At 51.0% G+C, this 70,833-nt stretch overlaps 1 protein-coding gene across 1 annotated transcript; it reads right to left on the bottom strand.

Annotated features, from left to right (window-relative positions):
* Window positions 1–31,142: 31,142 nt before the first annotated feature.
* Window positions 31,143–64,613, bottom strand: TTLL6 (tubulin tyrosine ligase like 6). Its single transcript, XM_055132789.1, has 14 exons — window positions 64,110–64,613; window positions 62,643–62,761; window positions 62,337–62,467; window positions 60,211–60,367; window positions 59,210–59,353; window positions 58,653–58,738; window positions 52,566–52,791; window positions 50,835–51,010; window positions 48,502–48,690; window positions 47,334–47,508; window positions 46,275–46,508; window positions 34,171–34,528; window positions 33,254–33,513; window positions 31,143–31,768 (listed from the first exon to the last, which is right to left on the bottom strand). Exons 2-13 carry the CDS (start codon window positions 62,661–62,663, stop codon window positions 33,254–33,256), a joined length of 2,157 nt encoding a protein of 718 aa, XP_054988764.1. The 5' UTR covers window positions 62,664–62,761; window positions 64,110–64,613; the 3' UTR covers window positions 31,143–31,768.
* Between the last annotated feature and the right edge of the window lie 6,220 nt (window positions 64,614–70,833).

Here is a 70,833-nt window from a genome sequence, read left to right as displayed (position 1 = left end):
CATGACCACAACTGATGTCTTAGAAGGTACAACGAAGTTTTCTCTCTGGGAAAGTGGCTGATCACTACTCCCTCCGTGAACTGCTGTGGAGAATAAATGACATTTTTCACACTAAAGCAAATAACTGTGACGTGTTTGTATCTCCACATGAATAGCTATTTCTAAGGAACCACAAGCTACCCGAAAAAAAGAGGATTGTCCTGAAGAGCACCCCTTATTTCTGACATCATTGAGTAAGTCTGATATTTACACATAGAAAAACTGAGGCTCAAAGCTTCCCAATCCTCTCTGGGACTCCACCTGATCTCAGGGCTGAAACCTGGTAATTCCCAGCCTGACTAAATGGAGCCCAACCTTCTCCCAGTCTTTTGTGTTCATCTGGGAGCCTCCTAACAGACCCCCCCCCATCCCCAAGAGCCCCTGCCTTGCCGGCGCCCTCAGCCCCCCTTACAGACCCAGTCCAACTCCACTGAAAGCCTCAAGGGCTCCTTTACATACCAGCCAGACACCTCCAGGAAGGTCAAGGCCAAGTTGAAAGTTAAGAGTCTGTTTACCTCCCGGAGCCCATTCAGTGAGGCCCCATAGACCGCCTATGACCTTTATAGCCCAGTCTTTGAGCACAGACGCCACGCCCCTGGGGGTTCCGGCCAAGGGGACTTGGCACCTCCGTGTCAGCTCCCTCCCTCACCGGGGCCCCAAATCCCCAGCTAGGGGGAGGAGGGAGAGGTGCCCATCTCCTGGGGGGGAGGAGCATTTGTTAAATTACGGTTTTGTTGCTGCTATTGGATTTTTTTTTTTTTTAAAGCAAAGTGAGCAGTTGTGCTTTGGTTCTGCCAGCTGGAGCTTGTGTTTGAGACCAAGGTCTAGGGTCAGTGGTGATGAATAAATGAGAATTTATTTGCAGCAGCGACACTTCCTTCTTGAAAAAGATGGCGGTTCTGCAGCTCCCCGCCTCGCACCTTCTCTAGGTTTTATTAAATGGCCTAACTGGGATGTGCCCTTTTTTCTCTTTCTTTATCCAATCTTTCTTTCTATCTCTATTTTCTTTCATTCACCTCGACTTTCTTGCTAGCTTTCTTTTTCTTTTTAATACTTGTAATTTTCTTCCCACAGATTTCCCACAATCTCTCTTTCTTTTTCTATATTCCATCTTGCTTGTTTAGTTTCAGTCTTTATTATTTTCTGTGCCAGTCTCCCTAACTCACACACACACACATACATACCGTTTACCTTTATTTTTCCTTTGGTTGCTTTCTATCTTTTCTTTTCACTATTGCTCTGTTTATGTGCATTTTTAGCCTGTCATCTTTTCCTTTCATTTTCTCTTTTCATCCTCCTTTTCAATCTGCCCCTCTTGGTTATTTCTTTACTGTTTCTCTCCGTCGTTCCTCTTTCCTCGGTACTTTTCCCCCAGCACACACACTTTCCCCCTTTCCCGTCCTCTTTATTTTCCCTTGTTCTTTTCCAGAGTCAGGCAGCAGTGCCCACAAGCACAGAGCCCTCCCTTGGCAGGAGGCAGCCTGGTGGGGTAGTGGAACAGCTTCTACGCCAGCCGCCAAGGCAGCCAGCCGGGGCCCTTCTCCGGGCCGAGCCCAATGGTGGCGGAGGAAAATATTTTGGATAAAATGCTCCTGCGGTCCAGGATTTCAAGATCAGCAGAGAAGAGGCATAGCTGGTGCTGTCGTCGCTGTCCTGTCCCTGAGTTTAGTGCCCTCGAGGGGCAAACCCAGTGCTTGGAACTGGAGGTTAAGGGAACCGGCTATGAAATCTGAGGGTGCCTGGGCTCCATGTCCAACCGGTAGTTTTGGGAAGCAACCAAGAGCCAGGCTGCTAAGGGCAAAAGCACTTTCCAATCATGTAGCCCACCTTGAAATAGAAGCAACCAGAGAGCTATGAGTGGAGTCAGAGAGGGACAGAGAAGGGGAGGAAGCGGGCCAAAATCTCTCGAGGGTCCCTGAACAGAAGCCAAGATCCCCCTTCCTCAGAAGGACACCACACACACACACACACACACACACACACACACACTGGCCACGTAGGCAGAGCTGGAAAACCATCTGGTGCCTCAACGGTCTTCAGTCCCAGGGCTTTGAGGGGAGGCCAATCTCCTCAGCTCCACCTTCCCCAGCACAGCCCAGGTCGGTCCCACGTCCAGCCCTGGGAGCCCTGGGCCACTCCCCTTCAGAGCAGAGAGTCTTAGGAAGGGGTTTATGGGTGCTGGGTGTGTTGGATAAAGCATTCCCTTCCCCCCTTCCCGCGCCTGGTCTCCTGCTGCTCTGCTGGAGGAAGGGCTGCATCAGACACTCTTTAAGACCCAGTTTCCTTCGGGTAGAGTGGCAGGCAGGCAGGCAGCCCAAGGTCTGGGGAATTGGTGTGAAACAAAACACAAAACCTGGGAGGGAGCATGGAAGGTGCCAGAAAGAGGCCAGTGGGCTCATGACTGAGGGTTACTCCCACCCCACCCACCCACAAGGCCAGCTGCCCACTTGGGAGAGCCCCTCTGTCCTCATTCTATGCTTCCCAAAGGAGTCTCTATTTCTACCAAGACAGACAGACAAAAGGAGCAGGGCAGAAAGAAGGTTCCTCAAGTAAGGACTGGCAACCATCTCTGAGATTTGCAGCAGCTTCCAAACTCCTGGGAGGGAGAATTGGGGGTCCTCTGTTTAAGACCCCATGGGTCCTGACCCATGGAGAATGGAGAAGATAGTCTAAAACCTACTTGCAAGAAAGTCATTTTAGGCACAACTTGCCCATTTCTGCTTTCCGTGGTTGTTTTGGTTTTGCTTTTACTTGTCTGTTTTGCATCTGGGAGCCCGGGGCGGGCTCTTGGTGATCATTATCAGGATACGTGCAGGCTGCTTTCCGGGTTTCTGAAAATAAAGCTGAGTTTTCCCTCCAAAATTCACGAGATGTGACAAGCCAAGGGCCTGACCCCTCAAGTCCTAAACCACCTATTTGCCTTGCTCAGAGCGGGAGGCTTGAGGCTTGGGGGTGTGGGGGAGAATGCCCTTTGAGAGGTTTGATTTCTTGCTCTGATTCCCCATTGTCTTTGCTAAAAAAACTGAAGTCCTCCCAGCGAACCAGAGTTTAACATCTTATGGTCCAGCCCCCCTTCACAGCTTCTGACCCCCATAACTGAAGCAGTCCTCAGAGAGAGGTTTTTGTTCCAAGAAACAAAAACAACAAAATTGGAAGATCTCTTTCTCTCTCTCTCTCTGTCTCTCTCTGTCTCTTCCTCTCTGTGTCTCTGTGTCTCTCTCTGTCTCTCTCTTTCTCTCTCTGTCTCTCTCTCTTTCTCTCTCTGTCTCTCTCTCTTTCTCTCTCTCTCTCTCTCTCTCTCTCTCTCTCTCTCTCACACACACACACACACACACACACACACATACACAATCTTTGGAGGCTGATCCCCTCTAAACTAAACTGCGTCCAGAACATGCCTGTGGCTGTTCTTGTGGAACCTTCCTTAAGGAGAGATGTGGGCTTGGAGCAGGCTCTAGGCTCAGAGTCTGTTCTGGCGCTGGATGCCTTGGGCTTAAATGTACACACTTTCCCTTAAAAGCCTCGTAGTGGTTTCCTAAGAGTTCTGAGAGCACAAACCAAATGCCTTTCATTTTAAGTTGGAAAATTACCAAACATAAAAACTACTTATATTTGGATTGAGTTATCTCTGACTAATTGCATTATGTTAGTTTAAGGCATATAATGTGTTGATTTGATGCATCTACATATTATAATATAACTGCTACTCTAGAGTTGCCTAATCCCTCTATTATATCACATAGTTATCTCTTATTGGGAGAGCATTTAAGGTACAATGTCTTAGCAACTTGGACTAATAACAGTATTCGTCCCTACCATCACTAAACTGTACATTAGATCTACCAAAACGTATTACTCTTCCAGAAGTCAGTTCGTGTCCTTTGACCAATGTTAGTATTTGAAATTGGCCTGAAAACTAGCCATATGTATGTTCATCATGTTCCAAACACTATTTAGAAATACTGCTTTACAAAACAAACAAAAAAACCCATTCTTTTTTGTTGTTGTTGTTTTTTGGGTCACACCCAGCAATGCACAGGGGTTACTCCTGGCTTTGCACTCAGGAATTACTCCTGGCTGTGCTCAGGGGACCCTATGGGATGCTGGGACTCAAACCCGGGTTGGCCGCGTGCAAGGCAAATGCCCTACCCGCTGTGCTATCGCTCCAGCCCCAAAAAACACCCATTCTTAAATTGGTGACATAGGGAAGAAAAATTATTTTCCCTCTATCCTTTTAGGTTCTTGCCTGAGACACCTCCTGTAATAAAAGACATAGGAGAGATGAAAACCATAAGTTTAAAGACGTGCATTCTTCCTATATATGTAGAAGCAGCCCAGGAAAACGAATCACTCCCTCAAGTCATTACCTTAAGTATAATTTCTTGTTAAAGGAAAAAGAAGCATTGAGTCAGTGGGAAGCTGTTTTGGGAGATTAACAGGAAAAACAGTAAACGGATATATTTGCTAAGGTGTATACACATATAATATTTGGCCTCCGTAGGTGCTACCATTTTGTCCTGGAGTGGAGGGGACTATTGCTGCTATTGGCCCCAAATCTGAAATCTTCCTCCAGAGACAAGGAATTTTAGCTCTCCCCTCATCTTGCTTAATATCCAGAGTAGGACTTGGTGACCTTGGAGACCAAGTCCCAAGTCCTGTGTAAAACTGCATAAAACCTCACAAGAGGAGTTAAGGATCTAGAAACTTGCTCTTACGAAATCATATAGTAAAGCTGTCTTTAATGGGGATTTTCCCTCTCTCCCCACACTTCAAGAATGGGAGGCCCCAAAATTCTTTCATTACCCAGACTAGTCATTGGTATTGGGATCTGGTAAGGTCCTTGGAGGTCATTCTGTGGGAGCCAGTTACCCACTGCAGCAATTGAGCAGTGAGAGCTGGGCAGGGAGGTGATGTTAGAACTGTCTGTAATGGCCCCTGTATGTGACCCGCCCCAATAGTAAAACCTCCTGGGATGTGAGTATGTCAGTGACCCAAGTTCAAGGTGTTTTTCCAGCATCAGCTCCTAAGAGGTTGAGACTGGTCTACTAGGCAAGCACGGGTAAGGGTAGGAGAGATAGTACAGAGGGCCAAGGCTTTTGCCTTGCACACAGTTGACCCAGATTAGATCCCCAGCACTCCGTATGATCCTTTGAGCCAAGCCAAGAGGGAATCTCTGAGTGCAGGGTTAAGTCCTGAGCACCACTGGGTGCAGCTCAAAATCCAAAACAAAACAAGTCCTGAGGTCAACCTAGCAACTTTTCTTGGAGCAGGGTTCACCTGAGACCCTAATGGAGGGCCAGAGCGATAGTTCAGCAGGTCAGTCAGGCACTTGCCCTGCACATAACTGACCTGGATTTGATCCCTGCTACCACCTAGGGTCCTCTGAGCACTACCAGGAATGAACCCTAAACACAGAGTTAGGAGTAAACCCTCAACACCTTTGGTGTGGTCCAAAAAACCAAACACACACAAACACACCCCCCCCCAAAAAAGGCAAATCCAAAACCTAAAAACAAATAGGAGTGAGGAGTCCCAGGGAGAGCAGACCCCATCTCTCGACCGCTTCTAACCCTCAATAAACCCAAGATTCTAGCACTGCTCCTCAGATCTGCTGCCTGTCTGTGTGTGTATGGGAGGTGATGCAGGCAGGGATTGGGTGGTCTTTGTCCATGGATGGGAATCCTCCACACCAGCCTCCCTCAGATCTGTCCACTCCCTGCACACTCCACCTGCATGGTATTTGGGGGGTGGGACTCTTGGTTCTGTGCTCAGGGATCACTCCTGGCAGTGCTCAGGGATCACTTCCAGCTCTGCACTCAGGGATCACTCCTAATTGTGCTTGGGAAACCATATGTGGTGCCAATAGTCAAATCAGGGTCAGTTGTGCGCAAGGCAAGAGTCTTGACCCCTGTACTATCTCTCTTGCACACCTGCATGTTTTTATATAGCTATTTGTGCCTCAAGAACCATTGCCATTGTCCCAGGAGTGCATGCTGGGGGCAGGGGGCACTTGAACCCTTTTACCTGCCTTCTTCTCACAGCAGCATGTGGCCTGAAATCAGAGGGGCCAGGCCCCCATCCAGGTAGGCGGATTCAGAGGGACCAAGAGGACCCCTTTAACTTTGCATCAAGAAGAGGAGCGGCAGGAGCGATAGCGATAGACAGTGGATAGACAGTGGGTAGGGAGTTCACTTTACTTGCAGGCTGACCCCAGTTAGATCCCCAGTGTCAGGCTGACCCCAGTTAGATCCCCAGTGTCACATATTGTCCCCAGAGCACAGACAAGAGCATTGTCATCAGGTGGTGTAGCTCAAAATAAAAGATAAAAGGAGAAAGAAAAGGAGCGCAGAAGGATCCCAAACACCAGCCCCACTCCCTACCCCGCTCCTTTTGTTCCAGGAGATTAGTTTCCTTTCCTTCCGCTGTGTAAGCACCTGGTCAGCCTTTCCCTAGGGCAGAGGGGGGCGACTCCACTGCTGGCTCAGGAGAGTCTCTAACCTAGAGACGTTGGAATCCCGGGTCCCTCTTCCCAGCTCTCCACAGAACCCTCTCTGGGCCGCTAAGCACCTCACTCATTCCAGGTCTTTTATCGTGAAGGGGAGGAGATGTCTCAGGATGCAAGTTCCTTCTGGATCCAAACTCGCTTAGCGTGTCCTAGGTAGGCTTGCGCTTCTGTACAACCCGAGTTTGCCCGTGGTCCCTCCGCTCCCCCCACTCCCAGGCCTGGCGCTCCACTCCGCAGACTCCTCCATCCCAATGTAGTAGCCCCTCGGGCTCTTACTAGACCACCCATCTTCTCCGAGGCACTGTGCTGGGGTGAGGGGAGCATCCCAGAGTACTTCCACCAGCCTCGCCACAGAAGTGTACAGTTCCCGTGCGCTTCCACGAAGGGTCACGGACTCACCTGAGGATGAAGTGTGAAGACTGGACCCCCAACATGGGCTCTTGATAGCTCCAAATCCAGCTCTGAGCACCTCATTTTCTCTTCCTACTCAGACACCATGTTGTCAGATTCGTTTTTGTTTGTTTGTTTTTAAGCACACGGGACTGTATCTCTTTTTTTACAATAGTGCTAAAGGGTAGGAAGGAGGCTCAAAGGGTTGGAGCTCTGCCTTTGGAGGTTCCAGGTTCCATTCCCTGCTGCATAGCATCCCCTGAGCACACCATCCCCCCAGGATCAGCCCCCAAGCACCGCCCACGTGGCTCAAAATCACCACACACACAAAATGAGTAAAAATAAAGACCTAATATAGTTGTGCAATAAAAGAACTTGAGAAAAATGAAACCTGGGCTCCCAAATGAAGGAACACCTTGTGCACTATTTTTTGACCACTAACCCTTATGACTTTACTTACTTATTTATTTATTTTTGCCCACCCCCTGCGGGTGCTCGAACCAGGGTTCTCTGTGTGCAAGGCAAACACTCCAACAACTGTACTATGGCTCCAACCCTTTACCTCTGGAAGTGCAGAGGTGCAGACCAAGCTCAGCTCCCTCCCCTGCTCCAAGGTTCTTCATCCAGAGCGGAGATCACAGGAGCAACTGAGAGAGGTGGGTGTGGGCACTGTCACCCATAGGTGATGGTCAGGGTCTCTACTCTCAGCCTCCCACAGTCCAGTTGTAGGGATCAGAGGCACCTCAGCAATGAATATCATGGCAGGGGCGGGGGTTGGGGTAAGTGGCTGTTTCATGCCTTGCATGGGTGAGGCATGTGACCTACTGCTGAGTAGAAGAAGGGCCTGGGCTTCTGATCTTGGGTGGCCCTCCAAAGCATGGTCCTTGAAATCAAGATGAACTCTGTGTGTGTGTGTGTGTGTGTGTGTGTGTGTGTGTGTGTGTTTCTGAGTTGCACATTACAACTTTATTGATCTTCTTTTCTTTTTTCTGGGGGAACACTTGGGGGATTGGCCCACATCTAGTAGTGCCTGAGGGCTACTCCTTTCTCTGTGCTCAAGATTATTTGCTCTCAGTGGTGCTTGGGTGCTTGGGGATGCTCAGGAATCGTGTGCTGGGGATGAAACTGGAGTCAGTCACATGGCAAGGCAAGCATCTAAACTCCTTGTACTGTCTCTCTGGCCCTTCAGTTGTTTCTAACAACAAATCATATCATCATCATCATCATCATCCTCATCCCGTTGATCGTCAAATTTCTCAAGTGGTCTCAGTAACGTCTCCATTCATTCTAGCCCAGAGATTTTAGAAGCCTCTCTACTACTCATCCTTCCCAATTATGCTGCATTGGAGACTCTTTCAGGGTCAGGGGAATGAGCCCTGGCTTGTTACTGGTTTTGGCATATTAATACACCATGGGGACCTTGCGAGGCTCTCTCATGTGGGCAGGAAACTCCCGGTAGTTTGCCAGGTTCTCCCAGAGGAGAAGTAGGCTATAAGACAATCACATGTATACAGAAAATAATAACCCTTTGTACTCATCATTCAACCCATATTATTTAAGTTTTCCCTACCTACCCTCTGGAGTGTTTTAAAACAAATCATAGATATCACCATCAATACCCCCAACTCCACCAAAAAAGGAAAACTCGGTTTAAATCTTTGGCAAATAAAGTTTTCATTTTCCTTTTACATTTTCTTTGATATACATATATATATGACCTCTGTGTGATTGCTTTTATTGCATGATTATCACATACAAGGGAATTAACAATCCCTTAATACATATTTGCTTCAGTGTTTTCAATTGTTTCAAATTTGTTTTTTTACAGGGGCTAAAGAGATAGTACAGTTGGTAAGGTGCTTGCCTGCATGCAGCCAACATGGGTTTGATTCCTAGCACCCTATATGGTCCCCTAAATCCTTCCAGTAGTAATATCTGAGAGCAGATCCAGGAGTAAGCCCTGAAGATGGCCAGGTCCAAAACCAAAAATAAGTAAAAACATAAAGAAGTCTTTTTGCAATTAGTTTATTCAAATCATGATAAACAAAGTTTACAGATTGCATTTGCTCACTATTTCCCAACTCTTCTTTCCTTTTGGTTCTGTTCTTTGGTTTTGGGCCATACCTGTAGGTGTTCAGACCTTACTCCTGTCTCTGTGCTCAGGGATCACTCCTGGTGATGCTCTGGGGACCATATGCAGTACCAGGGATGAAACTGGTATTGCATGTGCAAGGCTAGTGCCTTAACTCCTGTTTTCTCTCTCCACCCCCTAACTTTCCTGTAATAGCTACCTCTTCTCTATTTTTTCCATGCCATTTTTTTGGGGGTCACACCTGGTGATGCACAGGGGATACTCCTGGCTCTGTACTCAAGAATTTCTCCTGGCAGTGCTCGGGGGACCATATGGGATGCTGAGGATCGAACCTGGGTCGGCCTCATGCAAGGCAAACACCCTACCCGCTGTGCTATCGCTCCAGCCCCATTCATTCCATTTATTATTTGTTTTAAAACCTAAGCCAATCCATCTTTGAAAATGATTATTATTAGGTTCAGAGAGGCAGTACAGGGGTTAAGGTGCTTACCTTTTGGGTGTGGCAGACCCCAGTGAGATCCCCTGCACTGTGTATGGTCCCCAAAAATACTACCAGGGGTCATTCCTGAGCACAGAGCCAGGAGCAGCACCTGAGTACCACTGGGTGTGGTCTAACTCCTCCTAAACAGATCCATATGTATTATCATACATACAACTGCTCTCTGCTGACCCAAACCACTTTTTTCTACAGTTCTGCCTCACTGTTGACTGCAGCCAGTCAGTTACTGTGCGCATGAGCCCAGCAATTTCCAAGGACCTGGGCCCCCAAGCCCTCTTTGCTTTCCTTGGTGCTCTTTGAATGGGGGCCTCCCTCTGGCTCCCACTTCCAGGGCCCAGATTGGGATCCTCCGATGGTGCTTTGGCTTCTCACTTTCTCACTGCTCAGAACTAGAGGCCAGATTGCTGCGCCTGGGGCAGAGCTGTTCAAGTCCTGCCTTGGGATGCCCTGAAAAGAACCGGTTAGGAGTGAAATGCATTTCCAGTGTGGTGTAGCCAGTCACAGTTCTGCCATCTGTGACTTCTTCCTGCTCCTGAGGGGAGCTGGAACTTCTGTCCCCACGCTGACACATTTTCCCAGATGTGTGTCACTGAGATGACCTTCAGTCTTCTCACTTATGAGAACTCCTCCAGAGCTCATCAGAGGACTATCCCCCCTCCCAGGGGAATGCTAGGGACAAACAGGCTGGGGGAGGCTGACTGTGGCCCAGGGCTTAGCAAATGGTGCTTTACTTTTGTTTGTTTCTTTGTTTCTGGGCACTCAGGCAATGCTTGGGGACCCATATGGGATGCTGGGGATCAAACCTGAGTGGGCCGTGTGCAAGCCAATGTCCTACCCGTTGGACTATTTCTCCAGCTCCTGGTGGTTTCCTTCTTAGGAGGTGGTGGACCAAGAGAAGCTGAGGACTTTGCTGAGAGAGGAACCTGCCTCCAACCTTAGACTGGTCTTCTGTCTGGGAGAAGCCCCCTCCCCTCCCCAGGATATCGCCTTTCCCAAACCAGAGAGAGACACAGGAGCCTGAGAGATAGGATAGCAGGGAAGGTTCTTGCCTTGCACACAGCCAATCCCAAGTTCCATCCCCAGCACCTCATATAGTCTCCTGAGCCCCACCAGCAGTGATTTCTGAGCCAAGAGTAAGCCCCAGCACCACCAGGTGCACGGCAACCCCTCCCCCTCCAAAATAAAAGGTGTGTGAGAGAGGAGAGAGAGATAAAGAGCAGGAGAGAGAGACAGAGACAGAGACGAGAGGCAGAGACAGAGTTGCTTGACCTGAGCTGTTACCTTCAGCAGAAAAAGCAGCAGATGATGGCCCCCTCCTCTTTTCTTCCCTAGAAACCAGAGGGCAGAATTTGTTCTCAGCTATGAGTCTCAGGACCCCCATCCCCAACACCTTTCCTCTTTCCAGAGTTTTTGTTGCGTGACCCAGTTCCAAAGCCCCGTCTCTCAAAAAGGAACTTTCGAAAATAGACCAGGGAACCTGATTATAGTGGCTGCAGGGATCCCATCCACAAGGCTCTTTGTCTCTATCCCTCCAAGCCATTTACACCCCACCCCCCAAATTGCTTTCTGGAAGCGACTGCAGAGGTAACCCTTCGGAGCCAGTGTGGAAAGCAGGGAGGACATCACAGAAGATCTTCCAAGGTTCCCATTTCCCAGCTACACCTCACTCATATAAAGCCATTGAATGTAATAAATTGTCCCCTGCAGGACATGGTTTTAATTAATTATTGGGTCATTCAAGGTGACTCATGTGTGAAATACAATTTGCTCTCATAAACGGAATCCCACATAATCCTTTCTAAGTAATAGGGAGCCTCTCTAGAGACACAAATCTTGTATTCCTTTTTGGAAAGCCTGACCTTAAATTAAGGGAGTGCTCTCAGTTGGCTGGGGGGAGGGGGCACTGGTCTTGCTTTCTCAAGTGCTGGTTTCATAAGGTTTCTTGCTTAGAAAATCAGGTGTCTTATATATACATGCTGATATTGAAATATTTTAGTCACTTGCAATATCTACAGGGACCTGAGAAAGCTAATTATTGTAGAATAAAAAATTATGCTGGGAGACAGAGAAATAGCACAGCAGGTAGGGTACTTGCCTCCATGCAGCAGCCTGGGTTCCATCCCCAGCACCCCCTCCCTCCCTCCCGGCTCCACCAGGAGTGATCACTAATGGAAGATTAGAGCTGGAAGTAAGCCCTGAGCATCACTGGGTGTAGCCCCCTAAATAGCATATATATTGAATATTGATTAGGTTGACCTGGTAAGTCTAGTCTTCCACTACTGAAGCCTCTGAAATTTGATTTTTATCTTTAAGATGCAGATTCAAGCTCTGCCATGCATCCTGGAGTCGGACTGGTTTGGAATTTTTTTTCCCCTCCAGTCCCCATGTTCCCAGTGATCTTCTGGGATCTTCTGGTAGGTGGAAACAATAATACTGTGGGAATAGCCCAGCATAGTCTACATTATAAAAAACCTTTTTGCCATGGTGGTTTTGTGGAGATGAAATTTACTTTAAAATAATTTAGGGGGATCAGAGTGATAGTACAGTAGATAGGGGCGATTGTTTTGCTCACTGCCAACCTGTGTTCAGTCCCCAGCATCCCATATGGTCCCACCACCACCACCACTGCACCACCAGGAGAAATTCCTGGGTGCAGAGCCAGGAATAACCACTGAGCATCACTGGGTGTGACCCAAAAAAGAAAAAAAACTTAGAAATACAAAAATGACCTGTCTGCTCTGAACCTCCCCCACCTTCACCAAATGCCTTCCCTGGGCCAAAGCAATGAATGGTGTGTGGGGGGTGGGGGAACGGGGAAGAATCTGGGATTCCAAGCTGACATTGAACCCCCTACCTGCTGTCTAAGCAGAGATAAGCAGAGAAGGATTGGGAGATGGGATTGTGCCTGTGTTTGGCCCTAGGAAACGTTGTGGGTGTTTCTAAGGGAAAAAATGAAGGGGGGACTTGGAGCCGAACAGAAAGAGTTCACTTTCTCTCCCTTAGTCTCTTCACAGTACTTGAAAGAGTGAATCCATCTTGCGGTAAGGAGCTTTTGTTCTTTCTGATTTTCTTATTTCACTTTTGCCGCCTTTCATTTCCTTCCCTGATTCAGTAGCCTGTTGGTATTTACAGGTCCCCCATCACCATCCCTGCTTTCCAAAAGTAAAACATTCCTACTTGATGGCGTTTGGTAGGTGGACTTTTTTGGGGTCTGGGAACAGTATTACCATTCATTTATATGGAAAATTTCTTGAGCATTCCCAGGCCCAAAGAGTAACTAGTAAGTCATACCAAACAGGATCGTTTTATTTCTAGAGAGTCAGGAGACACTGTTTTTTGTGTTGTTATTGGGGTCACACCAGGTGGTGATTGGGGGTTACTCCAGGCTCTTCAGTCAGGGATTACTCCTGACAGGCTCGGGGGACCATATGGATAGTGCAAGGAAAGTGCCTTATCCACTGTACTACTTCTCCCGTCCCCAGACCCTGTATTTCTTTCTTTAAGTAAAGTGACACTGGATTCCTCATACTCCTCCTGTCCCTCCAGGTTCCAGTGCTCTGAACTGGCTCCCCCGATCCAGCAACTCACCCTGTCCCACCCCTTCCTTAGGCAGCATAAAGCCGAAGTCTGAGAAGTCTGAGAAGTCTGAGTTGGAACCTCAACCGGGATTTTTTATTTTATTTCCCACACAAGAGCCAAGGAAACTCAACCGAAACAAAATAAAAAACCTCTTCTTTGCTGGCCTACTGGGATGTCCCTTTCAGGAGGGAAGCAAGGGGATGTTATTTCAAAATGTACGGGAATGTGGGGCTAGAGCAATAATACAAGCAGGTAAGGCACTTGCCTGGCCAAAGGCAGACCCGAGTTTGATCGCTGGCACCACAAACAGTCCCCCGAACCTCTTCAGGAGTAATTCCTGAGTGCAGAGACGGAAGTAATCCCCGAGGAGCACTGAGGTGTAAGCCCAAACCACCCTCTCCCAAATGGGGGCGAATGGAGGGGGTTGTTCCTCCTTAGGTCTGTTCCACCAGGCAGGCTCAGAAGGGCCCCCCAAACACCCAGCAGAAAAGGCAGGTTAGCAGCCACTCAGTGAGCAGCCACTCCCCCAAAAGCTTGAAGCTGGACGGCACCTATGACCGGTGGCTGCTTCTCCCCCGTCTCCCAGACCTGAGGGGTCAAATCCAGAGAAACACCCTCACCCCAGCCTAGACATGAAGGGTGTCGGGGACAGATGGACGGAGAGCACCAGAGCTATAGGGAAGGGCTGAGTTGGAGCGAAAGAAATGAGGAGACTTGAGGATACAGGAAAGTCGCCTCAAGCAGGCAGGAGGACAATGGGGCTGGGGTCTTCAGGATGGCGCGGATACAGACAGGCGTCTCCCAGCTCTGCAGCCAGGTTGTCCTTCTCAGACGCCAAAACTTGTCGGGCAGCTCGGCCAATATCAGGGGAAATCAGCCGCAGCCATTGTTCGGCTTTTCTTCCACCGAACAATAGTTGATTGTCTGGAAGTTTCGCTTCCCCTGAGCTGTTAACTCTTGCTGGGAATTCGTCAGACTCCCTTTGTCCATACGTAGAAGCAAAGAAGCCCCTTCCCAACCCCATCCGCCTGCCTGCCTCCCGCCGCCCCCGCTCCCCAATATGCAAGTCCACAAGCTGCTTGGGGCATGGAGAAATCTCCCATCTCTGCTGATGGAATAGTAGAAGATCGGGCTGTTGCTTATAAACCCAAACACTGAGAATGAGCCCAAAGCTTCATGAACTTGAATTTCATCTCTGATCAGAATAAAGACTAGAAGCAGGACTAGAGACCCACCCAGAATTTGTTGCTTCTCTTTTTTTTTTTTTTTAAGTCGAAACAAAGCTGGTGTGTTTTCCTTTTCCTTTTCTTGAGTTCCGTTCTTTCCCATCTCCTCTGGTGCGGTGTGACAACACCACAGACACGTTAGCACAGAGTAATCTGGGACATTTGGACAGACCTCAGATTCCACACTCTAAGGGGCCAGCCAAGTGCTGGCACAGGCTCTGTGTGTGTGTGTGTGTGTGTGTGTGTGTGTGTGAGAGAGAGAGAGAGAGAGAGAGAGAGAGAGAGAGAGAGAGAGAGAGAGAGAGTAGGGGGGTGGGGGAATGGGGGAAGCAGGTGAGCCCAAGGTTCTGGGGACTATCTCCTGTCTTCTTTCTTTGGAGGAGACTGACACTTCTCAGTCCCCAGGAAGGGGGAAGGGGAGAGAGGCCCAGTTGCGGGCGTGTGATCCCTCACTTCAGCCCTTCTTGGGGCTCTTTAAGGGGGAAATTGGACCTACGCTGGGTGGTCCTGGTACTGGAGGAGGGGAGGTCTTGGGAGCCATCCTTTACTCCAGAACCCCTTCTCTCAGCCCCAACTTGGGCCCCGGCTGAGCCCGAGAACTCGTACCCTGCCCCCAAAAATCTCTTTCTGGACCAGATTCCAAGAAGCCGCTTTCCTGGAGCGATTTAACGAGGGAGATGGCTGAGGCTCTGGTCTGGGCAGGAAAAGGGCAAGATTCTGGGGAACCCAGCCCCAAGTTTCTGCAGAGGTTAGAGTCATTCTCCAGGACGCGGAGAACAAGGGCCCCAAAGCAGCGACCTCGAGCGGCGCCCCACTCTTCTCCCCACTAGTCCCGGGGGCACCGTCTCAGGGCACAGAGCCTGAGAACATGCTGCCCCCCAAAAGCCCCGCTTCCCGGAGAACCCGCGCTCCCAGCGAACTTTCCCTTTGAAAACGCCAAATACTGCGTGTGGCCCTGTGCTGCGGCCGGCAGCGGTCCCCGGGGAGCGCTGGGTGAGGGGCGCCGGGCGGCTCCGGGGCCTTCATCTCTAGCCCGGGGAGTGGAGGCATGCCCGGCAGGAGTCGAGGGGTGCAGAGGGATACACCCCTGAAGCAGGGGGGTCCTGGGGGCGCCCCACCCCCGCCCCGGCTCCCCGAGCGCCAGCCAGAGCGCGCAGCTCCCGGCTCCGGCTCGGCTCCGCGCGTCCCGCTGGGTACCGGCGCTGAGTCCTCGAGGATCCGCCAAGTGCCGCTTCGACTTGAAAGCGAATCGAATTTGGCTTAATTTTCGGTCTCAGTGATGCAAATAATCCCCTGCGCCCTTCTCATTCTTATGTAGGCGGGCCTGTGTGGATGTGGTAATCTCTACCCCCAACAAATTCTTTAATTCGGGTGCAGAGTTTGGATCGATTTTTGCGTAGGCTTCCTTGAGTTAAACTTGACCGACCAATGACGGGGGTGAGGAGGGGTTGGGGGTGGGAATAAAGCTTTTGCTTTTATTTTTCAGACGAATTAAGTCCGTTAAATCTGATATTTTTTAATTCCAATCGTTTTAGATAGGATACAAGAATTATTTAGATCACATCTTCAGAAACAGAAATGGAATTGGTGTGGGTGCAAAAGTACAGTGGGTTTTTAAAATTTCTCCTTTTTTCAAAAACCAATAGCCACACCAAGTCGGATTCCCCCATATATTTAAAATTGAGCGCTATTAAAATCATAATTTTCACATTCTAACCTCTCTTTTTTGAAAAGGTAAAACATGCAAAAGGGGGGGGGGTTCAGAAGTTACTAACGGAGAACAGAGGGATGATATAGCGGATAAGGCACTTGTCTTGCATGTACCCTGCCCAACCTGGGTTCAGGACTCCCTGCCCCACCTCGAATACCATAGGGTCTCCTGAACCCTGCCAGGAGTGAGTCCTGAGTACAGATGCAGGAGAACCCCTGGGCACCATGAGGTATGTGCTCTCCCCCCGCCCCAATAAGTCATGAAAGACCATACAAAGAAAAGTACGATGTGGGGAAAACTGGCGCTCTGAAAGAGGTTAAAGCTGTATATTTGTATAACTGTCATTGACGGCAGCATAACTCATGGTACCTCCACTCAAACACAATGAAGAAGGAAGGAAAGGGGAAGGGAAAGGAAAGGAAGAAGGAAGAGGAGCTCCAACTCCTTCCTCTCCAGTTCTTCTTTCTCCTCGAGGTATCTTTTTAACCACACCAAGCTAGAATATCATACACGTAACTTTGTATTTGACTTTTATCAAAACAATAACAAAAACTTGTTACAACAATTCCATGTCTTGACTCATACCTCCGTAATGACTCCTTTTTATGGTATGGATGTGCCCAAATTAATGTCAACACATTTAAAATTTTTAAAAAACGTTTAATCGAGTCACTAATTCATGACCGAGTTTCAGGCATACAATATTCTGACACCATTCCCCTTCCCTCCGCCAGTGTTCCCAGTTTCCTTCCCGCCGCTCAGGCCATTCTGTGGAAAGTGCTCCTTTTTCTTTTTTTACTTTTAGGCATTGTGGTTTACAATGCTGTTTAGGATAGGGCACACCAGGTGATTAGTAATAGATATTTACATCCTGGATTCCCCCAGCCGTGCTGTTTCACATCCGCAGGATTCAGTGCTGTGTAGACCTACAAGCACCTCCCTAAGAAACACTCTTAGAAGTGGGTGATCTTTAAGACTCAGTAAATGCATTTCTCGTGTTCACAGAGGTTGAACGTGTTGTCCTGGTACGAAGAGCTCTTGTTTGTCCTCTTGCAGAGAACTGTCTGTGCGCGTCCTCCCGTTTTCTGCTGGGTTTGGTCAAGCTTGTTTTTCCACCAGTCTCTCTGATAGAGTTTTGTTAAAACGTGGTTTGGTATTGGCAAACCAGCAGTTCAGATAACAGATTTGAAAGCTGTTCACCAAACTATGTTGGCCTTTTCATCTCACTCTAGCCTGAGGTAGAGGGAAGATGGGCAGAAATGGGGTATAAAATTCAAACTCTTTCCCACATGGTTTTTCACCCCGACCTGCAGAATTCCCTCTTTGTTGGAAAATGAGATTTGCTTGTCCATCAACGTTTCTTCTTCGTTGTGGAATCTCTTTAGAAGACATGGAAGAGGCTCGCCTCGGAGAGGAAGGGCAGCGGCTACAGTGCCACAGAGCTGGGACCTTAGCTAGGGGCTCTCAGGCCCCATCTAGCCACTCTTAGCCCTGAGCAGCCCAAGGCAACTCTTCCCAAGGGCACCGACCTGCCATCCCCAAATCTTCAAACATTGGAAGGCTGAGTGAGTCTCAGCTGCGGCTCCTTGAGCACTAGGCAGACAAGCTTTTGGAGATGCTCTTTCTACATGCTGCCCAACGAGATGATTATGGCCCAGCTGGCTGTGCCTGTGACCTGACAGCAAACAGCCAGCACCAGCTGCTCCCGAGGATGGCTGCACAGATCTTGTCCTCAGAGTGGACACAGAGAACACAGAATTGGGACAGCCAGCTTTGTTTGGAGGCAAGAGGGTTGGCGGGGCTGGAGTTGGTAGCAGGGGGAAGGGTCAGAGTGAGGATTCTAAGGGGGCTTGAGGGTCAGGGCAAGTCAATTCCCCAGAACTAATCAGTACTCCAGTGCTCAGCCACCCTAAACTTCTGACCAGTGTTCCTAGATCCCAGATGAAGCCCCTTTAAAGGCCCCAGATTTTCTGCTGGTACCCCAAGAAGTAAGGTCCGTGCTAGGCTGGGCGGGGCCATATTGCTCAACTGCCCCCACTCCTTCACAGGCATTTCGGAAGACAGAACGTTCTGTGCCTTGTTTATGCTTATTTAGAAACTGAGCTAAAATGTAGGTAGGTAAATCATTGGGAAAAGAGAAGCTAGGGTGAAGGGGGAGGTTTTGGAGCCTATTTGGGCTACAGCCACTGCAGCAGTAAACAGTTACAACCTGCCAACACTGAACACTTCCAAGGTGCTCCATCACTTAGGGTTTGGAATCAAGGCTTAGAAGTGTGGAGATGAGCTCTACTTCCCCCAGGCTTTCATATTATGTTGTATCCTTTTGTGGCTATTATGAGTGAGGTAAGGATTTCATAGTCAAGCTTTAAAGAATTTTTTTTAAGTATTCAGGTAAGAGTGCTGGAGAGACAGTTCAGGAATAAGGCACTTGAATGTATGTAGCTGAACCAGTTTCAATCCCCAACACTGCCTCTGCTCCCCTCAACCAGGAGTGATCTCAGAGCAGAGCCCGGGCTAAGTCCTGGGCACCCTAGGACTGGCCCCAAAGGACAAAAAAGCATTCAGAAAATAACTTGCTATAGACTGTCTCCCAGAGGAAGCCTGAGAGACTGTCTTTCATACCTGACTTTAGACCAAAGACATCGAACCTTTTAGCCCAACTAGTTGTTAAATTGTTCTAGCTGAGACTATGTCCCTATTTCATGAAGTGGTCGCTTGCATCATTAGTGAGAACAGACACTTGGGCTTTATCTCTCAGCTTTTGCTCATGAAGGGAGGTGGCCTGACCACCAGAGGAGCTCCCATCCCCCTGGGAACCCTTCTACATCCCCATGGATAAACTTGCCCTAACTCCCTCCTGCCTCATTGGCAAGGAACCCTTTTTTTTTTTGGGTCACACCCGGCAATGCACAGGGGTCATTCCTGGCTCATGCACTCAGGAATTATCCCTGGCGGTGCTCAAGGGACCATATGGGATGCTGGGATTCGAACCTGGGTCGGCCGCATGCAAGGCAAACGCCCTACCCGCTGTGCTATCACTCCAGCCCCGGGAAGGAACCCTTCTGAGAGACTTTTCCAGTGAATCTTCTTGGGACTCAGGAATGGGAGGAAGCCAGAGTAGGATGTGAGGGCAGAACCAGCATTGCTGCAATGAATGTGTTTTATGTGGATGCATGTGCACATCTGAATATGTGTGTGTATTTGTATGCATACATATGTGTACGTTTCATGTATATGTATCTCCGTGTGCAGGTGTATATATGTATTGCATATATGCATGTGTATTTGTATGTATATTTGTATATGTGTACATTTGTGAATGTAAAATCGTAGGTGTGCATGCACAAGTATTTTATGTGTATCATGTACGTATATAAATGTTTTATGTGTATGTGATTTTTGTACCATGTATTTGTATGTATGTACATGTGAGTGTTTATGTGTGGTAGGACTGGCAGTGCTGAAGTAAGCACCTGCAGTGAGAATGACCAGTTTTCTAATGGGGTCATCCTCACCCTGACAGAGGGTCTGAGAACCTGAGACCAAGACCCAATGGGCTTTGCCAGGCTCTGTGATATCAGCACAAAGCTTCCCTCATCCTGATGTCTCTGATTTTCATGTAGATGCTCTCTCTCTCTCTGTTTCTCTCTCCTCTCTCTCTCTCTCTCTCTCTCTCTCTCTCTCTCTCTCTCTCTCTCCTTTCTATTCAAGGTTGAGAACCAAGGGATTTGAAGTTTCTGTTTCTGAAGTCATCTCTCAGAGTCTCAGAGATCCACTTGCCCTTTCTCTCTGGATCTCTGAGTCTGAGGCTACATACATGACAGGGGAGCTGTATGGGGTGGGGCGGGGTGGGGGTGTTGCTCAGAAAGGTGGCTGAGGCCCAGAAGCGGAGGGTGAGGAGGGAGTATGAGGTCAAAGGATGAATGTGTATCCTCTGAACCCCGCCCCCTGAGGAGGGACCCCTACCCCCACCCTGGGGTCGGGGAGAGGACAGGCTGAGAAATCTGGAAAGGCAAAGAAGTTAACGATGTTTGGCTGTCTGGGGGCTTATCAGTCGGGCTGGGTCAGGTGAGGGCCAGAGCAGCATACTGAAGGGTACACCTCAGACTGGGTCTGCAGAGGACTGGCTGGCTGGGAGCACCCTCAGTGACCCACCCAACAGTGATTCCAGCCCCCAAAGGTGACCAACTGGTGACCGGGGTCCCAACAGCCTCTTTGCCAGCTTCTAGGTGGAGGGAAGGGGGTAAAGAGTGAAATATTAACCCCTTTCAGGTGGAACCCATGAAGTGGAGTCCAGTTCTTGGGGTACATGAAGAGAAGTGGGGGGTGCTACCCTCTTCTTTTATGCATTTGGGGATTCAGTTCTAAACCCTTTGACTTCCCAAAAGTGGGCAGTGCAAATTCTTGGATTTCCTCTGCCTTTGGACTCTTCGTCCTCAAAGTCAGTAGATTTCTCTGGTAGGACATGGAAATCTTACAGCGAATTAGGGATAAGATGAAGCAGGTCATCAAAATCCCCCTTTCTGGGGTCTTGGAAACACTAGGATGAGTTCCAGGAGACCCTCCTGCCCCGCATCCCCCCAGACCTTGAAGACCTTGGATGCAGGTTTAGCGCCACCTGGCCCTGCAGCCCTGGAAGACCAGGGTGTGGTAGCGAGGCTGGGAAATCTCAGAATGCAGTGGGCCGAGGACTTCCAAGTCTCCAGCTCCTTCTCAAACCTCCTAAAAGGTCCTACTCGGGACAGTGGGACCCTGCAGAATCAGGCTTCCCGCACTGAGCCAGCCCAGCCTCCTGTGTCAGGAAACACCTTTGGTGCTTTGTAAGCTGTTGGGCCAGCAAAGTCAGTGAGGAGGCTGGAAGAGGAAAGGAGGAAAGAAAGGAGAGAAAGGGGGGCGTTCTGAACCCCTCTTCTCTACCTCTTTCTTTCCCACCATCCCCCAGTCAGAATCCAGCAGAGACTTTCTGGAGGCAACCCTGCTGCCTGGAGAAGTCTAGGCAGAAGCCTGGGTGCACCCCCCACACACACACCCTCTTTCTCAGTTTTTTGGGTTACACTTGCTCTTGGGGCTATTTCTAGTCTGTGCTCAGGAAACCATACATGGTGCTGCAGATCAGAGGTCTCCACAAGAGCCTAAATCCCCATATTATCTCTCTTCCTCAACCCCTGCCCTGTTGCTCTTCACTTAGAAAAAGAATCCATTCCTTCTGGTCTCTGAAAGGAGATTTTGGAAATGGTCATCACCTTGGGGCATTGAGGGAGCAGGAAAGGTTGGGAAGTATCAGAAACACCCAAAGACCTAGATCCTCTATAGGGAAACTGGGTGTCAGCACAGCATCCGCGAAATCCTCATGCCTTGGGGAGCAACCTCGGTGGCTGAACTTTAAGATCATGAATACGGGGCAGAGAGATTGTACAGCAGTTAAAGCATAAGGCACTTGCCTTGCCTGCACATGGCTGGACTGAAGTAAGCAAAACAACACTCTCCAAAAAACATCATGATTACAAAAAACATGGCTGTCCTTTGGGGTTGGGTGTGGGGTGGGTTGTTGGCATTACACCTTGGCTCTGTGCTCAGGTGTGACCCCTGGTGGTCTCCAGAAACCCTATGCGGTTACCGGGAGTCTACAAAATTGACCACATGCAAACCAAGTGTCTGAACCCTGGCTGTCATTTTAATGCTAAAGATGGCATTAGAATGATTTTATGTTATGACTGTCATGATTTAAATCCAAAGTCATTCTCTGGCCACGAGATGATAGAGAGAAGCCCTGAGATCAAACAGCTGCAAGCACAGACCAGAATCCCATGCCTCAGCTGGTCTGAGACCAGCAAGTGCCTTTCCCCCCAAAGTCTCCCCCTCACCCCATAAAAGCGGACAATATTAACAGCTACAGAGTTGGTCCTGGAATCAATTCAGGGGTCATACTCAGCACTTAGCAAAAATGACCCAGAAAGGAGGAAGGGAGAAAGACCAGTTCCCTTTCTTCTGGGGTCCAGGTGGTCACTCTCTACAACAGGAGATCCAATAGCTCTGAGAAGACAAATGCTAATAAATCATAACTCCATGACAGAGACACTCCTGAAAGCCTGTGTTTCCAACACACCACTATTTCAAAAATAATATATGTATGAATATATATTATATATAATATATATGGGCCAGAGTGATATTACAGCAGATAGGGCATTTGCCTTGCATGCACTGTTCTGGGTTCTATTCCCGGCGTCCCATATGGTCTCCCAGAAGTAATCCCTGAACACCGCAAGGTATGGCCCAAAACTACCTCAAAAATGGTCATAATTAAGAGAGTGGCCTGGCTGACTGTGTTCTTGGAATTGACGTTATTAGTTATTAGGAGCCTGATTTTCTGAACCTCACGGTCCTGTTTCTTGTTCTGGAAAGCTGTGAAATCGCCATTCCCACTCTGTTTTGTTGGGGGTATTCCTAGGAGCAGTGACAGAACGGGGAGAGCCATACAGGAATGTGCAACTCTGTCCCCATCAGAACAGGAATTTGGAGCGTGTACTCAGGTTCTACCCAGGTGGGGAAGGGCGGCCTGGAGCCACGCTCGTCTTGCCTCGCGCACATCCCGTTTCCTTCCCGTCAAGGGGGACCCACGTTTCTGTTCCGAAACTGGGAGGCGCGGCCTCCTCCACCGGTTGTTTGAGGAATGAAGTCCGCAAAGTGCTTTGAGGCAAGCCATCTGCGCCAAATAAACGGTAGGGACGCGTTTTCTGAAGGCGATACCGGAGGAAGCAGCTCTCAGACCCCTTGACTTCTTGGGCGCTGGAGGCTGAGAGCGGGAGCGCTGGGCGCGCGGGGAAAAGGGCAGGAGCGCAGCGCTCCGACACCCGCCGATTTTCTACCGTGCGCAGTGCCTCTAACTGGGTCCCTCATCCATCCACCAGTCCCAGCCCGATCCTTCTGATCCCCTGGCTGTGACGCGGGGTGCTCTAGGGTCCCGCACCTGCGCAGAGACAGTCCTGGCAGGGGATCCAGACACAATCAGGCTGCAGAGCACGCAGCGGGAGCCAATCCCCGGAGCGCACTCCGCCTGGCCGCCAACCTGGAGCAGACAAGTGCGGGATGCTCAGGTGTGCGGGGTGCGGGGATCTGGTGGAGCAAAGGCGGTTTTCCTGTCCGAGGCTCCCAGTCTCCTTCTCTGGGCAAACTCAGACGGATGTGTCTTTCCAGGCTCACACCCTGCCCAGTAGAACCTCCAAATCAGGCCCGCCTTGACCTCAATCGCTCTCTCCAGCCGCGCTGCCTCCAAGTCCTGACTCTGGGGCTGGGGAACAGAGGACAGACTCGCCCACCTGGGCTTTCCTGGCCCTGATCGCGCCAATGGGGTGTCTTCCTGCAGGTGCCCAGAGAGGAGGAAATCAGAATGTGACAGAAAAGGGAACTGGTCGCTGGGCCCAACCAAGCCCCATGCACGGGTTCTTTTCTGACCAACCCTCTTTACATACACACTGGGGAAAATACTCAGAGGACCCAGAAGGAAGCAGCCCTCTAGGCCAATAATAACTAATGCACTTCTGTCCCTAGAAGTGCAGTGTCCCTAGGTTCAGGGCAAGTGAGCAAGTGAGAGAGAGAGAGAGAGAGAGAGAGAGAGAGAGAGAGAGAGAGAGAATATATAAATGTCCTAACAAGGCATTGTAACTTTAGGGCTCTGCGATTTCACTGGTACAGTAGCCCCCAAGACACCACCATGAGGCTGCATGTCATAACAGCACTAATTTAGTTACAAACACAACCAAATGATAACACAAAAACCAGAGCTCTTGGGGCTGGAACCATAGCACAGTTGGTAGGGCGTTTGCCTTGCATGTGGCTGACTCGGTTTGATTCCCAGCATCCCATATGGTCCCCTGAGCACCACTAGGGTAATTCCTGAGTGCAGAGCCAGGAGTAACCCCTGTGCATCGCCAGGTGTGACCCAAAAAGCAAAAAACAAAACAACAGCAACAACAAAAAAACCCAGAGCTCTTGACTCAGAGCTTTCATGTTTAAATAAAGAAACATGAGCCAGGAAGGTGGCTGAAAGGGCTAAGCATAGGCCTTGCCTGATGGGTCCCAGGCACCACACAGTTCCCTCAGCACTTCCAGTAACGTCCCCCCACATCCCACACACAGACACCAAGCTAGGAGTAGCCCCTTAGCACTACTGGATATAGTCCCAAGCCCCAATAAGTAAATAAACAAATTAGAGGGGAGCACTGCTTAAATTCCTAAATGATTAGAAGCATTTTGGGGGGGACCAGAGACAGAACAGTGGGCAGAGGGCTTGTCTTGCACCACCTCACTGGGCCTCCTTTGTGTTGGCAGGTATGGAAGACAGAACCTGGGACTTCAACAGCTGTTTTCTGATCTTAAAGCAAAAATACCCTCGGTCCCTCCTTTTAGCCTTTGCTCTTCAGCTATGACTGCATGGAAAGAGAAGATCCAAGGGGTCAGAGCAGTAGTACAATGGGTAGGGTACTTGTTTGCATGCAGCTGACCCAGGTTTAATCCACAGCGTTCCATATGGTTCCCTGAGTACAGCCAGGAGTGATCCCTGAGCACAGTCAGAAGCAAGCCCTGAGCACTGCTGGCTGGGTGTGGCTCTCCTCCCACAAAAGAAAAAGAGGCTTGAAGTCCTATTTTGGGTCACACCCAGCAATGCTCAGGGGTTACTCCTAGCTTTGCACTCAGGAATTACTTCTGGCTTTGCTCGGGGGACCATATGGGATGCTGGGGATTGAACCCAGGTTGGCCACTTGCAAGGCAAATAACCTACCCACTGTGCTATCGCTCCAGCCCCCAGACCATGTCTTTTACTGCCCCTGGCCTCCGTTTTTCTCATCTGCCAGATGGAAATAAACTGATCTCACAGGACAGCAGTTGAAGAGCAAAGTAACACACGTGAAAAAAAAAATCTTTTTATCCACATCAGTCTGTTCTTTGCCTGTGCCAAATGGAAAGGGCAGCAGGGCCAGGAGAGAAGGGATCCAGATGGGGCCCAAGCCCTGGGATGAGTCCGTCTGAGCACTGCCATTGGCTGCCTGATGCTTTGACCTGTGAGCTTAGTCGACTCCCTCACATCTCCAGCCAGATCCAAGGGGGAATGGGAGGGCATTGGAGTTTGCTTTGGCCACACTGTTATGGCCCTGCTGGGTTTGCCAACAGGATTTTGCTGTTTGTTCTCCCACCCTGCACAACTGGTAAGGCAGCTGCTTTCTGCTGACCAAGGTTGCACAGGACAAGGGGACTCTGTCTCAGTGTCACCCCTCCAAATTCCAGCTGCTTCTGCCTCTTTCTCCAATGGCTGGAGTCCCTTTCCATGAACATCCCTAAGTTCCTAGACTTGCAGAAGCAGGGTGGTGGTGGGCTGGGGGTTACTACGGACTTGTCCTTTAAAATATCCAGGGGCTGAAGAGATAATATAGTGCAGCAGGTAAGGCACTTGCCTTGCTCATGACTGAGGCCAGTTTAATCCCAACACCATGTGGTTGGGAATTATGATCCCCAGAGTACCACTGTGGTCCCCAGAGTACCAGTAGGGGTGATTCCTGAGAAAAGAGGCAGAAGTAAGACTTGAGCACCACCAGCTGTGACTCCAAAACGAAACAAAAAGGTTACCCAAGGGGCTGGGGATAGAGCCAGAGATAGTGGGCCAGCCTTGCATGAGTGGTGCTAAGTTCAGTCTCTGACACTGCTAAAATAAAATAGCTGTCCAAGAAGTACATTCCTAAAAATTAACAACCATGAAATAAGGTAGCGAAAGAATTCTAGCAGAGAATGCAAGAAATTTAGATTTATGTCTTTTTTTCCCCTTTTCTTTTTTTCCTTTGTGGGTCATACCCGGAGATGTGCAGACGCACACCTGGCTCTGCACTCAGGAATTACTCCTGGCGGTGCTCAGGAGACCATATGGGATGCTGGGAATCGAACCCGGATCAGCCACAGGCAAGGCAAACATCCTATCTGCTGAACTATCACTCCAGTTCAGCTGTACATCTTTTTTTTTTCTTTTTGGGTCACACCTGTTGATGCACAGGGGTTACTCCCGGCTCATGCACTCAGGAATCACTCCTGGCGGTGCTCAGGGGACCATATGGGATGCTGGGAATCGTACCCGGGTTGACCGCGTGCAAGGCAAATGCCCTACCCGCTGTACTATCACTCCAGCCCCTCAGCTGTACGTCTTTTAAAGAATTTTGGTTATTAAATAATTTAGATCTCTAAAGAACTTGTTCTGTTTCCCCACATTTCTTTCCTCGTGCTTTTCAGGGATGATAGATGTTTGGGAAGTAAAAAGGAAGGCGGAGGGGTATGACTTGCTCATAATCATCCCAGATCAGTCTCCATAGGCCAGGAGTGACCTGGCTTGAAGCATGATGAGCAAATACTGGTGGGAAAGACTCGGGCCATACTGGGGCAGTGCCTGAAGCCTTGGTGTCCCTTGGCAGCACACAGTGGGCGTGCAGGAGACACACAGCGGCCTCCCGGAACCCTGGCGCCTGCTTGGATTTCAAACCAAGCAGCTCATTAATCACTTCAAGTTGGTGGCTAGAGAATGCAAAATAATTGAAAGCAATGCTTAGTCAATTGCAGTTCTGAGGTCTTCATTGCCTTCCCAACAATTTACAAAACCCATTTTATTGCTTCTTAGATTCCTTGAGTTGAAATACCACTGTGTGCTGTAATTAAGCTAAGTGACACGCCAGCTGTAAAATCAAGGGTTGTGAATGATTATGTTCAGCTATGTAATCAGTCAGTGTGCGTAGAGGCGAACACTTGCAGCAGCTGCTATCGGCCTTGCCAGGGTAAGAAGAAAACTAGAATCTGAAATATTCCTTTCTCAGGCCTCTTGGGGGTAGGTCAAGTGTGGTCCACTGTCCAGTATGGGGTAAGTTGGTGAAGGGACTCCCAAAGGTCACATTACAACTCTCTGAGGGAACCTTCTTAGTCATCTTCCCTGCCTCGGAGATAAATTTTGTCCCCAAGGATGGAAGTCCTTATCTTTTTTTTTTTTTTTTTTTGCTTTTTGGGTCATACCTGGCGATGCTCATGGGTTACTCCTGGCTCTGCATTCAGGAATTACTCCTGGTGGTGCTTGGGGGACCATATGGGATGCTGGGAATTGAACCCGGGTCGGCCGCGTGCAAGGCAAATGCCCTACATGCTGTGCTATTGCTCCAGCCCAGGAAGTTCTTATCTTTTAAGCAGTCTAGATAATCTTGTGGCTAGACATTTAGGACCCTATACCCAGCTCAGGATGATTACTTTAAACAATCTGGTCTTCAGGAAAGCTTCTTTTGCATTTGGTAACTTTTCCCTCTGTGTGGTTCTTTGAAGTCCATCTGGGACAGGAACCCATCCATCTGCCCCCAGGTGCCAGTTCTCTCTCTGGGGTCTCATTCTCTAGAGTTCTCCTGCTATACACTGCTGCTAAGTTCCAGCTCCACAGGGTTCCCCTCCCCTGCCTCATTGCTAGCCACAGTCAGCCATCGTGGAACCAACCCTGGGGCCACCTCAGCAGCCCCCAAGCCATGCTCCTTGTCTGTCCCCTTGCCAACAGCCATTCTACCATCTACAGCCAGGTTAATCTTCTCTTCCATTCAAAAATCACCCATGGTTTCTCACTGAACTAGGTAAACATTCCCTGGCACAACATTTTAAACCTTCCCCAGATCCACTCATCCAGCAAGACTTTATTGAATATGCTGAGGCACTGGTTAAAAGCAGGGCATAGAAAGATGGTGCCAGGCTGGAGCGATAGCACAGCACGTAGGGCATTTGCCTTGCATGCGGTTGACCCAGGTTCAATTCCCAGCATCCCATATGGTCCCCAAGCACTGTCAGGAGTAATTCCTGAGTGCCAAACCAGGAGTAACCCCTGTGCATTGCTGGGTGTGACCCAAAAAAAGGAAAAAAGAAAGGTGCCATTGAGCAGAGATGTGTACCCAGACGGACAAGCTGATTCCCCCACCCCCAGGAAATAATAATAGTGACAATAACAGGGCTCTAGGTATGAATCTCTCCCAATTTTTCTTTCTGATACAGCCCTAATGAAGTACGTCTTACTCCTTTTTTTTCTTTTTTTTTCCTCTTTCCCCCAGAACTTTACACTTATCTCACACTTATTTCTGGTGGAGGAGGGGAGAAGGGCCGTCACACCTGCTGGTACTCTGGGATGATTCCTGACTCTGTGCTCAGGGTGCACTCCTGGAGGACTCAAGGGACTCCTGGCAGTGCCAGGGATGGAACCTGGGTTGGCTGCATTGCAAGGTATCTGTCCATTTTCTCGGACTTTATTTCTACCTTTTTGTTTTGGGGCCACACCCAGTAGTGCTCAGCTCTTACTCTTGTCTCTGTGCTCAGGAATCAGGGGCTCATTAGAGGTTTGAGGGCCCAGGGACCATATGGAGTGCCTTGGATCAAACCCAGGTAGGTGGTATGCAAAGGAAATGTCCTTTCTGTTGTACTATTGCACTGGCCCCTTATTTTCAGGTTTATTTTTGCTTCTCTTATTTTGCTTTTGGGTCACTCCCAGTGGTGCTCAAGGGTTACTCCTGGCTCTGAACTCAGAAATTATTCCTGGCAGTACTTAGGGGACCATATAGGATGCCAGATATTGAGCCCAGGTTGACCACATGTAAGGCAAACACCCTACGCACTGTACTTTTGCTCCACCCCCTCATTTTCACTTAAAAAAAAAACAGCAAATTTTTCTTTGTTTGCTACATTATCTTACATCTCCTCCCATGAAGCGGACTTGATTGTCCTAGTTGCATGTGAAAGCATTTCCTTCTCATCCACTGACACCCCTCTCCCAGAGCGCTGACCTTAGGGTGGCTAGCTGTGGACCCCTCTCTCCCCACTGCAAAGGGGGCAGTGCTGCTGAAAAGCCTTTTTCATTCTCTTACGCCAAGCCTTCTTCGGGAGAAACAGGAACGGGGCAAGGCTAGGAAGCCACTATTCTGCCTTTTCACAGGCTAGCCCTGAACTAGTCTCTGGCCCAGTGTGAAATGAAAATGTAGGGCTCTTGGTTGCACAGCGATTTTGGTTTTCAAGACAGACAACTGCACCTAAAACTCAGGGCAGTGGCCTTCTAAGTATGGGGCCCTGTGTGGGACAGATTTTACGCTCATGGAAAGGATACTATCTCTAGGATTCAAGGTACTGCTCCAAAATCGTCCCTTAGAAAGACAAATAACTGGCTTCACTTTATTAAGAAACACTCTTTTTATCAGCTCAGAAATCTTTTTTTTTTCCTTTTTGGGTCATACCTGGCGATGCACAGGGGTTATTCCTGACTCTGCACTCAGGAATTACCCCTGGCTGTGCTCAGGGGACCATATGGGATGCTGGGAATCAAACCCGGGTCGGTCACGTGAAAGGCAAACACCCTACCCGCTGTGCTATTGCTCCAGCCCCTCAGCTCAGGAATCTTGACTGGCTGGGAGCTGGTGACGAAGGAGAAAAAGGGGAAAAATATAGGCTTACAGGAGGCCCATTTCAGTTTATACGTTGTACAGTTTTCCCTTTGTTTTTATTTGTTATTTATATTTTTTGGTTGTACTGCACTCTACCCCAGTCATGTTCAAGGATCAGTCCCGGCAGGCCTCTGAGGAGCCTGTGCTGTGCTGGGGATTGAAACAGGATTGGTGGGGCTGGAGCGATAGCACAGCGGGTAGGGTATTTGCCTTGCACGCGGCCTACCCGGGTTCGATTCCCAACATCCCATAGGGTCCCCTGAGCACCGCCAGGGGTAATTCCTGAGCGCATGAGGCAGGAGTGACCCCTGTGCATCTCCAGGTGTGACCTAAAAAAGAAAAGAAAAAAGAAACAGGATTGGCTGCAGGCAACTCAAGTGCTTGCTCTGTCTACTCTCATTCTCTCCCTCCTGCCCCAAGAGTCCCATCGTGTATTGCGCCAAGCACGTGAAACATAATGGGAAAATTTACCTTGACCTGGGTCAACTTTAAGTCAATATTTGGGCTGTTGGAGAGGAGGACTGGGCATCAGAGCAGATGCAGGGCCTTGGGCATCAAAGCCTAAGCGGGATCATTGGGCTCCATCCCCAGCCCCAATCTTGAGCCTTCTGGATGGCATCTAGAAAGGGCTGGGGGGAGGGGGAGGGAAGGTTGAGGTGATGCTTAATCATTTACTACTCTGGACTGTGGTAATAGAGACTCCTTCTGCCATCCAGGTAATTCTTGCCTTACTTGTAAAAGATAAACACATAAATTTTAAAAGCCCTATATCAGATTATCAGACCTTGAAAACCAGGCCTGAAGGAGGTATGTATGTATGATTCACAGCGGGGTGCAAATGGCTTGAATCTAACTCTTCTACTGGATAGCTTAGCAAATGAAAGTCTTGCCTGAGGGCTATTTGAGCTTTCACATATCCTGGAATCCCTTTTTTTTTTTTTTTTTTTGCTTTTTGGGTCACACCCATCGATGCACAGGGGTTACTCCTGGCTCTGCACTCAGGAATTACCCCTGGCAGTGCTCAGGGGACCATATGGGATGCTGGGAATCAAACCAGGGTCGGCCGCGTGCAAGGCAAACGCCCTACCCGCTGTGCTATCACTCCAGCCCCCCCACACACACCTTTGAGGCCAGAAATCCATCCCATTGGGGACGCCATGTGGCAAAGCTGAGTCAACTTTGTGAAGCAGATTGCTTGCTTGTCTTCAGGCCCCACCCTCCTCCCAGTACCATCCTCTGTCCCCAAAATTCACCCCAGGGCTGTTATGAGGGATGAGCAAGGGAAGAAATCTCGGCACTTGTCCTGGAGGAAATGAACTGGCAGACCAAGTGAGATGGTAGCCTAAAGTCTAGCCAGGCCTGAGACTGTGCCAGGGCTACCTTTGGCCACAGACTAACATCGAGGAGGACAGAGTTTACTATAGAGTACAATTCGTGAAAAAAAATTTTTTTTCAAAGGCTATTGGGACTTTTGCTGGGCTCTTTTCAGGAAGAGTATTTGCTCCCATTTCCCCACTATCATTCTCACATGGGATCTGACTCATCAGCTTTGAACATGGCAATTTATTTCATACTTATTTGTGTACATTTGAAGGTAAGGTGTATTATTTCTTGGGGTTGATTGAAGAATACCCTGCCAGCTGGGTATTCTTACCTCATCTCTGACTTCACCGGCAAGACAGAGTTAGGATGGTAAGGGAGGTAGCTGGAAATTGTTTGGGCACCGAGGTGGCTGGGATGGGAAGAAGTCTGGTCTTGACCTGTGAGGGGTCAGGTGCCCTGATTTTCTTGCTCAGGCTCAGAGCCCTTCACTCTTTTATCTTTGCCATTGGACCCATTGACACAGGACTGTTGGTGGATGGAAGGCCTTGCAATCCTGGACATGGTGAGTCCATCTCAGAAACATTCTGCCCCTCATGTTGCTTACCTGTGGGGATGGTGGTGCCACATGAGAGACCCAGAGAAATGCCACTGGTGGGACAGCTGGGTATGTCCCAGGGCAGGGCAGCACTAATATCTCCCAGCAGCTTTGGTCCTATAGCGCTGATGCTAACAGGGAGGGCACAAAAGGCAGGACTGTTGGCCTCAGTGGTGCAAATGGGAGGTAGTTATAAGACCAGTCTAGATGAGAAGATAAAATATTCCGTTGATTCCATGAATACTGTAGACACTGCAGGAAGAGACAATCATTTCCTAGGAATATGGGATGGAAAGGAAAGGATCGGCAGCAATCCAGTCTGATTCTGGAAAAACAAAAGAGACAGAGACTTTTTCCTTAGACTTTTCCTCTGAAGTGGCCTCTAGGACAGTTAAGTCAATGAACCCTTCACTACCATTAACTCATCACCACTACCTAGAGGTCAGGAGGTGCTCAGGTCACTAACATCCACAGTCATCAGAAACTTGATGATGCCACAGTGCAACTTCCTGCCTCATTGGCAGCCTGAGCAAATGCTCTGGGTGCTGTATGAGCTATAGGCTCAGAGATGAAATGTAGTAGGGGGCACATGCTTCGAGGCCCTCACTCTCCGCTCTTGGACAAGACTTATCCTCTCTCAACCTTGGTTAAAGGGAGAAACACAGCCTATTTGTCCCCAGGTCCATCACTTGTTTGAGGTTAGACGAGCCATTGAATGTCCCCAGACCTTGATTCTCATTTGCAGAGTGGGGATAAAGAAGAATGTCTATCTTGCCAACCTCCAGCATCAAGATGGGGAGTCTGTGAGCTGTGGGATGGAAACTTGGCATGTGAAGGTGTTATTAGCACACTCAGTAAGAAAGTCACCCACTAGTGTATGACTCAAACTTCTGCTCCTTCCTTCTTTCATTATTTCTTATACAGGTGCTGGGCATTGAATCCAGGTATTCCATCTGTAAGGCAAGTGCCCCGCCTGCTGTACTATTGCTCTGGCTCCTTCCCCCGTTTAAAGAATATGAACATAAATAGCAATAAATAAGTAGCCATATGTTTACTTAAAATTCTAGTGTTGGGTGGGCCAGGGAGATAGGAAGCCCTGAGCACAGAGTCGGGAATAAGCCCTAAGCACTGTAAGGTGTGGACTCAAAACCAAAATAAAGAGTGGAATGAAATGAGATGGAATGGATGAACTTTCTTCCAAAGGAATTCAGGTAACCACACCCCTCTGTGACCCCAAGGCATCGTGGTGTGTGTGTGCGGATGGGGTCTGGGGTGTTGGGGGGGTTCCACCCACACTCCTTCACAAGCATTGTGGCTTCTAGCCTTGACCTGTGCATTCCACGCAGTGGATCAAAGCCACTCAGTGGTCTTTGCTTCCACTTGGCCCCAGATCCCACCACTCTGTCCCCCCCAATCCACTCCCTCTCTGCACTGCTCGGGCAGCAAGTAACCAGGACTTAGCCAGGCCAGCACAGCTGAAAAGTGAGCCTGTTTGCCCCACATTGTGCACTGCTCCCACCTCTAGGACGGGCATTTCTGAGTGTCTCCAGTCTGACATTCAGTGGTGGTCCAGGCCAACAAACAGCCAGGATGGGCATCAGAGCAGAAACGGAAACGGAAGGAGGCTACACTGAGCTCCGAGGTTCTTTTTCTTGTTTACTTACCTGTGTGCCCATGTCGATTCCTCCACCCACTTCCCAACCCCGGATGCCACTGACCTGGACACATGCATGTGTCATGCTGCATGTGTGAAACCGGAGACTGCCTCCATGCTGAGCACATCTGGGGAACAGGGGGTCACCGTGCCTACCTAGTTCCTCTCGTGTCCCTTCTGGCTGGAGACCAGGCAGTGGCCGCACGTCTTCTGGCCATCCAGGTACAGGGTCCTCAGGGTGCCCACGGGGTTCTTGCTTGGCCTCGGGGCCAGGCGGGCCTGCCTGGCCACCACCAGCAGTTCCTTCATGGATACCTCGGGGCTGGGAGAGTCCTGCCAGGAGTATGTGAGCCCCTGACTCTTCTCGCCAGAACTTCTGCTGCAGGGGTGGTGCTCGTGGGGCACGAGGCGCATTTCTGGAAAGGCGGAAGGGGCAGTGTGAGCATGCGGTTGCCCTGAGCACAAATCCCTGGGAAAGGCCACCTCCCATCCAAGCAGCGGAGGCTGCAAATCAGTATCTGCTCTCGTGCCCCTCCATTTCCCTGCCCTGCTTTCCCACCCAGTTCGGACAGATGGGTAGGTGGGGTTCACCTGAAGGAGAGCTGGGGAAGTGGGGATGACAGTACTTAGGCCAGGTTTCTGTTTCTTGGGGGGTTGGGATGGCTTCCACGTGAGCCTTGGGGTCACTCCCAGTAATACTTGGCCAGCTGGGCCAGGCAGTTCAATGTTCGGGACAGTTCTGTAGAGCTGCTCAGGCCCCCGGGTGCCAGGGACCACCAGGGTCTGAGCCAACCTGTCAATTCTTGGGCCTCTCCCTGGCAACACCTAACTGAGGGGTGGGGGCTGTGGTGTCGGTGGGGCTTTGAGAAGGCCTCAACAACCTATTTTTCTCTTTCTTGTCTTCCTAGGGAGACCAGAGATTTGCTAAGGAGATGGACTATGTCTCCACCATCAGTCAGGGGTCCCTGGAGGGCAGAAGCTTCATTCCCTCTCCCCTCTGGTTGGGACGGGTCTGGCCAGTCCCTCCATCCCTGAAGTCCTGGGCAGTCATCCCCTCCCACACTGGCACTCACGTGACTGGCTGCCCAGCACTGGGTTTGGGTTGTGAGCTGGGATCCCAGAGAACCAGTTCTCCCTCACTGGAATCTTGGGGGACAGACTGGATGCCAGACATTGCGGCTGCTTGTCCTTCGGCAGAGAGAGCCAGCCCTGCTTCCAACAACCCAAATCTCTCCGGGGCTGGAAAGGCGGAGCGACAGGAAGTATTTTTGGCTGGCTGAGGTACTGCCCCTTGCATTTGAAGGAGGCCGATCTGCATGTCTCCGGGCTGCTGCATTCAGAGCTGCTGGTGATGTTCAGACTCCTCAGAGACTCAGAGGAGCCTGAGCCCTGCCTGGTAAGTTCTGGGAAAGCTTCTACTGAAGTTAAGGACTGGAAGAGAAAACAGTCCAAATGAGTGTGGAAAACGAAGCTCTGCTTCCTGTACCATTAAAAAAAAATAGGGCCACGCCTGGCTCTGTGCTCAGGGCTTACTCTTGGCTCTGCACTAGGCATCCTTCCTGGTGGGGCTCAGGAGACTGGAAGGGGTGTTGGGGATCAAATCCACGTTGACCACATGCAAGGCAAGTGCCCTACCCACTATACCATCTCTCTGCATGCCCCCATCTCCCATGCCATTCTTTTTTCTTTTTTTGGGGGGAGGAGGGTCACACCCAGTGATGCTCTGGGGTTATTCCTGGCTCTACGCTCAGGAATCACTCCTAACGATACTTGAGGGACCATATGGGATGCTGGGAACCAAACCTGGGTCAGCAGTGTGCAAGGCAAATGCCCTCACCACTGTACTATTGCTCCAGCCCCTCCCATGCCATTCTTGTTGAAAACAGATTATGGGGGTCGGGCAGAGTCCAAACTGCACATGTGCAAGGCCCTGAATTTTTTTTTCTTTCTTTTCGGATATTTGGACCACACGCAGGAATGCTCAGGGTCTGCTTCCAGCTCTGTGTGCATGAGTGATCCCTAGCAGTGCTCAGGGGATGATATATGGCGTGGGAGATTCAAACTGGCATTCATGACTCCTGGTGATGCAAGGTTAAGCACCTGCACCTCCCTGTACTATCTCCTTGGCCCCAAGGCTCTGAATTTCAATCTCTGGCACTGCACATCTTCTCCCCGCCCCACCCCCAGCACTTCCCGGTGTGGCTCTAGTAGCTCCCCACACCATAACTGACTGAGCACCACCTGCTGTGGCTCCCACAACCTAAGAAAACAAACCAAGAGCTGAGTTTGGGGGAGCCACGGATGGCACTCTGTGAAAGAGCAGCTGGCTCGCAGGGATTCGGTTTTGAGTATGATCCCCCGAACCACCCCATATGCCAAATGTGGCCCCAGGACCCCTGTCATTGAAATTCCCCGATCCACAACTAAGGGTGCGACGACCCCTGACATATTGCCACCAAGTGACAGGGATCCCTCTTCCCTACCAGCGTAGTTTCCTACCTAACCAAAAAACTGATTCAAGGGCTGGAGCGATAGCACAGCGGGTAGGGCGTTTGCCTTGCACGCGGCCGACCCAGGTTCGATCCCCAGCATCCCATATGGTCCCCTGAGCACCGCCAGGAGTAACTCCTGAGTGAAAAGCCAGGAGTAACCCTTGTGCATTGCCGGGTGAGACCCCCAAAAAAAAAGCAAAAAAAAAAAAACTGATTCAATATTAAGGCAGGAGGAGGTCATGGTCCATTGAATGTCCTCTAGAAGTTATTTGTTGATTTGTTTATTTTTCGTTGTCCATGAGGATGACTTTATTTATTTTTTTAATTTATTGAGTCACCTTAAATTACAGGGCTGGAGCTATAGCACAGCAGTTGGGCGTTCGCCTTTCACGCGGCCGACCCAAGTTTGATTCCTCTGCCCCTCTCGGAGAGCCCGGCAAGCTACCGATAGTATCGAGCCCACGTGACAGAGCCTGGCAAGCTACCCATGCATATTGAATATGCCAAAAACAGTAACAATTAGGGGCTGGAGTGATAGCACAGCGGGTAGGGCGTTTGCCTTGCACGCGGCCGACCCGGGTTCGATTCCCAGCATCCCATATGGTCCCCTGAGCACCGCCAGGGGTAATTCCTGAGTGCAGAGCCAGGAGTGACCCTTGTGCATCGCCAGGTGTGACCCAAAAAGCAAAAAAAAAACAAAAACAGTAACAATAAGTCTCTCAATGAGAGGTTACTGGTGCCCGCTCGAACAAATCAATGAGCAATGGGATGACAGTGACAGTGACCTTAAATCACAAAGCTACAAAGTTTTTCATGACAGAGTTTCAGGTGTATAATGTTCAAGCACCAGTCCCTTCACCAGTGTCCACTTCCCTCCACCAGTGTCCCCAGTTTCCCTTCCAGCCCTCAGCTTGCCTCTGTAACAGGCACTTTTTCCTTTTTCTTCTTTCCGTTCTAGCCACTGTGCTTTGCCATACTGCTGATGAAAGGTTATCTCTGGAGGCTTTTAAACTCAAGGTTTTGATGGGGCCAGAGCAATGGTACAGCAGGGAGGATATTTGCCTTGGACATAGCCAACCTATTGGGTTTAATCCCTGGCACCTGGTATGTCCCCAAAGCCCTCTAGGAGTGATCCCTGAGTTCAGAGCCAGGAGTAAGTCCTGAGCACTGTCAGATGTGGTCCCAAAGGGAACCAAAAATTGAGGTTTGGGGATTTGTTTTTGATTTGGTTTGGGGGCCACATCTGGAAGTGCTCAGGGCTTATTCCCACCTCTGCACCTAGAGATCACTCCTGGCAGGGCATGCGGGTGGAGGCTATTTGTGGTGCCAGGGATTGAACCAGGGTTGGCTGCATACAAAGTTAGCACTCTGTCCATTGCACTATCTCTCTGGCCCCAAACCTGAAGTTTTAAACACCAGAGATAGGTCATCAGAGAAACAGGCATTATTTCACAGTGACTAGACTAGAAAATGAAAGAGCTGGATTCAGTATTGGTGTGGGGGTTCTCGTGCATTGCTGATGCGAATGAAGACTGGAAGAGTCGTTCTGGTCTAGAAATAATGTTGGGAAACTAATATTGCAAATACCCTATGGCCCAGAAATTTTTGTCTTTGGTTTGCTTTTTGGTTTCTGGGCACACTGGCAATGCTCAGGGGTTTCTCCTGACTTTGAACTCAGGAATCTCTCCTGGTGGTGCTTAGGAGGCCATATGGGATGCTGGGGTTTGAACCCAGGTTGGCCCGTGTAAGGCAAGTACCTTACCTGCTGTACTATCTCTCCAGACCCGCAATTTTATTCTTAGGTATATGTACTAAATAAGTTATTAGGGAGGTCCTTAAGCTTTATGTACATCAACGTTCCCAGTAGGCAAAATGTGCACACAACCCAGATGTTCACCAGTAGAACAATTACACAAAATGTGGCAGATACATACAATGCAATATTACCCAGACATAAAAAGGAAGAAAAATATAATACATGCTATAACATGAATGAACTTTAAAAACATCGTACTAAGTAAAATATGTCAGACACAAAGGACAAATATTGTATGAGTCTATCTATAGGAGGTACCTAGAATAGCCATAAAGATCTAATGGGAGGGGGCTGGAGCGATAGCACAGTGGTAGGGCGTTTGCCTTGCATGCGGCTGACCCGGGTTCGATCCCCGGCATCCCATATGGTCCCCCAAGCACTGCCAGGAGTAATTCCTGAGTGCAAAGCCAGGAGTAACCCCTGAGCATCGCTGGGTGTGACCAAAAAGAAAAATAAATCTAATGGGAAATAGGAAGAAAAATAAGGCAGGAAAAATACTTTGGAGGAGAATTCAGACCACACCCTGCACCGTGTTCAAGAGTGAGCCCTGGTGCTCAGAGGACCATATGTGGTGCCATGGATTTGAACGGGAGGCAGCTGCATGCCAGACAAATGCCTTAACCTCTATTCTATCTCTCCAGCCACAGAAAAAATATTTGAAGAAATAATGATCACTATCATCTCAAATTTGGTGAAAGACATTAATTTACATGATGGGTAAACTTAAGAATACTTGCTAGCATCAACAGAAATAAAACAATAGCGAGGCACATCTTAGTGACTTTGCAGAAATTCAGATGGACACACCAGAGAAAAGTGAAACCTGACAGACAGAGGGAGATATAATTAATGTGGCTGATTATTCACTCATAAAGAAGAATACAATGGAACAACATTTGGGAGACGTTCCTGGCGCCCGCTGGAACACATCGATGAACAGGATGACAGTGATACAGTGAAGTTCAATAAAAATACCTTTCAAAATCAAGGCCAAAGACATTTTCAGAAAGTAAAAACAGAAAATTCATTATCAGTAGATATATGTACACTACAATAAATACCAAGGGTTGTTATTCAGGCTTAAGAGAAATAACATCAGAAGATAATTATTTATGTGCGTGTATTACCATAAATTAACATAAAATTTTAATATATCCTATAAAGACTACTACTATTTAAAACAAAATTTATAACATTACATTATATGTTAGTTCAGAAGAGGAAATATATTTTCTGTATTTAAAATTGAGTACAATGGGCCAGTGGTAGAGCACATACTTCACACATGAGGCTCTGCGTTCAATCATACATACACACACATATTATGTATAGTAATACATTATCTCTAAATAGATTCTGAAATACTAAAGCCATATACTGCAATCCCTAGAACAATCACTAAAAATAATTTCAAAAGGTTAGAACTGAAAAATTAGAGGGAGGAAATCAGTTTCAATTTTCAATTAACCCAAAAGAAGATAGAGAAGAACCAAGAAAAAAAAAAGGAAAAAAATGAAAACAACAGGGACTGGAGCAATAGCACAGCGGGTAGGGCATTTGCCTTGCATGCGGCTGACCCGGGTTCTATTCCCAGCATCCCATATGGTCCCCTGAGCACCACCAGGGGTAATTCCTGAGTGCAGAGCCAGGAGTAACCCCTGTGCATCGCCGGGTGTGACTCAAAAAGAAAAAAAAAACATGAAAACAACAAAATTCTAGTCCTACATTCACTTACATTAATAATTCAACGAAATCAGAATTAACACTTCAATTAAAAGGCAGAGGTTGGGGCTGGGAGATGACTGGGAGCTAGAGCACTGGCCACAGAGCAGAGATCTCAAGTTCGATCCCTGGTACCACATGGCCCCACATCCAGCACTAAGCTAGAAGTGCCCCAAGCAGCATTTAACTGACTATTGCTAGAGTGCCCTTGAGTCCCCTGGGCATTTTTTGGAAGAAAAGAAAGAAAGCAGAGAGTATACAGCAGTTATAGTATAGCGTGTAGGGTGTTTGCCTTGCATGCGGCTGGCCGGGGTTTGATCCCCAGCATCCCATATGGTCCCCCAAGCACCTCCAGGAGTAATTTCTTAGTGCAGAGTCAAAGTAACGCCCCCCTGCCCCGAGCACTGCCTGGTGTGACTCAAAAGGTGCCCCCACACACACACCAAAAAATTGATTGCCTTATTCACGTTGGCCTTTAAGACATGTCCTTGAGGACCTGAGAGAGAGCGTAAGGTCAGACAGTTGCATGCAGCCATTAGTCTCCTTTGGACACCACCAGGAGTCAGTCCTGAGGACAGAGCCAGGAATACCCTTGAGCACCTCAGGGTGTGGCCCCAAAAGAAGTATTCTTGATCTATAACAAGGGGAAATTAATTTAAGTTTCTTTTTTTCTTTTTATTGAATGAAATTTACTTAAAAAGACCTGAGGGGGAGAGAAAGGGAGTGTTCAAGAGAGAACGTGGGCTTCTGCAGAGTGGAAAAAACCAGCAAAGATTGCGTTCAAGGGAGAACATGGGCCTCTGAGAGCAAGCCTGTAAGTTTCTTTTAAAGTTATACTTTGCCAGTGCTTAACCTACCCAGAAGAATGGTTGTATTAATATCAAACAAAATAGAATTTAAGCCAGGAATAAGCTCTGAGCATCACCAGGTGTGGCCCAAAAAGCAAAAATCAAACAAAAAGGCTTAAACACTTTTAGATAACGCATGGATCAAAAATCACAAGGAAAGGGGCTGGATTGATAGCATAGTGGGTAAGGCGTTTGCCTTGCAAGCAGCCGACCCGGGTTTGATTCCCGGCATCCCATATGGTCCCCTGAGCACCAACAGGAGTAAGTCCTGAGTGCATGAGCCAGGAGTAATCCCTGTGCATCACCGGGTGTGACCCAAAAATAAAAATTAAAAATCACAAGGAAAAAATGTTTCAAAAGCAAAGGGATAATAAAAAATGCAACATATCAAGATTTATGACTTTCAGACTAACTAGCATTTTCAGGGAAATTTATAGAACTTAACTCTGATATTGGAAAGAAAGTCTTAGGAGGCTGGAGTGATCATACAGAGTATAGGGCGACTGCCTTGCACATGACCAACCCAGGTTGATCCCCAGCATCCCCTATGGTCCTCTGAGTACTGCCAGGTGTGACACCCCCCAAAAAAAAAGTCAAAAAGGAAGTGTTAGTAGTTCTACTCTAAGAAACTAGGAAAAAGTGATGAAGCTCAATTTAAAGCTAGAAGAAAGGGGGCTGGAATGATAGTACAGCAGGTAGGGTGCTTGCCTTGCATATCCCTGACCCTGGTTCGATCCCCAACCTCCCATATGGTTCCCTGAGCACCATAATGAGTAATCCCTGAATGCAGAGTCAGGAATAATCCCTGAAACATCTCTGGGTGTAACAGGGGTAAAAAAAAAAAAAAGCTAGGAGAAAGGAAGGAAAGAAATAATGAAATTTTTTTTCTTAAAGTGGAAATCAGTGAAATAGAAAATAAACCATGGGGACTGGAGAGATAGCACAGCGGGTAGGGCGTTTGCCTTGCACGCGGCCTACCCGGGTTCAAATCCCAGCATCCCATATGGTCCCCTGAGCATGGCTAGGGGTGATTCCTGAGTGCAGAGCCAGGAGTAACCCCTGTGCATCGCTAGGTGTGACCCAAAAAGCAAAAAAAAAAAAAAAAGAAAATAAACCATGGAGAAAAGAACAAAATCTTAAGCTGGCCCCCCTTTTTCACACCCAGGAGTGCTCAGGGAATATTCCTGGCTCTGTGTTCAGGACCAACCCCTGGGAGTGCTCACAAGATCAAATATGGTGCCATGATTTTTTTTTTTTGCTTTTTGGGTCACACCCAGCAATGCACAGGGGTCACTCCTGGCTCATGCACTCAGGAATCACCCCTGGCGGTGCTCAGGGGACCATATGGGATGCTGGGATTTGAACCCGGGTCGGCCGCATGCAAGGCAAACGCCCTACCTGCTGTGCTATCGCTCCAGCCCCCAGTGCCATGGATTTTAACCAGGGTCAGCTGCATGCTACTCAGGGGCCTTACATCCTGTACTCTCTGGTCTCAAGCTGACTCTTGCATAAAATGCATATGCCCACAATGAGATATCAAGATAAAAAATAAACCAAATAAGCAATTTTTGTGTGTATTATTGGGCCACACCTGGTGGTGTTCTGGATTTACTCCTGGCTCTGTCCTCAGGGATCACTCTAGTGGGTCTCAGTATTATGGGATCCCGGGGATCAAACTAGGGATGGCCATGGGCAAAACAAGTGCCATAACCCCCTGTATAATCTCTCCGGCCCAGAAAACAAATTATTTTATCAGCCAGAAAAGGAAAGTGTTATTATTTAGCTAGTGGGGACATCAAAAGAATGATTTTTAAAATGTAAATGATGAAGAGGGATAGTAGTTTTGTTCTGACTCTTAGTGAGATCAAGTAAATATTATCTAAGCCAGGGAAAAGCTCAAAGGGGGCCCAGGGTTTGAGTCCTAGATATCACATACTCCCCTGAGACCACTGGGAGCAATTCCCAAGCTCAGAGCAGGGAGAAGCCCTTGAGCACCACCAGGTGTGACAAAAACACAAAAACACAATCCACCCCACCATCTCCCAGCCTCCCTACCTCCACACTCTATAAGCCTGTACCATATTAAGTACTGAATGCATGCGTGAAATAACTGCTTGAGAACTCTCCAAGTTCAACAGTACCAGGTAGTTTAGGAAGAAGATGAGAAATCGAAGTACTAGCACATCAGCAATGAGCTGACATTTTTTTTCTTCTGATATTCCATCCCCTGAATTTATTTAGACAACCTCATCCACTCAAGTGAGATCTGGGGAGCAGACAGAGCTCCAGGGAGAATCCTGTGGTTTAGGCTCCTTTGATCTGTTTGTTTGTTTTGGGACCACATTTGGCAGTGCTCAGGGCTTACTCCTGGCTCTGCACTCAGGAGTCGCTCCTGGCAGGCTCTAGGGACCACATGTGGTGCCAGGGATCCAACTCGCATCTGCCACATGCAAGGAAACTGCCCTACCCCATGTCCTATCACTCTAGTTCCTCAAATATGATTCTTATAATAATTTTCACTTTGGGGGTGAGATTTGGGTCACACCCTGTTAAGCTCAAGGATTACTCCTAGCATTGTGCTCAGGGATTAGTTCTGGTGGTCTCAAGGAACCATATGGGGTGCTGGGGATCAAACCTGGATCAGCTGCATGCAAGGCAAGTACCCCGCCCTCCTTACTATCTCTCTCAAGCACCCTATAATGATGGTTTTCATTATAATTAAGGCTGTACACTATTAACTTGAAGCAGGGATAATTATTATATTAACGTAATAAAATAGAAGTATTTTATTCCAATAATTTTATTTCAACAACATAATCATTGACATAAATATGCTTTCTTCTTCTTCTTCTCCTCTTCCTCCTCCTCTTTTCCCCCAGTTTCTCAAGCCCACATCTCCATGAACTCCTGAGCTGGCAACAGAACCAGCAGCAGGGCCTGAAGGCAGCTAAAGGTCAGAGGAAGGAGTCATCCTCCCCAGGGAAGGCAGGGCTGAAACATGCGCTGTTGTTAATGACTCTCGTTCTCCTCAAAGGTTGCTGCACATTTGCCCCAATTCCATTTATCATCCCACTTTCTTTTTCAAATCTAAATTGACAAATTAATTCATCTGGGGGGAAGAGGTTGGGCCACATCTTGTTATATATATTAAAAGGAGAATCCAGGATCCAAATAGAGGCAGTCAGATTCCCAAAGCAGTCTCTTTTGCACAGATATAGTTGTGTTGTTTTTTTTTTTTTTGCTTTTTCGGTCACACCCAGAGATGCTCAGGGGGTTACTCCTGGCTCTGCACTCAGGAATTACCCCTGGTGGTACTCAGCAGACCATATGGGATGCTGGGAATAGAACCCAGGTCAATCATGTGCAAGGCAAACACCACTGTGCTATCGCTCCAGCCCCGTTTGCTTGTTTTTTAAAGAAAAACACTACATGGAGCCAGAGTACAGTGGGTAAGGGTTTGATCCCTGGCACCCCAAATGGTCCCCCCAGCCCACCTTGAGTGCAGAGCCAGGGGTAAGGTCTGAGAACCGCCAGGTATGCCCCACACCAAAAAGAAAAAAAAAGAATAAAAGGAAATCACAACGTAAGATAAAGAGAAATCTTACCATCTTTACCAAATTTTTTTTGGAGGGGGGCACACCCAGCAGTACTCAGGGCTCACACCTGACTCTGTGTGCCGAGCTCACTCCTTGTGGTACCATATACATATGGCACCTTACTCAGGGATCCACACAGTGCTGGATCCAACTGGGGTTGGCCTTGTGCAAGGCAAACGCGTTACCTCTGGTACTAACGCTGGCCCCAGCTATCTCCAAGTTGGCAGTGCAGAAGTGGTAATCATACACACAGAGTTGTACAGCCCATCTCTGAAAGTTTTTCATCTTGCAAAACTGAAACATTAAGCCCATCAAAATACTCCTCTGTTCACACACACACACACACACACACACACACACACACACATACGTGCACACGCACGTATGCACACACACACCCTAAAACCCCTTCCAATTTGGCAATTACCATTGCAATCTCTTCCCTTAAGAGTATAATCACTCTCCATATTTCATATAAATGGAGTCATGCAGTATTTGGCTTTTTATGATGGGATTTTTTTATTTGGGAGAAATATGTATTCAAATCCTCTGTACATTTTGTAATTGGGCTGTCTTTTTGTGATTGAATGTAAGAATGCTTCATATCTTCTTGATACTAACTCCTTATCCACTCTCTGGTTTGTAAACACTTCTTCTCCCACAGGTGGTGTAAATCTGATGAGGTACCAACTGTTTGCATTTGCTTTTGGTGTGGTGGGAAAATCTCTGCCAAATCCAAGGTCAAAAAGCTCCTAAGCACAATATCTTCAACATGTGCGGCAAAACCCTTGTTGTAAGCCCGTTCGTAGATCAGAAATTATTATTTTTTAAATATTTAAATAAAATTAGTTTCGTGGGTTGTAACTGGTATTTTTTAAAAGAATAGAACAGAGTAACACAGAATAGAAATATTCAGTGAGTCACTGTATGTGGTATGGCTAAACATTGTTTCAGAAACCTTTTTTCCCTGGGGTGTGTGGAATAGAGTGGGCTGGGAAATAAAATGGATTTCTTGCTGTGGCATGTGGTTGAGGACTGAAGAAGCTTTGCATTTCTCAATATTGCACTCAGACTACGATGCTGAATGTTCCAGTAGTTATGGTAGAATCTCACACGGGCCCAGTGAGATGCGAACTATATACCTGTGTTGTACCTGTCAGAACCATATGCGTGGGGCACCTCAGGTCTTGTAGGACAGAAATTCACTGTCCACTAAATCAATATTATTCACAGGAATTTTATGGGCACTGTTTTGGTTTGGTCTTGTAGTTGCATCAGGACTGTAAGGACAAAGATTTTTTTTATATCTTTTTTTTATACCCAGTTTTATGTTTGCATAAATTTATAAAAATAAATAAGTCTACAAGGAGGATATAAAAGGGTTTTACTTTTTTTTTCTTTACAAGGAAACACTGCTTAGAGGACATGCTGGATTCAAAGTGGTCGTCCTCAAGTTCATGGATACCCACAAACTCAGAATGTGACCTTAGGTGCTGGAGAGATAGTATTGTAGGTAAGGAGGTTGCCAGGCATATGGCTGACCACAGCATCCGTATGGTCCCCTAACTGCCAGGAATGATCCCTGAGCACAGAGTCAGGAGTAAGCCCTACACACTGCTGGGTGTGTCCCCGCTCAAAATAAAATAAAAGGTCATGTGACCACATGTGAACTATAAATATCTCAATCAAATAAGCTGTCAAAAAACTACAAACTCAGGCCAGAGCAATAGTACAGCAGGTAGAAAATTTGCCTTGCACATGGCCAACCGGATTGATTCCTGGCATCCAGTATGGTCCCCCGAGCACAGCAAGAATAATTCCTGTGGGCAGAGCCTGAGCACCACTGGGTGTGACCCAAAAAAGCAAAATAAAAAAAGGGGGGGCAAAAAGCCCCCCAAAAAACAAAAGACCTACAAACTCAGGTTGGAGTAGTAGTACAGTGGGATGGGAGTTTGCCTTGCATCCTACCAACCTGGTTCAATCTCGGTATCCCATATGGTCCCCCAAGCACCACCAGGAGTCATTTCTGAGTACAGAGACAGGAGTAATCCCTGAGCACTGCGGGGTGTGACCCAAAAGGGCAAAACCACAAACAAAAACTCTCTCTGAGACTCGGGGGAAGCCAGGGTGGTTACTGTGGGTGGGTGGGTGGGTGGGAGGAATGGGCGTAGGGTATTTTGGGTGGCGTTGGAGCACTGGTGGGTACACTCCAGCCCCCTCCTTCACCTTTTGGCCTTTCTTTCCTCTCTCTTTCTCTGAAAAATGTCACATTCTCCTTAGAATTAGTATCCCCCCTCAATAGAACTACATAACTTCACTTTAACATTTTTAAAAAGGGGCTGGGGAGATAGAACAGCGGGGAAAGCACTTGCCTTGTGTGTGGCTGACTGAGTTCGATTCCCAGCATCCCATAAGGCACCCACCGAGCACTGCTAGGAGTGATTCGTGAATGCAGAGCCCGAAGTAACCACGGAGCATTGCTGAGTGTGGTCCCCCACCAAAATAAAAATCTTCTTAAAGAAAAATTTTAAAAAGAAGATAGAGAAAGAAAAGAAGTTTATGTAAAGATGCACAGAGCCTAAGGGACTTATTCAAAAGGCCAAGGAGCAATCTGGGCTAAGCAGGGATCACATGGATTCCCATCCATGCCCACTGGGCTCGGCGCTCCGGGCCCCAGACCACACTGGGGACCTCTTCACTTACCGACGTGCTGGTGAGGGCGGTCCCCACTGAGGCTGGGCTGGAGCCCACGCTGAGAAGGCTTGAGTTCGTCTGGCTGGGTATATAGCTGCAAGGCCTCAAAGGTGGGGGGGTGTGGGGAGCAGGACCAGCCTGCCCCGTGGGGGCCTCCGGGCTGAGGCTGCCAGTGGTGTCGCTTCTCTCTTTGTCTTTGACACCTGAGGCCGTGTCGGCTGTGCAGGGCCTGAGCGTCAGCGGCTGGAGGGAACCAAACACAGTCTGTGGGCAGCCAGCCTGGGGCCACCACCAGAGTCGGCACACCCAAAGGCGGGCACAGAGGAGAGGAGGAGAGAATGACCAGTGGCGGTGACCAAAGCCCCTCTCATCTGGGGCTCTGAGCCTGGGACCCCAAGATCCCCCCTACAAGGTTCATGGATGGTCTGGGGGGGAGGGGGTCTCTGAGCACCTAGAAACGCCGTTGGAGAAGTGTCTGTGTCTGTGCTTTATCGGGTCCTGGGACAGGCTGTGGTCTAACCATGTGAGAATCTATGTGGTCTAACCATGTGAAGGCTGGCCCTTCAGAAGGCCCGTTTTCGAGACAAAGTTGAGGAACATCGTCAACCAGATTGCTCCACGGAGTGAGGGGAGAGAGGTAGGCAGAAGAGGAGGCGCCCCAAGACAGGTCCGGGACAGCCGCCCCAGAGCGGAGTAGTCTGAAAGGAAGGAGCCAGTCCCGTGCAGTGTCTGAGGGTCCTGCTTCCTCCGAGGCTCCTCTGAGTCGTGCCCGTGGCCTGCTGGGGGGCCATGAGAGGATATGCGGGAGCCCACTTCTCAGAGCGGGGGTGTATGGAAGGGCCCCGCCTCCCAGCTGCTTCCACTCTGGCTGAAGGTCCACCAGGACAGACCCGAGAGCCGGCTCTCTGCCTGGACGGAGGGACCCGCCCGTGGGCCTGCCCGGCAAGCAGCCCGGCTCCTTCAGTGGGTCTGGGCTCGGAGCAGGGGTCTCCTCAGCACCCCCCCACGGAGGGGCCCCAGCCGGGGAAGGGTGCCGGGCGGGCGGGCTCCCCTCCCGTCTGCGTTTACTTGTTTGGAAGCGCCCGAGATGGTCTTGTATTTCTGCTGCGCTTTGCGCCGCCAGCTCCCGGAGCTCTTGCCTCGCACCTGCTCACCCGCAGACTCGCCCGGGGCCTCCACCTTCTTCTCTTTCCTCCGGAACGACTGTTTCTGCTGCTTGAGCTTCAGCTCCTGGATCAGTTGTCTGATGGGGAGGAACAGGGCACGATTGGGGAGGTTAGAGGCGACTACGCATGCCAGCCGCCTAAGCCTTGGCAAAGCAACAGCCAGGAGAGAAAGGGGGCAGTGGTAAGGGCCACACAGTGGACCCGGGTTCAATCCCTGCCACCCCATACAGTCCCCTGAGCGATGCCAGGCGTGACCCCTGAGTGTAGAACCAGGTCAGCCCTGAACACTGCTGGTGTCTCCTCCCCCTAAAAGAGACCCTACAAAGGGGCTGGAGTGATAGCACAGCGGGTAGGGCGTTTGCCTTGCACGCGGCCAACCCGGGTTCGATTCCCAGCATCCCATATGGTCTCCCGAGCACTGCCAGGAGTGATTCCTGAGTGCAGAGCCAAGAGTGACCCCTGTGCATCACTGGGTGTGACCCAAAAAGCAAAAAAAAAAAAAAAAGACTCTACAAAGAGGCAGAGGGCACCCTCAGTCCACACAGTATTCAAAGCCATAGGACAGGAGGCAGAGGACACCACTTCTTTAAACCTCACCATCCCCAGTCTGGGGACCAGCACGCTAGGGAGATGCGAGCCCCTCCACTTCCCTCCCCCTCCCTCTACCGAGTGGGCAGGCACAAGGAAGAGGGTATGTGTGGGTAGAGGCATGGCTTCCCACACCAGGCCTCTCTGGCCAGCGAGTCAGTGGCAACAGAAGAGTCACCTGGAGGCTGGGGCCTGGGCCTTGCCAAGCACGTGCTGTGCTGCCTGCTCCTTCCTCTTTCACCCACGACTTCACCCCTGCATGAATCTGGGAGGCGGCTCTGAGAGGGGTGGGGGTGAGGGTCTGTCTTGGGCTAAGTTCTAGAAGTTTCTAGAAGCAGACACACATACCCTACCAGCGAATCAGACCGTTTCCAGGTCTGGTGAAACGAAAGCCCAGGGTCCCCACGCAGAGTGTGTCGGCTCTAACCCGCCCCCTACAACCCCCAGCCCACCTCGGCCCTTCTCCCCTGGAACCTTCCTACCGGGCGTACAGCTCCCGAGCCCTGGACGCAATCGTGTTCTGGAAGAGGGAGTTGTTGTCCTGGAAAAAGTTCTTGTAGTTGTCCGAATTCTGGCCGGGGTAGATGAGGCGGAAGCCGCCGCAGTGTTCCCTCTCGTACTTCTCCGTCTTCTCGAGCTGCACGGCCTGGAAGCTCTTCACTTCCTCCATCCTGCCGGGAAGCAGAGCCAGGGGCGGCCATTGGGTTTTCTTGGGAGGGAGGGACAGGGCCCGGCCGGATGGCGGCTGGGGCTACCAGAGGGCCTTGTCCGCAGCGGGAGTCTCTCAGTGTGGGCTAAGCCAGTGTTTCTCAACCCTTTCTACCTCTGCGGCCCTCTCCTGGGCCCCCTGCCCTACTGGTTGACCCCTGGTCTGTGCTGTGGGTCCCCCATTTATAAGATGCTCACTAATGGCCTCCCTGGAATACCCTGGGGGGCTTCCAAGGGAGACACAAGACCCCCAGTTGAGTAATACTGGGCTAAACGAGCATCGGCAGCTTCCTGACGGCCTCTTGGGCCAGTTCAAATAATAAGTTCCTGAGAGTGGGGGTGTGTGTGGGGAGGGGGCAGGGGGACATGAATGTCTCTGAAGGTTCCTCAAGTCCTTTCCTGCCCCAGGTAAAACCCATTCCCTGGGGGGAGACCCAGGAGCCACACCCATGCACACAGGCTTTAAGCTTCTCTGGAGAACAGAGCTTGGATTGGGCTGTTTGGTGGGGGGGGCTGGAGGTCTGGGGGGCTGGGGAGGGCTTCTTGGTGAGCTGCGGAGAGGTTCTGAGCTATAATGATGTCATTCTTCTTCACAGCCCCCCAGGGAGGCGGAAGTCAAGGAAAGAGGCGTGGAAAGCCCCCTTCCCCGGCAGGAAACAAAGCAGCAGGGCACCAAGGCCACTGGGACCCTTGGGAGAGGGGGTGGCCTGCCGTCAGGGGCAGCTGGCACCCCAGGCAGCGCACCCTGGGCCCAGGGCTCTGAGGTCAGGCCGGTGACTCAGCAGCAAGGTGACCCCTCGGGGCAGGTCAGCTCCCCTGATAGCCCTGGTCTTGTGGGCTCCCAGTACTAGGAGCCCATCGGGCTCGTGCACCCCACCCCACATGGGCCTTAAGGGGCGGGGGAGGGGGCTGCGCCTCCCAACAGAAACACAGCCGCCCCCACTCCAGAGGCTCAGTGACAGGGAGGGGCTGGCTCTGCCCCATGGTGGCGGGCACTGCACTTCCTCCACACAGCTGGTCCCTGCTGGAGGGAGGCAGTTGCTGGACCCAGATTACGCTTGGTGGCAGAGCACTTGCTTTGTGAGGCCCCGGGTTCTACCATGGCATTCCACCAAAAAAACCTCCAAACAATTGCAGGGAGGGGGGGACCCTGGCTCCAGCCGACACCGGAGGGGGTGAGGGAGGGGTGTGGACAGACAAACCTTCCCTTTTGCCAAAGTGAAGGGATGAGGCCCGAGAAACTGAGCGTGTGCTGTTTGGGTTCTGTCCCCAACACTTCATGGTCCCCGAGCACCTCCATGAGTGATCCCCAAGCACTGAGCTAGGAGCAGCCCCTAAGCACGAGGTCTGGCCACAAAACAAAACAAAACAAGGAAAGGTTGTACTTTTTTTTTTTTTGCTTTGTGGGCCACATCTGGCAATGCTCAGGGGTTACTCCTGGCTTTGCACCCAGGGATTACTCTTGGTGGTGTTCAGGGGACTGTACAGGAAGCTGAGGATTGAACCCGGGTCGGTCACATGCAAGGCAAATGCCCTACCCGCTGTTACTATCGCTCTGGCTCCCAACGTTGTACTTTTTCTGTTGGTAATTCCTGAGTGCTCCTGTGCTATTGATAAACTCGTGAAGTTGGAGCTTGCTCACCGGCTGGGGCACAGGTTTCAATCCTGGAGGTCCAACTTCAATGCCCAGTCTCATATATGGTGCCCCAAGCACCATTGGGAGCAAAATCTGAGCACAAAGCTAGGAGTAGTCCCCCAAGCACCAGGTACACATGGAGTTTTTCAGGCATGGCCCGAAAAACTGAAAAATGAAAAAAAACAATTATATGTAAAGTCATGTCTGTAAGCGCCTCCCATTTTATTCGTTTATATATTGGTTTTGAGGCTGCACCTGCCCGTGCTCAGGGCTTACTCCTGGCTCTGCTCGGGGATCACTCCTGGGTGGGGGGCTCCCCCGAATGTCAGTTCAGTTGACAGAGAGAAGCTGAGTGTCCAACACGGACAACTGGGTCACATAACTAGCCAACTGTCAGTGATGACGTGGGTCCTGCGGTCCCATCTTCCTGGAGCTGGGACGGGGGTCACGGCGGGGCTGCCTCGTATGTACCTGGTCTCCCGAGACCGGCACTGCTGCAGGTACCGCCCCCGCTGCCGCTCCACCTCCAACACTTTCTTCTTGTCACAGTTGCCCAGGTTGATGAGGACCAAGGTGTCGTAGAGCAGACTGTCCTTCACCTCCTTGTCCAGCCAGGAGTCGGTGGAGAAGCTGGGGGAGTGGTTGACCTGAGAGGGCAAGAGGGGAGCTGAGGGCAGGAGGTCAAGGGGCCACTTCCGGGGAGCTGCCCAAACCCACCCTGGGGTCCTGGCTACTGCAGTGAGCCAGAGGGGAGCCGGGGGAGGGCTGAAGTCACGGTGAAGGAAGGGGAAGGGGCACCCCATCTGTCTTCAGTCTTCTCTCCTGTGACACCCGGGACAGAGGCGTGGGGTGGGGGGCACCTCCTTAGCCCCCCACAGAGCAATGAAGGGTGCTCTTGGGAACTGGGGAATAGAAAGGGTGGGACGTTCAGGGTCCTGTCTTGGGACGCGGTGGGGAAGCTGCATGCGAGGAGGGAAGAGATTCTTCCCTGCTCACAGAAAAGCCCCTGATGTCCAGAGCACCCCGGGTCCCTAGACGCTTCTAGGACACTAGGCGCAGTTTCTTCTTTGTGCTGTTTTGGTTTGGGGGCCACCCCCAAACTGTGCTCACGGCTTACTCCTGGCTCTGCACTCAGGGCTCACTCCTGGCAGGCCTGGGGGACCACGTGGGCTACCGAGACTCAAACCCAGGTTGGCTGCATGCAAGACAAGAGCGCCCTACCCGCTATAGTAGCCCTTGGGCCCACTTCTAGAAGTTTCTGAAGGCTTCGCCCACTTTTTTTGCTTTTTTCTGCTTTTTGGGTCACACCTGGCGATGCACAGGGGTTACTCCTGGCTCTGCACTCAAGAATTACTCCTGGCGGTGCTCAGGGGACCGTATGGGATGGTGGGAATCAAACTCGGGTCGGCTGTGTGCAAGACAAACGCCCTACCCGCTGTGCTATTGCTCCAGCCCCAAGGCTTCGTCCACTTTGTTTCCAAACAACATCCCTCTGGGAACAAGGGCTGGGTATGAAGGAACAGCAAAGCCCCAGGCAGCCAATCTGGAGTTGTGGCTTCCTCCCCCTCTCCCCACTGAAGTCTGACCCCACGTCCTCAGCAGCTGCGCCAAACCCCACCCAACTTTGCCCCACTTCACCCCACCCCACCCGCCCCGGGCAGAGCCTTGCCCCTCGAGATGCGTCATCTGAATGGCTCTCGTAAGAGGCCGAAGAGCCACCGTCCAACGGGTCAGAGAAGCCGCCACCCAGATGCTTGTCCTCATCTTCCTGTCATCATCCCCCTGTCTGGGGGAGGCTGGAAACTGACCCGGGGCTCCCCACCCCTTCCTGGGGCTTCGGACTGCTGGTACTTGAGACGGAGCGGTCCAAGCCCCCGAGAAAGCCGTGCCAGGCCGCCAGTCTGGTTTGAGGAAGCCGACCCGCTTTCTGGGAGCCGCCTCTGTTCACGAAAGGCAGCGCTGTGTGGGCCTTCCTTCCCCCTGCCTGGCTTCCAGGCCGGAGGGACTCGGGCGAGCACCAGGAGCGCTGATTCCCGGCCATCTATCCCCCTCTGGTGGCCACTGCTAGGCACAGGGAGAAGCCGGGGCAGGAAGTGGTGCGGGAGGAAGTGGGTGAAGAAACGGCCCCGCCCTGCTGACGGGCTGGAGCTGGTGGAGCCCAGGAACAGGGTTCGAGGCGTGCCCGTGCCCAGCCCTCCCTACCTCCAGCAGCCAGGGCTTGAGCTTGTGGTCCAGCAAAATATCAAAGCCCAGGATCTCGAAGCAGGCGCTGTGCAGCGTGTGGTTGGGGAAGCAGGTGTGGTAGTTGTGCTTGATGATGGGGTGGGCCGAGATGATGGTCTTGATAATGACGTCCTCGATGTCTCTCCAGATCTGCTTCACGTCGTAGCCGTGGTCCTCCATGAAGGTGTTGAAGGTGGAGAGCTTTCTGGAAGGGAACCACAGCCCGTGAGGCTGCGGCCTACCCCCGGCAGCGGATGGCCAGCAGTCAGGGTGTCTTCACAGGAGGGCAGCCCCGGGGTCACACCCCTGACACCCCACCCACCTCACCCCACCCCTGCCCAGAGACCTGGAGGAGCCGGCTACTTCCCCTGAGGCCCAGGAAACCCCCGCAGGCTAGGGCAGGGATTGGAGATTCTGGTGCAGAACAGAACAAGTGAATAAAAACCCACTATCTTCTAGTTTGGTTATGCTTTGGTGATGGTTTTTCTACCTCTGGTGTTCACTGAAAACACGTGGGGAGCCCTCTTAGGAGGGGAGAAGCCTTTTAAGAACACCAACGCCAGGCTCCCACATCAGTTCTCAAAGGGGGTTCTGGTTCTGGAGATGCCCAAAGGGAAATGGTAGCCCCAGGACATTTGCACAGGTAGGACTACCTAGCGACCCGAGCAAACCCCAATTCTAGTCTTGCCCCTTCCTGGGAGATGGACTAGTTGGCCATCCTCTCCAGGGACAGAGGATATGTCCCAGATAGGGAAGTTTCAGGGGACGTAACAGTCGCCGTCAGCCGGGTGAATCTGACAGGGTCCAGAGGCAACAGTGAGTATGGACACCAAGTGCCTGGGGTGCAGAGCACATGGGAAGGGCCCGGAGAGAGCTCAGAGGTGGGAACACAGGTCTGCTTTGATCTCCGCTCTACGGGGCTGCTTCTGGGGACCCCCTGCACCACCAGACCCAAACAGCATCACACTTCTGAGCACTGAGTCACCCAGCTTGATTAATATTACCAGGAGTGGCCCCCGCCAGGACCCCTGAACACTGCTTGGGAGACACACCCCTCTAAAAAGGAAAAGCAGAAGTATGGGAGAAGATGCTGAGAAGATAAGGAGAATGAGAAGACAAGAGACCTCGCTCTGCAGGCAGGTGACAGAACTGTCTGGACCCAAGTCACAGAATCCAAATAGGTGGGGGCGCCCCAGCCCCGGCCTTCCCTGCCTGAGCTCATGAGTGTGGCCCCTGCCGCTGCCCCGCTGGCTCGACTGTGATCCCGGTGGCACTGCAGGGATGGACCCCAACACACATGACCGAGTGTGCCGTCCCCTGCACACTGCAAGCAAATGTGCAAGGTCCACAGCCAAGTGTACAAGCTCCGGTTAGCTCAGCAACCTCAAGGTCAGACGGTCAACGCAGTTACTAAAGGCCTCTGTGTGTGCGAAGCTCGGGCAAGGGGGTGACAGGGAAGAGCTGCCCCCGTCTCGGGAAGCCTAAGGGCCACTTGGGGAGACAACACACTCAGGACACAAGTCACGATGCATTTCCATGAAGACAACAAGCAAAGCCCCTGGCTCCCGAGGCACACATCCTCTCCCCGCAGTTCGCAGTGAACAGAATGGAATCTGGGAATCGGCGCTGTGCATGAACAAATTTTCCAGACCATTTGAGATCAGTCCTTTAGAGTGGGAAAAAAAAAAGTATTTCACTTGCCCGATGGGAAATGAATTTTCTCAGGGTGGTCACCCTTCCTCTCCTTCTCATACCACAATATCACTTGACCTTTTCTTAACAGCGCCAGAGCATCACAGTGAACTCCACATGATGGCTGCCCGTGTGTGATTCACTGTGCCCACTGGCTCCTCGTGCCAGGTGCCTGAGAGATGGGAAGCAGCTTGCTCTGACCTGAAGGCCTGCCAGGGTTCCCACGTTTCTGTCTCCTTCCCTATGGTCAGGTCTCTGCTCCTACTGGGTCTGTGGCCAGGAGGGGCATTTCCTGTCTAAAAAGATGGGGAACCGGGGCTGGGGCGATAGCACAGAGAGTAGGGAATTTGCCATGCATGCGGCAAAGCTGGGTTTGATTCCCAGCATCCCATATGGTCCCCCAAGCACCGCCAGGAGTAATTCCTGTGTGCAGAGCCAGGAGTAACCCCTGAGCATCGCCAGGTGTGACCCAAAAAGAAAAAAAAAAGATGGGGTCCAGAAAAAAAGATGGGGAGGGGTCCAGGGATGTGGCTCAGTGGCCGAGGGTCTGTTGCAGGCACTGCTGTTTCGGCCACGGCAAATGTACAATCTCTGGTACACTGCAGCCAGTAGGCATGGGCACCACAGCTGAGTGTGTGACCCTGGACATAACAACAATGACAACAACAAAGGGGAGGGAACAGGAGGAAAGATGGGAAGGAGGAAGAGGAAAAGAAGAAAGGCAAAGGGAGGGTGAGCAGGAAGAACTCAGCAATATGAGAAGCTCCTGCAAGGCCTGGGCCCCATCTAACCCTCGAGGGGTCACGGCACAAGCAGGGAGACGTGATAAGCAGATGCACGGGGCAAAGAGCACAAGGACAAAGGTGGAAAGATACTCCCATCTCACAGCTGGTTCCCGGAGAGAGAAACCAACCGTTTCATCTCAGAGAAGATGGAACGGAGAAGACGGGTCTCACCCACTCTGCAGTGATCAGGCGGCTGGACCAACACCTAGAATCCGATCAGAGAAGGCAACGCGGAAGCTTAGAAAGACAAAAGAAGGGCCTTCAAGAGTGTCCTTCCATGATTTCGGTGGGAACTAAGCATGTGAGGCCTGTACAGTGAGTGTAAACAAAAGAGCGTTCTAGACTACCCAGGAGCAAATAGCCCAGGCAGTACTGTCTAGTGGTTAGGGGAATAGACTTGGGAGCTCAAGGGCTGAGGGAGGTTTGAATTCCAGCTCTACAACCTCCCATCTCTAGAAACTTGGCCAAGTCACTGAATATTTAAGCATTTTAGTTTTCTAAAATACAAAATCACGGGGCTGAAGCAATAGCACAGCGGGTAGAGCATTTGCCTTGCACGTGGCTGACCCGGGTTCAATTCCCAGCATCCCATATGGTCCCTTGAGCATCGCCAGGAGTAATTCCTGAGTGCAGAGCAGGAGGAACCCCTGTGCATCACCGGGTATGACCCAAAAAGAAAAAAAAAAGCAAAATCAGAATGATAATCATACTTGGTGGTGGTAGTGGTGAAAGTGCTGGTGATGCTGGCGATGGCAGTGGTGGCACTGGTGGTGACGACTATTGGTGTTGGCTATAAAGGTGATGGGGGCGATGGTGGTAGTAAAAGGATGGGAACTAAATGAGTTATATACATTGCTTAGTACAGTCTGGCATACAGCAAGAGAGGGGCTCAATAAGTTAAAAGCTGGCTCTTAGAGTGGTAGCGATAGTGCAAAATTGGGTCTGATCAAGTTACTGTTGGGTTAGTGGAGCTTTAGTAGCATTTGAACTTACTGCTCTAGGCACCTATGAGCACACTGGTTTCCTGAGCGTGAGAGCAATGAGAATTCAGGATGATGATCTGACAGCATATATGCTCTGAGTATATCGTATACACTCGCGTGGGAGATACATGAAGTCTGTGCATACACATCATCTCAAAAGATCCTGACAGCCTCTCTTTGAGGTGGGCCTGTGGGGGTCAACTTTGAATACTTTATTTCGAAGACGAGAGAGAGAGGTTCAGAGAGGTCAAGCAGAAGCCCCTGAAGCAGGGCAGTGGGCACAATTGTGAGGCTGGAGGGAACTCTGGGTCTGGTGCAGGGGACACATGAAGGATTCAGTGCCTCTCTGGAGGGGGAGGCATCCCAGAGGACCCAGATGTGCCAGTCCTGTAGAGCAGAGGGGAAGGATACAGAAGTTGGGCAGAAGGAACTCGGGGGAGAGAGGCAAGACTAGTGAGGAAGCAAATAACTGCTAGAGGTGAAGGTGGGGTGGGGGGAGGAGAGCAGAATGCTGAGGCCAGGCCTGGGGCGCCAGAGAGGTGATGGGTAGGAAGAGGCCGGAGGTGAGGAGCTGGAGGACTGAAGAACACACCACACCCACACCCTAGCCCTGGGCCTCACATTTGCTCTGCCACCGCCCAAACCTGCTGAGGAGGTATTCAGTTCTCTCAAAGGAGGGAGACGGGCCCACTGACCCCACACCCTCACACGGAGGGGCTCCCCGCACAGCCATGAGCATCTCACAGGAAGCTCCCAAGTGGGTGTCTCACGTCTCTCATTTTCCAGACCAAGAGCTGGGGACTCAGGGACACTTCAGCAGTGAGAGTTGGAGCCTCAATGAACAGGCCACAGGCAGGGGGGTGGGCTGGCCCCGCACCCCAGGCAATGCCAGCTGAGGACGAGGGAGGGCTGTGGCCAAGAAAGGTCGCCGGAGTCTTCTGAAAAGGCAAGATGGTCTTCTCCCGGCCTGACACAGCCCCTGGGAGGCTTGTCCTAGTCCTGTTTCCGCTGCGTCTCTGGAACTCTGTCCCCCAGGGAGGAAGGCTCCCTGAAGCCAAAAGGTCCCTCAAAGCCTGGGGCAGGAGGAAGCGCAGCGGCTGCAGAGCCTGGGAAGTCCCATCGTCTTGGCCAGCATCAGCCTCCAGGTCTGGGGCATTGGGCAACTAACATGGACCTCTCAGAAATGAACTCTCTCACCCACCTCCCAGCTCGTCACCTGACAAGGGCCGTTATCCCGCCTTTGCCAATGTGCTGCGAAGACTCGGTAGGAAAACACACATCAAAGCACCCAGACCAGCTCCTTAGCCCCCACCACCGTTAGGAAACTCCAGAAATGCCTCTTCTTGCTTTTCCTCCTCTCCACCACTTTTTTTTTTCCTTTTTGGTAGAGGGAGCACCCAAGCAGTGCTTAGGGGTCCCAAGCCAGATTTGTCAACACTTGGGTCCTGAGATGCGGCACTGCTCAAATCCAGTGCTGGGGACCACCACGGCTCCACCCAGCAGTGCTCAGGAGAACGTGAGGCACATAGGGATCAAACTTAACGTTCTTGGATACGTAAGACATACGTCTCAGACCCCTGAGTCAGGTCCCTGGCCCTCTCTTGCCCCTTCGGCCTGGTCCTATTCATTCACACCATTCACGTCCCCCTTCTCTTTTCTTTTCTTTTTCTTTGGCTTTCTCGGTCACATTCTGGAATGCTGCTCAGAGGTCACTCCTGGCTCTGCACTCAGGAATCACTCCTGGTGGTGCTCAGGGAACCATATGCGATGCTGGGGGTTGAACCCGGATCGGCCGCGTGCAAGGCAAATGCCCTCCCCGCTGTACTATCATTTCAGCCCTGACTTCCCCCCTCTCTTAAAATCCACGAGGGACAGGCTAGACGGCAACGTGAGTGGAGACATCACATGGGGAGTCACGGCCGGGCGGGCTTCGCATGTCGCCTCCTTCTGGGGAAGATGAAAGGGCTCTGGCCCCAGGGCCACATGTCACACGGCACACCAGATCCGGGTGACACATAGTTTGAGAATCTCTATTAGAGTAACATGTGTGGTGCTCCCCTGTCCCAAACAAAGGCCATGGAACAAACTATGAGGCACAGCCTTCTCTCCTGCCAGACTCATGATCAGCAAATATCAGTTGGTTTGGAGATGCTGGAAGGCACAACTGTAATAAAAGTCTGCTTTGGGATGTGTGTGTTTGTGCATGTGTGTGGGGGGTGTGCATATGTGCGTGTTTGTGCATGTATGTGCACATGTATGTGTTCATGGTTGTGTGCATGTGTGTGTTCATGCATGTTGTGTGTGCATGTGTGTGCATATGCGTGTGCGTGTGTATGTGTGTGTGTGTGTGTGTGTGTGTGTGTGTGTGTGTGTGTCCTGCTGGGGAAACAGTTTGTTTCACTTCCTCTCAACCTCCTCGGGTTTACGATGTGGCCTTCTTTTAATGATTAACAGCCAGCAGGCAGAAATGAAAGAGACTATGCAGGGTTCAGAGTTAGAGAAAGAGTTCGTGGGACCACATGCCCCAAGATGGCACCCCCGCGGCAGTGTCTCCGGGACAGCTGAGGCGGTGGGGACTGGAAAGCGAGGGGAAGCCACAGCCTTACCTCTTGCTGCCAGAGTGGTCATCTTGGATGAAATTGGAGCTGTGCTTGTTTATGGAATAATTGGTCAGGTGCATGCAGATATCGTCCTGGGGAAAGAGACACAAGCCTGTGGGCCCAGAGGGAGGCAAAGCCTCCTGCTTGGCTCGGGGCCTCCACAGCCTCCAGGCTGGCCGAGGGAAAGAAAGGGGGTGTCAGAGGGCTGCTCACGCTGGCAAAACAGGAAGCAGGAGGGGTGTCCTGCAGCTCCTCCTGACTGGACGGTGGCCTCAGGGATCAGGGGAAGCATGGGGGCATCCCCAACCTGGCAGAGTCCCAGACTCCCTTCTCTCTAGCTATGTGGCTTGGGACAAGTCCTTTATCTGATTTGGGTTTAATTTCTTCACCAGTCAAGTGGAGGGACTGACCCCCGTTTCTGAGGGCTCTTGGGAGGGTCTAATGACAAAATAACTGCAGCCCGACTCAACAGAGAATGGGGTCCCCACGCCCCCGGTCTGGAGCAGGTGAATCGAGCTAGTCTTCATCCTGCAAAGGTTGGGGAACAAGCTCCCGGAGCTCACCAGGTTGTCTGTGCAGGGGTGGGAGTAGGAGGTTGTGGCGAAGCGGGCCAGCCCCTCGTTGTACACAAAAATCCGGAGGGGGTCACAGGAGGTCATCAGCACGTAAATCCGAAGGTCAAACTTGAATCCATCGATGATGAAGGGCTGGGGAAGAGAAGACATTCACACACAAGCGTCCAGGAGAACTGGACAGCCACGCTGGCCCATCTCTGGCTCGTCATCGTGGCATGGTGGAGGGCAGCTCCCATGGGGTCTGCTGTCACAGGGCTGAGGCTTGGCTGGGGGTGCGGGCTCGGTGACCCCCAGGTGACTGCAGAAGTTAATATAGCACTGGGCCCTCGGCTCCCTGGTCCCTTGGAGGCACAGAGCAGCCCGGCCGAGCGCCCTCCTGGTTGAAGGCCATGTCCCTCTCCAGAAGCACCAGTGTCACAATTTGGCAAGAGACCCCCGCCCCCAACACTGCTGACCTGCATACTAGCAGGTGTCTCCCTACACTGGGCCTGATCAATGTTGCTCAAATGGGGGCCCTAAGGCAGCCCCCAGGGTATTTCCCAAATTTCATCAATGGAAAGGCCATTGCGAGGTCAGCCAGCAGGACAGGGAGACTACAGGAAAGAGACAGATTGGGAAAAGACTGAGAAACACCAGGCTAGACTGCTGTGACCTCTGATCTACAGCCAAGGAGAAAAGTAACTGCCCTTTTCTCTCCTGAGTGCCCCACCCCTGAATCAGGTGTGGCTGCCACCTTTGTTGCTGGCCCCAGTTGCCATCTGTCGGAGGCAAGGTAAGGCCAGAGCAACTGACAAGAACAGGACGGTGGTGGACTCTGGCCGGGGGACCCAGCCCATCCCTGGAAAGAAGGTGTGGTCTGACAAAGGTCGGAGGAAGGCAGGAGCCAGGACTCGGCCCCACCCGGCCCTCTCGCCCACCCTCCCTCCCTCATTTCACATCCCGTCCCTGTGCAGCTGGAGCTGGGGGTGCTGTCTGCGATGAGGAAGTACCTTTGAAATATAGAGCTGACAGATCATGTCCTCCCCCGGTTTGATTTCTTTCACTGTCCGCGTGATGAATATACCTCTCCCCTGGCAGCCCGAGTCTGGCTTGCAAATGTAGGTCTTACTTTTTCTGGACCTGCTGTAGTTCTGCAGATCTCCCCAGCTAGCAGAAAGGGAGGGAACAAGAGAAACCTTTAGCTGGAGAGTGCCGTGACATTTACAACAACAAAGAGGGTGTAAGAGGAAGCAATGGTACAGTGGCTGGGGTGCTCGCCTTGCATAGGCCCCCCCCCAGCCCCGCCAGGAGTGATCCCTGAGCACAGAGCCAGGAGTAAGCCCTGAGAACTGCCGGTGTGTCCCCCAAACCACCACCGCAACAAAAAGGACATCGAGTGGAACAGCACCTGTGAAACTCACAGAGGCAGGGAGGCCAGCAAGGGAAGACAGCGTCACACACAGGGCGTTTGGGAGGGATCTCAGTCCTGATTATTTTTGGGGAGGGAGGGTTCTCCCAAACAGTGCTCAGGGGTCCCCTAGGCCACTCCCAATGATACACAACCAACCAGACCTAATAGTTCCTTGCTCAGCTCGGTTATGCTTTGTGCTTTGACTGTGTGTTTTGGACTGTGCTATTTGGACCCTGGGGCCTCCTGGCCACCTCTGGTCATGCTCAGGGGCCTCCAGGGGCTGCCAACAGTGCTCTGGAGGCCATGTGGGGCTATCTACCTGGATTCCAATGCACACCTGGCATGTGTCTCTGACCACTGAACTATCTCATTGGCCCCCAGGTGTTGGCTGTTCATCAGGCAATACCATTTACCAGTTCTGTAGCCCTTTGTCAGGATGTGACCTCACTGTGCCTCCATCCCACCTCGCATGGTGGTCAGTCACCCAACACTGTGGCATCGAGGTGGGGTTCCATGCACACCCAACAGGAATAGCAAGATGCCAGTTGTTTGGCTTTCTGGGTTTGCAGTTGGAAGATCTGGAGTTGGGGTTTTGGCCTAAGCCCTGACAAAGGATGAAATCTAGGCAGCTAGTGTGAGAGGGCAGACACTGCATTGAGGGTATTTCATTTTTTTTCTTTAATTTTTTAAATGGATCTTTGTGAGACACAGTTACAGACTTAGAAACTTGCGTGATTACGTTTCAGTCATACAATGATGGAGTACCCATCCCTTCACCAGTGCCCATTCTCCACCACCAGTGTTTCCAGTATCCCTCCCCCCACCCACCCCACGACCCACCCCCCCTCCGTCTCTGCGGCAGGCATATTCCATTTTACTTTCTCTCTCCTTTTGGATGTTACATTTGCAATATAGGTACTAAATGGCCATCATGTTCGGTCCATGGTCTACTTTCTGAGGGTACTCTAAAGAAAGGCTATTCAAAAAAAAAAAACAACAATATAATGATTGTAAGTCATCTGTCTATTCTTCCTACTTGATGTTTTATTTTGCCTTCTTGCCACATCCAACTGTGCTCAGGGTTTATCCTGGCTCTATGCTCAGGGATCACTCCTGGCAAGGCTTGGGGGACCCTATAGAAGAAGGGCCAGGGGCTGGAGTGATAGCACAACGGGTAGGGCGTTTGCCTTGCACGTGGCTGACCCGGGTTCAATTCCCAGCATCCCATATGGTCCCCTGAGCACCGCCAGGAGTAATTCCTGAGTGCAGAGCCAGGAGTAACCCCTGTGCATTGCCAGGTGTGACCCAAAAAGCAAACATAAATAAATAAATAAATAAATAAATAAATAAATAAATAAATAAATAAATAAAAATAAGGGCCAGAGCTGAAATTCCTGCTTTGCAGGCCAGAAGCTTGGGCTGTAGCCCTGACACTGCCCGCCCCTCCCCGCCCTCAGGCACTACCAGGAGGGACCTCCGAAGCACTGATGCTCAATAGCTTTCAGAACCAAATCTGACCCAAAAGGCTGGCCCAGACCCCAAGACATCCCAGCCCCTCAGTGTCACCTCACTTTCTTTCTCAACTCTAGAGCAAGATGAAGGTGGGGGGAAAGAGGGAGACAGATGGGAGTGCAGAGAGGAAGGGAAAGTAGCAACCACAGAACCAAGGGCAGGAGGGGAAAACGGGGATGGTGAGGAGAGAAGGGGGCGCAGGCAGGCACTCACTCGACAGGAAGACACCAGGTCCTGGGGAAAAAGTGGAAATCTTTCGGGAACATCTTCAACATGCGGTTCATATTCCTGGCTAGTAAGTCCTTGCGGCAGATTTCATTCATCCCCGGGAAGTGATTGATTTTCTGCGAGGGAGGGCAGGATTTGTGAATACGGTGGGAGGAGGGGGAGGGGTACCCCAGAAGCTCCCTTGGGGGACAATCGTACACGTGGTGTAGGGGGAGCTGATACCACACAATCATACAAGGGTAGGGGAGCTGGTGCCGCACACATTCCGAGCACCAGCTGCAACCCAGATACCTGGTAACTTTTCATCTCCATCACGCGCTCCAGTGACACCGAGAAGTCGGTCCAGTAGAGGGTCCAGTCATCGTTTTCCCCGCCCTCCCGAAGGCCATACTGCTGGGCCGCTCTCCGCACTGCACGGAGGAACCAGAGAGGCCTTTAGCCCAGCGAGCCGAGGCGAGCAGGTGGAGGGGAGGTACCTAGGGGCTCCCAAGCACTGAAGCCAGACACCTTGGCTTACTGGAGCCAGAAGGCCACCCTTGCCAGAAAAGGGAGGGGGAGCGAGCCTGGAGGGCTGCGGAAGAACACAGTTCTAGGGGCTAGAGAGACGGTTCAATGGGCTGGGCACACACAGCTTCGCAATGCTGCGGCAGGCCGGGATACGTCCCCCAAGCACTGCCCAATCCCCCAGGCACAGAGCCAGGAGTAGACCCCAAGCAATACCAGGCCCGGCCCCCCAAAGAACATGATCCTGGTGATCCCCATGGTTTATCGGAAATAAACTGCCCACCGAGGCTTCCCCTGGCCTGGAAGCCAGCCTCTGGCTGCCCGCCAGACACAGCCCTTGCCTGTTCGGGGAATACAAACTAAGCCTTCACATCAGTCTGAGTCAGGCTTAATTAGGGAGCTACATTGACAGGAAAAAGAAAATTTAACAAGGTATTTCAACACCACAGATGTCACATCCTTCGTGCCCTGTCTCTGTTGGTTTTTTTTTTTTAATGGCCGGAGCTGACTCTGATGCAAACCCAGATGCCTTCCAGCACCAAGAAGGAAGCCGAGACTCAGGCGCAGCCTCCTAACCCACGACTGGACAAATGACAACACTGGGCTCCATGGCACGAGGCAGATCTTGTGGGGTGGGGTGGGGGCTCCCGCGTGCAGTGTGGGCTGCAAAGAGCCACTAACTCCAGCCGCAGTGGCTCCCGGCCGCCCCTCCACAGGGCTCACGAGAAGAGCCAGAGCCCCAGCGTGTGGTCCGGGCCGTGGCCTTCTGGGCATGAGGCTCCTGCAAATCTGTGTTTCATTTGTTTTGTGGCCATACCCAGCAGTGCTGGGGGCTGGGTGGGCGGGGGATGGAACCTGGGTGCGAGGCGAGCACCTTACCCGCTGTCCTATCTCTCTGACCCTCACAGAGATAGGTGGGCTGGAAGGAGACAAAACCAAGATTGAAGACACCCCCTTGTCACCCCAAAGAAGAGACTACCATGAGGCGGGTGGGGCAAGAGCACAGCAGATAAGTGTTTGCCTCGCACGTGGTTGACCGGGTTCGATCCCCAGCATCCCAGAGGGTCCCCCAAGCACCCCCAGAAATGATTCCTGAGTGCAGAGGAGTAACCCCTGGGGCCCCTGAGTATCATGAGGTGTGACCCAAAAAAACAAATTAAAAAGAAAAAAAAAGATAGCTAAAGTGACCCTTTCCAAGGCCTGGAGGCCACACCAGGGGTGCCCTTACGCAGGTCCCCTGATACAGCTGCTTACCACTCTCATAGCGGCAGTTGGATAGGTTGATCACCAATCATCTGGAAAAGAGAAGAAGGAAAGCAGCAAGACAGAGACAGGCACCTGCCAGGGCGAGCGTCTCCAGAAACAGCCCGTCCCTGGGTGGGGCTGCCGAAACCTGCTGCCCTCCCTCCTCGAGGACTCGGACCCCAGGAGGGAGCAGCAGGAGGTATGGCGGTGGTGGCTAATTCTGCTTTGCCACTTCACCTCCCCTATCCTTTCTCCCACTGGTCTGTCCTGATGGGAATTTAAAGCTTTGGCCCAAATTCTCAGTGCTGTCTCTTTCTCTGCCCCTCACTCAAGGAGGCTGAGTTAGACAAGATTTCAGACATGGGTCAGCGTGAGGACAGATTCAAAGCAGAGCAAGGAAGGAACATTAATCGAGCATTAAACAAGAACTGGAGACCAAGGGGCTGGAGCCATAGCACAGCAGGTAAGGTGGTTGCTTTGCACGCAGCCAACCCAGGGTCGATCCCCAGCATCCCATATGGTCCCCAGAGCACCACCAGGAGTAATTCCTGAATGCAGAGCCAGGAGTAACCCCTGTGCATCGCCGGGTGTGACCCCAAAAAGAGTTAAAAAAAAAAAGAACTGGGGATCAGGGGCCGAAGGGATAGTACAGCAGATAGGACATTTGCCTTGCACATGGCTAACCCAGGTTTCATCCCCAGCACCCCCTATCATCCCCTGAGCACACTCAGGAGTGATTCCTGAGTGTAGAACCAGGAGTAAACCCTGAGCACCACAAAGTGTGGTCCCCAAACCAAAAAATAACAACAGCAAACACTGGGGAGCTGGAGAGAGAGCCCAATGCACCGGCACAGGCTTTGCATAAAGGATAACTGGCACCTCATGGTCCCCAGAGCCAGGAGCAACCCCTGAGCACTGAATCAGGAGTAATCTCTGCATACCGTTGGATGTGGCAAAAAAAAAAAAAAAAGAATGCAGAGGCTGCAGTCTGCTCCTGAGAGATCTGTGAGCTTCAGTACTTCTATTATAGTTAAAGGGCACGAAATTCCCAGGACAGTTGCACGCTCTTAAAACAAGGAAATCATCTCTCCCCACCTCCCATTTTAACCCCCCCTTTTTTTCCAAGATACTCTAAACACAAATTGAGCAAAGATTTGGAGCAAGGAGTGATTATAGGTTGACACCCCCTCCCCACAATCTAGTTCTATGAAACATCACGCAAAGTAGATGCCTCTAGAAACCTCACGGGGTGCTTCTTGACTGTCTCCACCCAGTTTTCCTCAGGCCCCTCCGTCCCCGTCGCCTCACCTAGCCAAGCCCCTTCCTTCCCTCCAGGCCCCTCCTGCGGTAACCGACACAGACCCCCCACGCGCCGTCCTCCAATCCTAACCTCTTTTTCTTCCTCTTCTTCTTGCCTTGCGGCTGGCCATTCTGAAGCTCTCTTTGCACCCCCGAATTCTCTTTCACAAAAGCCAGGGTGACCTCGTTCAGGTCTTCCGAGAAAAGGATGTCCTTCTCCTCTGAGTCTGTCCCTTCCCGGCCTTTCAGAAGCATGCACTGGGGCTGCTTCCAGGCCTGGGTGGAGGCTCTGGGGAAATACCAGCCGCCCCTGGGGAAGAGGGCAGAGGGGAAGGCAGTTACTTGGCTCTGCCTGCAGGGGGATCCCCTCCTTTGTGCATGGGGGTGGTGGACCCCAGCTCTGCCACCCGGCCGCAGGGAGCCGACTCCTAAAGGCCCCCCACCACCTCCCTGGTTGGCGAGAGCGCCGGGAAGGGGCCGATCCCACCTTCTGTCACGCACTCTGACCTCGGAGACTCACTCAGCCAACCCTGGCCTTGGTTTCTCCCCTCTGGGGTTCTCAGGAGCACGCTGAGAGGCGATGCACCTCGCTGCCAGGTAAACAATCTTATTATTAAAGCGAGAGGCTGAGTGTCTGGAGACGGGGCTCGGAACCAAGCCCAGAGCCTGCTGGGCTCGGGGAGGCAGTCCCCCGGGGCAGGGAGGCGCGGGGAGGAGCTCGGTTAACTGTCTCGCCTCTGCTGCCCCGACCTCGCACTGTAGGAGTGAATGTGGACTGGGGAGTGGGGCCCCAGAAACCAGCGGGCTGACTGCTGGTGGAGCAGGAGAGAACCCCGCCCTAGAAAAGCTACAATGTCCCTTCCCCATCCCACTCAGAATCAAAAGAGCAGATAGGGAAAGATCTTCAAGTCTTCTACAAATTTCTCATCCTCACTCACCCCTCCACCCCCCCCACCCCTTCTCCAGTCAGTTTAACTTTTTTTTTTTTTTGCTTTTTGGGTCACACCTGGCGATGCACAGGGATTACTCCTGGCTTTGTGCTCAGGAATTACTCCTGGCGGTGCTAGGGGACCATATGGGATGCTGGGAATTGAACCCAGGTTGGCTGCATGCAAGGCAAACACCCTACCCGCTGTGCTATTGCTCCAGCCCACCTCCAGTCATTTTAATCACTGCTGGGAATTTCTAATTGTTTTTTTTAAGTCTGTTGGTCTGTCTGCTTGGAGGCCCACACCCGGCAATGCTCAGGAATTACTCCTGGCTCTGCGCTCAGGAATGGCTTGGGGACCATAAGGGACACCGGGAGGCAGATGCCCTACCTGCTGTGCTCTCACGCCAGCCCCTATGTTTTCATGGTTTTCACGGCTCTGCCTCACTCATTCTCAGGAATGTGCTGAGAAAGCCTCTGGGTAACCCAGGCTGCTCCAGCCAATTCCCTGGTCCTTCTTGCTCCCAGTGCCTTTGGAGCTTTTTTGACTGTGAAGACAGTTTTCTGGTTTCTCCCTCCTCCCTCCTCACCACCAATAATCCAGACAACCTCTTTACTAAGTCAGTCTCTTCTCTCCCTTGATGCCTGCTACTCACTACTTGATCTTGCCTCAAAAGTTATTTTTTTAAGATAGCACAGCAGGTAGGGTGCTTACCTTGCTCATGGCTGACCTGGTTTTGATCCCCAGCACCCCATAAGACCTCCCCAACCCCCCTGCCAAGAGTGATCTTTGAGCACATCTGGGTGTGGCTCCAAACAACCCCCCCCCAAAAAAAAACGAAATGCTCTTTTCATATATTAAGTGTGGGGTTTTCTGTTTGTTTTGTTTTTGTTTTTTAACTGAGGGCAGAGGGGCTGGTTATTTTCTTAAATTCTACCTCCAGAGCCAGGATTATGGGGTTCCTGAATAGAAAAAAGTATGTGGCTTTCGGAGACTTATTTATTTCGATCATGTTGTTTCCCAGGGGAATTCCAGCACCTGGGACTACTCTTGGCGATGTGCAATTATAGCAGCTTCTTGAGAGTCCAGTCATCTCTGGGGCATCCCAGCCCGGCTACACCCAAACACGCCGGCTCCCGACGGCTCGACATGAGTCTACCCTCACTGCACCTTCCCATCACTCTCTGGCCCATCCCAAAGGCAGAGCTGGGGGTAGGAGCCCCTCTATTCAGAGGCTCCGAGTAAATAATTACAAAATGAGCCCGGTGTGGGTACAGTTCTCCAGGCTTTCTCGAGCCTATACTGTCTCCTTGAGGATTCACAGGCAGCCTTGTGAGAGGGAGGGCGGAATGATTCAAGTCAGCCACGGCCTGTTCCGTGGGACTCTCTCTAGTGATGACAGCCGCATCCCACTGAAGGGGGAGGGAGGGCACCGTGCAGCTCACCAGGGGAACAGGCACATTCTCAGCCAAGGTCATGAGGACTAACATCCGAGGCCAGAACGACAGTACAGCGGGTAGGTTGTTTATCTTGCATGCGACCGACCTGGGTTCGAGCCCAGACATCCCATATGGTCCCCTAAGCACTTCCAGGAGTGATTCCTGAGTGCAGAGCCAGGAGTAACACCCCCCCCACACACACACACAGGTGCAGCCCCCTCTGCCAAAAAAGAGAACTAAGATCCAAGGAATCTGGGCCTTCAACTTCTCCCCCCTTCCAGGGAAACGCCCGTTCCACTCCCTCCCAGGGCAGCCCATAGTCTCCTGTGTACCAAGCCCAGAGCAGTGGCCCTGCTCCCCTCCCAGGAACGTTCACGCAAGCCAGGGGACGGAACTGACCCTGATGCCGTCCTCTGGAGACTGGAGTTGTCTTGGTTCATTTTCGAGTCCTTGCCCAAGTACGAGTAAGTCATGGCTCTTTTTGTCGACCTCAAAGAGAAGAGGGGGAAATACAATAGGTCCAGTCCTGTGTGGCTGGACAGGAGGGACAGGGCAAGGCACTGGCCTAACGGGCAGCGGCCCTCGGATTTGATCCTTGGCACCCCGTCTGTCCCCCTGAACTCACCTGGAGTGATCTCTGAGCGCAGAGCTAGGAGTGAGCCTTGAGCATCACTGGGTGTGGGGCCAAAACAAAACAAAATTCTGGTTGTTTCTGCACAAGAGAGTGTTCCGCATAGAGCCTGAAGCCTGAAAGGAACCAGCTCACCATGGGCCTTCCCCGAATTCAAGGGGACCCGCGACACCAGAGCCGCTTGATGGCATGGAGTCAAGTGCCAGATATCACACACCAGTGACTATTTTGGCTTTATGTTGTCACTACCCCGCCCCTCCCCTCAGCTTTCTGGTTGCTGCTGAGCCCACCCAAAGGCCATACCCTGCTCGCTCCTCTCCCCAGCGCCTGTGAAAGAATCTATTTGTCACAGGTCAGCCGGCAGCCTGGCTCTGACCTGTGGAAACAGGGTCCAGCCGATGCTCTTGTTACAGTCAAGTAATTGAAGGCAATTAAAGAAAGGAAAATGTAGGCTGCTGAGAAATATCCAGATTTTCGTCTCTTTTTGGAAAGCACACCCCCCTGGCGCCATTCTCGCAACCAGCAGAAGGGAGCTGTGACTCCCTCTCAGGTCACTCCAGAGAAGCTCCGCAACAAGTGCTCTCCTGCTGTTCCTTTCCCAGGGCAGCACTCGGAGAGGGAACACTGTCTTCTTTATTTCTTTTTGTGGACTTAGGCCACAGTCTTGTGAAGCTCTTTGCTCCTGGGGGATGTGGTATTAGGGATCGAACCAGGGTTGAGGGTTGGCCACGTACAAGGAAAGCCCCTTAGCCCCTGTACTCTCTCTCCAGCCCTTCTCTCTCTCCCTCCCTCTCTCTCTCTATCTCTTACAAGGCTGTTTAGCATTAGGTTTTAGTCATAGTGTCCCAACACCCATCCCTCCACCAGTATACATTTCCCAGCACCAGGTCCCCAGTTTCTCTCCCATCATCCTCTCAAGAGCATTCGCCTTTCATGCAGCTGACCTGTGTTCGATTCCTCTGCCCCTCTCGGAGAGCCTGGCAAGTTACCGAGAGTATCACGCCCACATGGCAGAGCCTGGCAAGCTACCGGTGGCATATTGGATAGGCCAAAAACAGTAACAATAAGTCTCACATTGAAAGACGTTACTGGTACCCGCTCAAACAAATCGATGAACAATGGAATGACAGTGACAGTGACAGGTGACAGTGACATCCTCTCAGCATCCCTCTTTCTCCCTCCCTCTCTCTCTCTCTTTCTCTCACTCTTTCCCTCTTCCTTCCCTCCCTCTATCTTACTGCTTACTCCTGTCTCTGTGCTCAGGGGTCATTTTGGCTCAAATCCAGGTCAACCACATGCTCTCTACCTGCTGTACTAATTCTCTCTCTCTCTGTGTCTCTCTGTCTCTCTCTCTCTGTAGAACTGGCATTTGGACACAGGCTTCATACACGCAAGGTCTGTCCTCCACTGCAATTCCACTTCCCTGGCGCTGTGCGTAGATTTCCACACGCCCACAGCATTTCTCTTGTTTGGCCCCTGCCTGGCTCCACAAACATCGGGTTTACTTAAGACTATCTTTGGTCTCCAAGTAGCAACGACTTTCAGAAGAACAAGCATTAGACCCGGCCTTGCTGGCCTCGTGTGGCTCTCCCAGACTTCTCCCCAGGCTCGGCAACTCCTTCCTCTCACCTGGGGTTCCCAGCCACTCTCCTGCCTAACGGTTGGTTGTCAAAAACAGACTCGTTGCCTTGAGGAATCAAAGGAGAGGCAAGTGGTTCAAAGGACAACACCAAGGGGATCACAGCCTGGAGGAGGATGCTCGGACACAACTGAAACTCTTGTTAAGTGACAGCGGACTTGGAGGGCTTGGATGGCAGATTCCGTAGTCCGGGGGGCCTAGATTTAAAACCTAGCTCTGGGCCCTAGAGAGATTCGGACAGGAGATAAGGTGCTTGTCTTGCATCCTTTGGTCCTGGCTGGAATCCCCAGCACTGCATATGATCCCCTAAGCACCACCAGGGGTACCTCCTGAGCCCAGTCAGAAATAGACCCTGAGCATCCCTAAGTGAAGCATCAAAACTTTAAGCCAAAACCAAAACAATAAAACTCAATTCTGCCCCACAACTTAGTTACATGACTTCAGGCAATCTTCATTTCTTTTTTATTTTTTTTTTCTTTGGTGGAGATGTGGCAGGGGGGTGGGATTTTGGGCAGCCCATATCTGGCAGTGTGATTAAGGGCTCTTTCCGGCTTAGTGCTCAGGGAGTCCTACCTAGCAATGCTCTGTGCTGGGAGGTACAAGGATGAAGCTGGGCCTGCTGTACCAGGAGCCGCATCCTGCCCAGTGAGCTCTCACTCCGGCCCATGGGCAATTTGCCTCACCTCCTTCTACCTTAGTCTTCTCTTCATCAAACGGTTTCCCCAGTGATGGAAATGAGATGTGTTCACTCTTTTGAGTAATGCTTAGCACAGTGGCTAGCATGCAGCAAGCGCTT

This window comes from Sorex araneus, chromosome 3 (assembly GCF_027595985.1).
Source record: "Sorex araneus isolate mSorAra2 chromosome 3, mSorAra2.pri, whole genome shotgun sequence".
In the NCBI taxonomy this organism is placed as follows: Eukaryota; Metazoa; Chordata; class Mammalia; order Eulipotyphla; family Soricidae; genus Sorex; species Sorex araneus.
Note: the sequence above shows the minus strand (reverse complement) of the source record. Positions and strands in the feature narration are given on the sequence as shown.

Coding starts and splice junctions, on each gene's coding strand:
- TTLL6 (XM_055132789.1), bottom strand. CDS start 62,663: ATGGAGATGAAAAGTTACCAG. Junction 60,368..62,336: donor ACCTGGTGTCTTCCTGTCGA/GTGAGTGCCTGC, acceptor CCTTTCTGCTAG/CTGGGGAGATCTGCAGAACT. Junction 51,011..52,565: donor TCAAGCCCTGGCTGCTGGAG/GTAGGGAGGGCT, acceptor TTGCCCTCTCAG/GTCAACCACTCCCCCAGCTT.